Below are 72,089 nucleotides of genomic sequence, written 5' to 3' on the forward strand. Positions count from 1 at the left end.
AAGCATGTGGAGATTGACCGGCATTTTATCAAGGAAAGACTCGATAGTGGCAACATTCGTGTTCCTTATATTCCCTCCAATCAACAAATTGCAGATGTCTTAACCAAGGGGTCTTCCCAGACAGTTGTTTGACGCATGTGTGAGTAAGTTGGGACTTATTGACATCTACGCCCCAATTTGAGGGGAAGTGTTGAAATTAGGGTTTTGCACTCTAGGGGCAATTTGTCTTTGTGATTGTACCCTAGGGTTTCCCTGTTCTCTATTTAAGCTGTTGGTTTGTTGTATTCCTTTGTATCAGTTTTCTAATAAGAATCCCTTATCCCGTGGTTTTTCTCCCTAATTAGGGTTTTCCACGTAAATTCTTGGTCTGCTATTTTATTTTCCCCACTCTATTTTTCATCAGTTAAAAATCACCTTCTTGCGAGAGCAGTCTATAATGGCATGATTAGTAGCTAGCCAATCCATGCCCAAAATCATATCAAAACCACGCATGTCCAAGACTATTAAAATCACATCTAGTGAACGACTCCTCTACTTCAATCTGACATGCTTTTACCTTTTCCTTTGCTAATATAATTTCTCCAGACGGAGTGGATACCAAACACATAGCGCAAAGACTCTAATTCTAACATGGCATGCTTAACAAATATTGATGATATAAACGAATGGGATAAACTAGAATCAAACAATACCAACGCAAAGTGTCCCAAAACTGGGAGCGTACCTATCACAACAGTGCCTGCCTTCTCGGCCTTCTGCCGGGTGGTTAAGTAAACACGACTTTGTTATTGCTGAGGTCTATTCGAATTCCTCTGTTCAGACTGGTTCCTGTAACCTGATGTGTTTATATTAGGGCATCTATCAATCGAGTGCCCCTCCTGTTTGCAATGAAAACAGACCCTGGTGCCCACCAAATATCGTCCCCAATGACGTCTCGAGCTACACATTGGCCGAATTATTTCTACCATACCTGCCTCGGCGGCCTATTGCATGAAGTGTCAAAGCGGTCTAACTGAGCTTTGACTCTTCTGATGAGGTTGAGGCTCGAAAGCCTTCTGATTTGCTTTCCTCTTCTGACCCCAGGAAAGTGTTGGGGTTGATGCCCTAAATCTCGTAGGGTCTTGTGGTTTGTAAACACCTATATGTACAAACGCTTGTGATGTAATAATATGAAATATTTTCTTCACTGTTGTCTATGAAATATGAGATATTTTAGTTGCATTAACCACAAACTAATAAACTAAGATCCCTGGTTATCGTTGTAACTTAAGCATGTATGTGGATGTTGGATTTTATGTCTTAAACACTCGTAGTTTGTAAAATAATAAACATTTTCTATTATCAATATACTTTTTATTGATCTCATAAATTGTAAATCCAATAAACTAAGACCCATGACTATGTATGAGTACTTAAACTTTATGTGGAGACATAAAAGTGGATCAGGTTCGAGTAAATAGTCAAAATGATCTATGGTACATGAATGAGGTTGGGTACCTTATTCTAGTAACACCATTGGATGTGGCCTACCCTGTAGTTGTTACAAAGAGTTGTAAAGTGCTACATACGATGTGATCTTAATTCGTACATGTTATGACATGAGGAGTGGGGACATCCTATGTAATGAGTTTACATAAGATCAGGACCAAGAAATAAGTCACTCTTACTTTATAACTCTGTTTACTGTTTAAACTGACTATTTCACCTATCTAACCTAGGTTAACTTGATTTTAATTCTGAGCTAGCTATGAACTTCTGTTTGTTTAGGATTATCCTTTGATCTGTAAATGGTGAGAGTAGTCAAACAGCACTGCTCAATAAGCTTACCATTTTGAGGATAAGACCGGATGAATAGCTGAGGACGTAGCCTTGCAAGATGAAGTTCACGCCTACCCGATTTAGGGATAGGAGAAAGGTTGTTCTCTCAAGTATTGAATTCATGTCTTGAACAAGGGGCCCCACCTTCTCACTAAGGTGAGAGAGTATGGTTTAGTGATTGGATCACAAACCAGTTGTTCATTAGAGGATCAGTAGGGACTTGAGAAATAATATGTAATCTTGGGGGTAAAACAAATATTTGACCCAACCGTTATTACGAACAACCTGTGAAGAGTCGACTTGCTGATTATGGTTAAATCATGTGGTCATAATATATCTACAGTGAGGGGAGTGCAACTATGGGCTTTAGTGGAATGACCCATTAGTTAACAAATGGGGATTAATTTGGTCTAATGAATATAGTTAATTAATCTTGGATCGTTGGAGTCCATGATCTATAGGTCCGCGAGGTCCCCCTACTAGCTCGTAACGGACTAGCTCTAGAATAGCGTGATAAGTTAATTTGAAACGGTCAAATTATAATTAAGGGATTTAGTAATTATATGAGATATAATTATATGTTTAATTTTAGAATTAAACAGAATAGGAGAATTTATATATTTAAATATATAAAGATGGATATGTGTTAAAATTAATTTAATATTTGATATTAAATTAATTAAGTTTTATTTAATAATTAGTTTATGAAATTAATTAAATTTTCTTTTTTAAAATCAAAATAGATTTTATAAAATCAAATTTTTATTTTTAGATAAAATTGGAAAATTGGAAAACTAAAAACACACAAAATGGAAAAAAAAAGTTTTTCCATTATCCATCATCTAAGTAGCTCACACATGAAGCATTATCATTGCCTTGTCTTCTACAAACATGAGTTGCAACTCATGCAACTCTTCTCTTTACATGTTTATCTACAATATAATGAAGATATTGGAGTGAAAATTGGGGCTTAGAGAATTTTAGAGAAAATTCGATTTGAAGAAAGGTTCTTCAACAAGGTTGCTGCAGTGAGCTTTTCTCCTTCATCCCTTGATTCAAGCTTGTTTTGAGTCCCACAAATCAATCTAGAGCACCAAGAGAATAGTGGAGAACGTCTTGAGGTGGTCTACAACAAGATTTGAAGAAGATAGCAGCTGGTGAAGAAGCTTTGAAGAAGTTCTACAAGAGGTATGTCTTGAAACTCACTTTTTTCTACAAAAGCATGCTTTATATATTAAAAAAATTAGTGAATTTGAGTGCTTAGATGATCCTTGTGCTTTCGCTGTTGTTCATACAATCCTACAATTGGTATCAGAGCATCAAATAAGCATTCAATTTGGTTTAATTTTGGTTTGGTGGGTGTTTTATTTGAGAAATATGAAATTGATGCACTTATATGGTTTTCTGAGTTTTGGCTGTTTAATTCTCTTTAATTTCTCATTTAAATTTGTAATTAGCTCTTACTTGATGAGCTTTAATGTGTTCTCAAGAGTCTGTAATTTATTTGGAGTCATTAGGGTTGAAATTAAGCTATAAATCAAAGAAACAAGAGAAGAGACAGAGTTGCAATTCCAGAAAATCAGCCTTTGTTCTTATCGTCGCTGAGCTTCAGTATATAAACGATCGTTTAGCTTCATACGTTAAACGATGTGAAGAAAGCTAGACGATCGTATAGCAATGGGCGTTGGTCGTTGTGATGTTGAACGTTAGACGATCGTGTACCTGCAAGAGCGAAACGATGCATTCAATTTGCTATACGATAGCATTAAGCGATCGTTTAGCTTTGGTGTGGGAACTAAACGATACGTTGAATTTACTATACGATGGTACTATGCGATTGCAACAATGCGTGCTAAGCAATGTGATGAAGTGCTACATGATAACGCTGAGCGATCGTTTAGAAGTGGAGCAAAGCGATCGTGTAAACGAAGTGCTAAGCAATGCATTGAAGTTTCTATGCAATGGAACTAAACAATCGCTTACCTACGATGCTGAACAACACGATGATGTTCTATACAGTGGAGTTAAGCGATCGTTTAGGTATGGCGGATTGTAAACGATGACATGTAGCACTTGACGATGGTGTTAAGCGATCGTTTGGTTCTATACGATAGAACTAAGCGATGCAAAGAAGAGCTATACGATAGCCCTGAGCGATCGCTTACTACGATTGTTTATCTTTGTCGGGAGTTAAACGATGCGTTGAGTTTCTAAGCAATAGCATTATGCGATCGTTTACCTCTATGTGGCAATTACGCGATGCGTCGAGTTGCTATGCGGTAGCACTACGCAATCGCATACCTTTATGCGGCAGCTGGGCGATGCGTTGAATGCTATGCGATGGCATTAAACGATTATTTGGTTTTTGCACGCGCTAAACGATCAACTTCATGCGTTAGACGATGGAGCTAAGCGATCGTGTAGTAAATTATCTGTGCTAAGCGATGGACCTGCACAATAGTATGAGACACTAAGTGATCGTGTAGCTTTCTTCGGCAGTAGACGATGACACTATGCAATAGAAGGAAAATACTACATGATCGTGTAGCTTTGCTAAACGATCTGGAAAAATGCAAGACGATGGTCGTCATTGCTAAACGATGAGACCTAGTGAGATGTTGAACATGTGCAAGGGCTGTCGGTTCGACCGCTTCTCTTGTGGTCTGGTCCGATTCAGCTTCGAATGGTTCTTGGTTGGTCTGATCCAGGCTTGGCTGGTCTGGTTCAAGCTACTTGAGTTCGTTTTGGAGTGGTTCGAGCGGTTCGAAAGTTGTTTTGTAATAATTAGGTTTTGTTTGCTTGTTTTTTCCAAAACTAAAAACTATATCAGTCTGTGTTTAATTATTTATGCATTTAATGTATGTTATAATTAAATAAATCTTGTATGTGCCTATAGTATGCCATTTAGATTTAAAATCCCACCATAGAAAGAATGTTACATGCATTGAAAGTATGTCATAATTGTTATAATATATAGTATGCATGTTAAGGTCTCTTGTATTTAATATAAATGTTATATTAAATGATGCCTCGTGTATGTTATGGATGAATAACATGTCTAAAGTTTTATAAGATGTTATAAAATTTGGTTAGACATTTAAAATCCATAAACAACAGCTGCATGCTCACGTAGGTTGACCACCTGTTTTAATTACAAACTCAACCGGTATATAATCCTGTCTAAGGCTGGGGGTACTTAAGTTGACGGGTTACAGAACACCTTCTACCTAGGGATTCTGACCTAATTATTGAGCGTTGATAACCGATTTTATGAACATACGTGAGTGATGTGAGATAATAAAATGGTTTATCACCTAGACATCGTAGGTTAAAATCCAATTATAAGAGTTATACTTGATAAACCACATAGACTTAGGGTTGTTTTGTTAGCCAAAAAGAACCTAAGTATAAATCTACCCAAAATAGAACACTTCAGTATAAGTGTTATATTAGATATTCAATGCTTGTATGTTGTGGATGTTTAGCATGTCTAAAGTTTTATAAGCTGTTATAAAATTGGTTAGACATTTAAATTTTATAACAAAGAATAGCTGCATGCTCAAGTAGGTTAACCACTTGTTTTAATTAGTTAAAATAGGTCGTTAAACTTGTAAAACTAAGGTTACAAACTCAACCGGTATATAATCCTGTCGAAAGTTGAGGGTATTCAAGTTGACAGTCTACGGAACACCTCCTACCTGAGGATTATGGTCGAATAATTGAGCGTTGGTAACCAGTTTTATGAGTATTCATGAGTGATGTGAGGTAATAAAAGTGTTTATCACCTAGACATCGTAGGTTTAAAGTCCAATTATAAGAGTTATACTTGGATAAACCACATAGACTTAGGGTTATTTTTATTTAGCAGGAAAAAAATCTAAGTACAAGGTTATCCAAACATTAGAACACTTCAGTGGTAGTGAATAACTTCTATATGATAGAGTTATTAGAAAAGTTCAGTGGGAGATTAATAACATATGCGATATGTTATTCTTAACTCTCACGTCCCTAAGAGTTCACAGTCTGGATTTAAGCAGTACTTCATGTCACCCTGAAAGTGACCTCCCTACGGAGAGTATTTTTTAGCTTAAATTTAGACTCGGTGAATAAGGGGAAGTTGTTCGAATAGAAATTTAGTGTACAATTTCAACTGCCACGTCTCCACATAGTTCACACCATGAGATTCTTATGACGCTTCGTGTCACCCTAGAAGTGACCTCCCTATGGAGAGCAGATGTATGTGTCAATACCAAGGTGAACGGAGCAAGTAGTTCATAGTAAGTGGGTGAAGGAAATGTGTCAACATATCCTGCGGTCTCCTCCATTAGTCTGAACCGTGAGATTCCTATGTTGCGCCTGCTGGTCAGCTTTAAGCGACCCTTTGCTAGTTGTTTAACGACGGCTATCCCTAGAAGGGTTGTAACATAGGATTCAGAACAACCTAGGCTTCAGTAAAATGAATAGGGTTTTATAGTTCCGTCTTGGGTATTGTTTTCCATTTCGGAGCGATACTCATACCGTTCTATAAGATCCGGAAATGGCGGGCTACACTTACAGAATTATTAAGTGTTAATAATGTCTGACCAAAAGTAGTACCTAAATTACTATCGGAATATGAGTTATTCTGGAGGTAGTATTTAGTCAAGAATATCTTGATGTAGTATCGTTGCAAAAGAATAATCTTGGGTAAATTATTAAAATTTCTAAAATTTGATTGGATATTAAATTTCAGAATGATAAGTTTAATAATACAAGTGTTGGCATCAAATAAATTTATTAGGGATAATTATGTGAATTAGAAATCAAATTTGAACACGATACTTGTGATAAACGATTTGCGGTTTGTCTTAACAGAGGATTGTCCTCATATTCCTAGCTCTAATACAAACCAAAATGTTCGGGATGTATATGACAGATGGGTCAAGGCTAATGATATAACCTGTGCTTATATCCTCGCTAGCTTATCTGATGTGTTGACAAAAAAAGTATGAAGATACGAGTACTGCCAAAGAGATTATGGAATCTTTGCGAGGGATGTCATTAAGCACGTTTACAACAATCGCATCAAAGTGGGGACCAATGTTTGTGAATATGTCCTGGACATGATGGTCCACTTTAATATGGCAGAAGTAAACGGTGTTGTCATGAACGAGAGAAGTCAAGTTGGTTTTATTCTAGAATCTCTTATGAAGAGTTTTCTGCAATTTTGAATACATTAATGAATAAAATTTGACTACTCTGCTAAATGAGCTACAGGCTTACCAGACAATGTTAGAAACAAAGGGTCTGGTGTCAGAAGGAAATGTTACTACTATCGAGAAGTGAGGAATGTCCTCCAAGCCTGAAGTTGCCTCTTCTCCGAAGAGTAAGAGTATTCTTGTGAAGAAGGGCAAAGGGAAAGGGAAGAAAAAGCCTACTGGATTGAAAGGCAAGGATAGCGCTGCAAAGGGAAATGTTTCCATTGCAACGATGAAGGGCACTGGAGGAGACACTGCCCTCAATATCTTATTGAGAAGAGAGCAGAGAAAAGGTAACAGGCTAACTTGACCCTGGGACCATTTGCTCAGCTCATCCAGTGGGAGAAGTTGTTACTTGTTTTTAATTGTTAAATCTTGTATAGAACAAATTGTATATATTTTTGGGATAAATGAAATGTTCATTTTCAAAAATTATGTTTGCTCAAGAAACCCTTGTTAAACATCAAATTATTAAAAGTCATTTGCAAATATTCAAATATTTAAATGGCTAGATCAAAGTATAGAAAGTTTAAAGATTTCTAGATCTGACTGTTAACAAAGAGTTGTTGAGATAGGTCAGATGCATTTTGCTCAAAGAGTTAAGAGTACCTTAAAGTAATGGGAGGAAAGTATGCTTCCTAGCCATTATTGAGATTAAGATGCAATCCCCTTATAGTTTTATCTAAAGCCTATTGTATATTAAAATGTAATAATTCTCTAGGCTAAAGTGTTTGAGAATTACCAAGTAGGACTAAGAATACCAGATAACCTAGGGTAAGTGGGAGAAATATCAGGCATAGAGATATCGAATGGTAAAAGATAGGTATGGGATGCCCTAGTTTATTGTATTTCTCTATAAAACTCAGAAATTTAGCCTTATATATCATATGTATAACTTACCACTGAAGTTTTAGTCCAAGTGGAAGTTTGTTGGGTTTTATATCTTAAAACTCGTAGTATGTAAACAATGGAGCTTATTTTGAAAATTTAATAAAGGTGTTATTGAATAAATCTATTGCTTGAATAGAAATCCAATAAACCTAAAAGTCCCTTGACTATTGGATGAGTATTTGAACTTTATATGGAAACATAAAGGTGGATCAGGTTCGAGTAAATAGTCAAAATGATCTATAGTACATGGATAAGGTTGGGTACCTTATTCTGGTAACACGATTGGATACGGTCTGCTTTGTAGTTGTTACAAGGAGTTATAAAGTGCTACAAACGAAGTGATCCTAATTCGTTCATGTTGGACATGAGGAGTGGGGGCGTCCTTATACAAAAGAGCTTGTACAAGATCGGACCACGAAATGAGTCACTCTTACTTTATAACGTTGTTTACTGTTTAAGACTGAATATTTTAAAGCGATGGCCTAGGTAACATGACCTTAATCCTAAGCTAACTATGAACTCCTGTTTATTTGGGATTGCCCTTAGATTTGCATAGGTGAGGGTTGGCTCAACAGCGCCGGCTTAATATGACTACCATTTCAGGGGTAAGATCGGATAGATAGCTGAGGACATAGAGTGCAAGAGGGAATTCACTCCTACCCGCTTTAGGGATAGTAGAGAGGTTGTTCCTTTAAGTGTTGATTCTAGGGCTTGAACAAGGGATCCCATCCTCTCATTTGGCATGAGAGGACTCAATTTTGTGATTGGATCACAAAAAAATTGTTCATTAGGGGATTAGTGGGGACTTAAGGAACAAGAGGTAATTTCGGGGGTAAAATAGAGATTTGACCCAGCCATTATTGCGAACAACTGTGAATGGTTAACTTACTAATCATGGTTATATCGAGTGGATATAATATATCTACAGTGAGGGGAGTTCAACTATGGGCTTTAGTGGAGTGGCCCATTAGTTAACGAATGGGGGTTAGATCGATCTAATGAGTTTAGCCGATTAATCTCGGATCATTAGAGCCCATGATCTGTAGGTTCATGAGGTCCCCCTACTAGCTCGGAAGTGGATTAGCTCTAGAGTAGTGTGATAAGTTAATTTGAAACGTTCAAATTAGAATCAAATGAAATTGGAAAAAATATATTTAAATATGATTTAAACATATGAAGATGAATTTGTGTAAAAATTAATTTAATATTGGATATTAAATTAATTAGAATTATTTAAATTGTTTAAATAATTATTTATTAATTGTATTAGAAAATTAATTTATGAAAATAATTTTTAAAATTAATAAATTTTGATTTAAAAATAAAATATGATTTTAAAATCAAAATAGATTTTGGAAATTGAAAAATTACACAAAATTGAAAATGGGTTTTTCATGTTCATCTTCAACTAGCTTACAAGGAACCTACCACCTCTTTCTTTGGTTTACTCCAAGCATGAGCTGCATCTCATGTAGCACATCTCTTTGTATGATAGTCTACTATATATGAAAGAGACTGAAGTGAAGAATGGATGATGATCCGATTGAATTTTTGCTGAAAAATTCGGATGAAGAAGGTGTTCTTCAATGAGTTGATTCAGTGAGCTTTTTCCATATTCCCTTTGATTCCAGCTTATTTTGAGTCCCACAACTCAATCTAGAGCACCAAGAGGATAGTAGGGAAGATCTTGTGGTGGCCTACACAAGGATTTGGAGGATTTTGCAGCTGGAAAATGGAGATTTCGATGGTTCGCCAAGGTATGTTCTTGAAACCCATTATACTCTGTTTTAACATGTTTCTTTTCAATCAAAATTAATGAATTGGAGTGCTTATAGATCCTCTTCCCTTCCATTGCGTACTGGTTTTGATCCAACATTAGGATCACTTCGTTTGTAGCACTTTACAACTCTTTGTAACAACTACAGAATGAGTCGCATCCAATAGTGTTAACAGAATAAGGCACCCAACATTATTCATATACTATAGATCATTTTGACCATTTACCTAAACCTGGTCCACTTTTATGTCTCCACATAAAGTTCAAGTATTTATGTAATAGTCATAGATCTTTTAGTTTATTGGATTTATTTCTAAGACGAAATAAGTAATTCATATATTCAATAACAACTTATTGAATTTTCAGAACAAAATTGATCGTTTACAAACCACGAGTTTTAGGACATAAAACCCAACAAACTTCCACTCGGACTAAAACTCCAGTGGTAACATATATATATATATATATATATATATATATATATTACCGAGTTTTCGACTTTTACAGGGAAATAGAATAAACTAGGGCATCACATACTCATAATTAGCCTTTAGGTATCATATACCCATGGTTTTTTTTCTTCCAATTGCCCTAGGTTATATACCTTGTAGTCCTAGTCTTATTAAGAGATTCTCAAACACTTTAGCCGAGAGAATCGCTATAAATAAGTTTAGTATACAATGGACTTTTTATTAAACTATATAGGGAATGCATCTTATTTTCACAACGATTGTTTCTCAATAATGGCTAGGAAGTCATACATTCCTCCCACTACATCAAGGTACTCTCAACTCTTTGAGTAAGATGTTTTTGACCTGTCTAAATAACCTTTTGTTTACAGTGTCAGTTTTAATCAATAACTCCTTATAGCCATTGAAAACTAACCATTTTTTATCTTGCAAAACTTCATTCTTTATAAAGAAGATGAGGAAGATCAAATACATATTATTTGTTTTCAAGATTTCCAACCTTTACTTTTTCTCTTTATAATGTTTCTGAGCAAAAGTTTCTATTGATTCCATTCATTTCTCCTGGGAGTGGAAGTTTGAGTTGAAAGGTTGTGTTAATCTTGGGGAGCAACCGACATATGCCATTTAACATTGAGGTCGCGCTAAATTTTGCTTTCAAGGTAGTGGATCTTAACAATGATTGACATTTGGTTCTAATATTGATCGCTATTAAGCATGAGTGATCCATCCACCTTTATTTGTTGAGTCTCATGCATTGGAGGTCATCAAACTTCTCAGTGGGTTGAAATCTTCACTATTTGAAATTAAGGTTTTTATTGAAGACATCTTTTTTTGTTGGAAAGGACGTTAGTGTCGCTTTCTTTTTGTCATGTTCTTCGAGAGGAAAACAAATTTGCTCATGCTATTCCAGCTTTGGCCCAAAGTAACAATTACCCACCAAGAATGTGAGAGAGGTTTTATACTTCGGATGATTTATTTTAGGGTAATACTTATGAGATGCACTCATCTTTATGCATCCCTTCTCACCACTCACATAAAAAAATATTAATATATTCAAAAAAAGAAAAAAGAAAAAAATTTGTCACATGGCATTATTTTAACTCAAGTTTGTTCCAAACACAATTATGGTAAGGTTTTGCTGTTAAATTCATAGATTAAAAAATTGTACATGAACAAAACTAAATACATACATAAAAAAATAATTAAAAGCACCATACTTGTTCGCATATTCTTCTTTCAGTTCACACCTCTAATTTTATCTTATTTAGAGATGTCCGATTAGGTGGAGAATGGGGAGGAAGTGGGGAAAAAAATTCCCCGCTCCGATTAACTTTTACGTATTTATTTAGTATAGTTATCTAATGTTATGTTATTATTATTATTATTATATAAATATTACCTTTAAATTTCAAATTTGATTATTTATTGGGAAAGATAATGAATATGTTTAAATTGAATGTTTAAATTTTGATTACATATGTGAATAATTTGATTTATTTTTATTTCTTTCTATTAAAAAAAATTAATTAGCTTTTTTAGGCCAAAATGACTAATTTATCTTTATATTCAAATTGTCCTATAAAACTAACCATAATAAACAATTTAGTGATAAAGTTAATTATTTAATAAAATTTGCTAATATTAGTGATTTAAATTAATTGGTTTTTTACAAAAAAAAAAAAATGGTAACGGGGAAAAATTCCCTGCGGATCCCCACGAATTCCTCGCACGGAATCCCTACCCCGTCCCGTGGACATCTCTAATCTTGTTTCGCTTATGTTTTTTTATTTTTGGTCATTTCTAACCATCTAATTTGCTTCTTGTATGCGTTTATTTGTTCGTTTAACCAACTTTTAAGCAACACGTACACTTCTTTTGTTCATAAATTACATGGAAAAACTATTAAAGGATTCTCTTGAAAAATTAAAAATTTCCAACGTTTCAATGAAAAATTTCAATGTTTGAGAATATAAATGTAATTTAACCTTTAAAGTTTAGTAATCTATGTGAAAACATTAGTGACTAAGAACTACTGAATTAACTCATACAAAAAAATCGGTCGCTTCATACCAGATTGTGGTTATGACTTTCTCACCTGGCACCTCAGTATGGTTGAAATCCCTTACTTCGATTATATTTAAAATATAGAGAAAATATAAATTTATACCTCTCATCTTTTGGGGTTGTATGAATTCAAATATTAAACTTAAATATTGAATTAATAGTCGTATGAATTTAAACCTTGAATTTTTGTAAGTGTATTAATTTACATCTTCCATAACATTCTGTTTGGAAAAAACCTCATGTGAACCTTATAATTATATCCATTAAACTCATAAACTTTAAAAAATGAGCCAATTTGGTCTCTAGTAAATATTTCTTTTGAGAATCGTCCAAATATTTACTCCAATTGTCCATTTTGTAAAATCGAAATCTGAAGAAGTCAACACACATTTGAAAATTAATACATAGATGATTTTCAAAGGAAATCGCAATAAGGCCACATATATTTCCAATAACAGTAATCAATCAATCATAATATGAAAAATGGAATCCATTTAAATAAGTTTCCAAAAAAGTAGTCAACAATATTTTGTAAATTATGAATAGTAAAAAATAAATCATTCTAATTGATTACGGATAAGTAAAAAAGAGATAAAAACAAGGGCAAATTGCAAAAACCACCCGTGAAGTACGATGGTGTTGGGTTATATGTCTTAAAACTCTTGTAAAATTAAACATATTCGATTTGCAATAAAGATGTTATTGAGGTTTATTCAATAAAACTATTATTGAATATGTAAATTACATTTGTAAAAACTAAATCCAATAAACTAAGATTTATGGCTATTACATAAGTACTTGGACTTTATATGGAGACATAAGAATGGATCAAGTTCGAGTAAATAGCCAAAACAGTCTATAATATACGAATAAAATTGGATATCTTATTCTAGAAACATTGTCGGATGTGACCCATTTTGTATTTAGTATAAACGATGTGATCCTTAATCGTTCATGTGAAGACATGTGAGTGGGGACATCCTATGCAAAGACTTTATATAAGACCAGACCAAGAAATAAGTCACTCTTACTTTATTTACTGTCTAAGATTGACTATTTCAAAATGACGATCTAGATAACTTAACTTTAATCCTGAGCTAATTATAAACTCCTGTCTATTCAGAATTATCCTTAGATTTGCATAGGTGAGGGTTGGCCCAACAACGTCGGCTCAATAAGCCTCCCATTTCAGGGTAAGATCGAGTAAATAGTTGGGGACATAGGGCGCAAGACGGAATTCACTCCTACCCGCTTTTAAGGATAGTAGAAAGGTGGTTCCCTTAAGTATTAATTCCCACTTCCTCCACTTCACAATTCTACTTCACAATTCTAATTGCAATCACATTAAGAAGTTAAAGGTGGTGGTGTCAATTGTTAAAAAGATTGAGCTGCATGCTATTTTTGATGAAAAAGAAAGAATTTTGCTAAGATGAGAGATGCATTTGGATTTTTGTTGGTTCGAGAAAAAGAGTTCTGGAACAAAACATCAAAAAGACTGTCCATTTCTCTTAAAGATTTCCTTAAATTCCTAGTCATTTTGGAATCCATCTTCCAATCTAAGATCTTAGAGGATAGTAGAAAAGATCAAGTGGTGGTCTACAAGAAATTGCTAAGGAGATTCAAGCTGAAATTTGAAAATTTTGATGTCTTCAAAGGTTAGTTTGTTTAGAAACCTTATTTCTTATTCTTAAACATGCTTATTTAATAACTAAAATTAATGGAATTAGAGTATGTAAGATCCTAATTACTTTCGTTATTTGCATGTTAACTTTAATAAGTGGTAATTGTAATTGCACCCTCAAGCTTTCAATTGTAAAAATTGGGCTTTCAAACTTCTAAAAGTGTTAATTGAATCCTTAAGCTTACAATAATTGTAGAAATTAGATCCACAAATGATAAATATTGAACTTTCAAACTTTTACAATTATTACAAATTATATAATTATATAAGTTTAATGATCTAATTTTAATATTTGTATAAATTGGAGGGTTGAATTTTAAAATGAAAAGTTTAAAGATAATAATTGTAATTATTGTGTAGTTTGATGGTTTCTGCCATTTACCTTCCGAGAGGGAAAAAAAAAGGACAAAAAAAAACTGTTCGGACCAAACTACGTCTTTGTTGGGGGTTGGATAGTAGGTGTAAGCTAGGCGTGGGAGAAGAAACTGGAGAAGAGACGAGGCCAAGGGAGGGTTGCGGTTGCAGCATAGCAGAGCAGACGGCCAAGCCATGGGAGACGATGCTTATACCAGATACGCCGCCTCCGCAGATAGAGGTACTTCTCTCATCTGGAACCCTAGTTCTTCGACTTCTTGTATTTCTTCTGTTTACTCCATATTGCAACAACATTCCACTGCTTAGTATCGCTGCTACATTTGCCCGGAAGAACTTTGGGATCGTGAAACGAAAATTAACTTAGGTCAACTAAATCAACCGGAACGAAAAATTATAGTAGAAGAAGCTTTTGGTCAGTTGTATTTGTACTGATTACTGAACCATTAACTTCCTGGGAATCGATGCGTCAGAGGATGTCTGGATGATGTACCATGCGGTAAATCATGCGAAGTGAATTGCTTCTTTTACTGCTTGATGACTGTAGTGTATTATTTTGCTTGGAAAGTTTTTCTGGATATTGTAGAATCGGCCTATTGAATCATTTATATGAAGCAATTGCAACCCTAGCTTCTGCTCTGCTTTGTGTTTGGCTCTCCCACTTAATTTCAGATGCTGGTTTTTAGGATACGAATCCTCTGTTTCAACCTAATTATTCTATAGCATTCCCTGCCTCGTCGTCTAACATATCAATGTTTAATTCTATTTGCATACCTCATTTTTTGAGCCTGGCTTGGAAGATTCTGGGGCTAACTGTGTTCCCTTAAAGAAAAGGATGGGAAATGGAAGAGTCTCTCTTCTCCTTATGTGAATATTTCGCCAGTACATGGTTTGTAGAGAACCTATTATGCAAACAGCACACTTGAAACTGATGTTCTATCGTTGGCTCTTGCAGCAGGAAGTGTAGCAAGGTCCGGTCTCTCAACCTACTCTGAAGCACCTCCTTTGACATCTTACCCTAATTCGACCTCTATTGATCAGTGGCACATCACTCCTGATTATTTGCAAAAAGATGTAAGAATTTATCTTTAGTGTAAAATATATTTGTTAGTGTAAAATATATTTGTTTAAGGAGTGCTTTACTTGACTTGAAACTGCAGACAAATTCAATAGGACCTGGAGCTTATGGATATACTGATGTAGGAGGCATTAGTAATTATCCGGAACCAGTTATTGGCAGTGTGGCATCTGGAGCAAGTGCAAAAGGCTACACTTCCCCTTTCGAAGATTCATTAGCGAGTCAAAGACAAGATATTGCAGTGGGCAGTAGTCCAGGAGTCATGGGTATGGCTGACACAGCTCATGAAAGGGCCAATTCTCTCAGTCTCAGAACTGCTGAGGGTGATCCAAATTCATCTCGGGAATCAAACATTCTTTTCGTTGATGGACTTCCTACAGATTGTACTAGGAGAGAAGTAGGTCGTATCCTTGCACCTTATGTGCTTCTGCTTTCTTTTGTTACTATTTCTCCTGTTTCCAACTTTATTTACATCCAGTGCTTTAACGTTCTTAGTGTGTAGGCAGCATCCCAAACAATTTAAGCTTCAGTTAAAACTTAAAACAAGCATTGTTGTTTTCTTGATGTCACTTTAGTCAAAGAAAATAGGATGTAAATTGCAATAGACAGAACTTCGAGTTGAACTGTTGTCACGTAGCCATGTTTTGTCATATCTTAACTTCGAGTTGAAGATCTTTTCCGCCCCTTCATCGGTTATAAAGATATCAGAGTTGTTCACAAGGAGCCTAGACGAGTAAGTATCAGGTTCTCTTTACTTTAAAGTTTAAACTACGGAGGCATGTTTTACTATGATTAGACCTTCATTGGCAATTATCTACTGTACGCGGTCTTTGATGGAGGGCCTGTTTATAGTTATTGTGTCCTTGTGTTCAGATTTTATGATGTTATTTTCTTGTGTCCTATGTCCTTAGACGGCAATGTATATTCCCTCTGTTAAAACGAGTAATTGAACTGCAGAGTGGAGATAAGGCTATGGTATTATGCTTTGTTGAGTTCATTGAAGCAAGATATGCCCGGACTGCAATGGAAGCTCTTCAAGGTATTGTGTAATTTGTTCCTCTTTGTATGGGTGATAATCTTAGTCAAGACATAAAGATAAATGCTTGAAGAAACTGAAAACGTGCAGTAGTACTTAGAACTTCTAATCGCGCATTGTTCGGTACATAAAATTTGTGATCTAGTATTGGTGCCATTGACATTATATATGAACCAAACACTCAATCGATGAATTTCTCTAAATGAACTGACAACTACTAAAATGCTTCATATTACTTCGGATAATCTGATGGATAATCTGATGTATGATTTTCAGCAGGTTACAAGTTTGATGACAAAAAACCTGATTCCCCTTCTTTGAAGATTCAATTTGCACATTTTCCTTTCCGTTTACCATCTAACCACGATGACAGGCGATGAATGCCATACCCAACACCATCTGGAACTACGTGGTCTGAAGGAACTGGCAGGTTTTTGATTGGCACTTTCCTGATACAACTTATGAGTAAAGCAACCTTGCGGATTCGTACCTGGTTTCCTGTTGTTAGGTGCCTCGTGGATCCTGTGGAATAGTAGTTCATTCTGAACAGAATCGAGAATTAAATGGTTGAAAGGAAGCTAATTGCAAATTGGTTGCTGTGACCATGTCTGACCCTACAACAGTTTTCAGTTCTTCATGTGGGCCGGGATAAGCCCAAAGAAGAATCAAATGGGCTTTATCCAAAAATCAAATTCCTGTGTGGTATTAAATATTGATCAGTGTGCTTTCGAGTATCTCTTTTTTGGCTAACAAGTTGTAGTCAGGTGGCTTACTCTTTTTCTGCCTGTCAGGTTTCAAATATCTTCTGCTTTGGATCATGAAAATGACATATAGGTACAAAGATTCCTGACGAAGGTAATAAAACTTCATGTGAATGATGATTATATTTCGCATAAAACCAACCCACCCCCACTTAATAAAAGAAAACAGAGCAAATATAAGGAACGAAGGAGAGGAGATTAGACATTCACTATAGAGATTGAAAAAATGCGGTATTTCTGTGGAGTTTAGCTATAAGTTTATTACCCATGTGAATGAATATGTCTCAAGAATATAGTTACACGGAGAGATGGGAAAGGGGAGAAGTCAAAGATCACTTTTTTCAAGCTTGTGGGGTATGAAAGCATAAAATTGCCTATTGCAATGGCTACAGCGAATAGACCATAATATCCCGTTATTGACCTTTTCTATTATAACGATTTAACGAGGGCGGGGGTGCGTCACTCATTTTTCAATTATTCAAGTCACTTTTGGAATGATAATTTATGCTCATTTTTCATCTTACTGGGATTCGGTAGTTGATTTTATTGTTTACATATAGGTTTAGTTTTAAATATGTAATAATTTAAAAGCCAATTTATATTTAAATAATAATTAGGTTAAATTACAAATTTGATCTATGTGATTTGGAAGTTAGAATTTAGTTCCTATGGTCTAAACTAGAATTTAGTCCTTATGGTTAATGAGTTTTTATTAAACTACATAAACTGTTTATGAGGTTTTATCAAATCATGAAATTAAACTCCAACTTGAGACTAAATTGCAAATTTTTTATTTTTTTATTAATTTTGCAATTTTATCAAATAGTTATTATGAATGAGCAATTTATTGAAATATAAGAGGGTGATTTTAAATTAAAAAAAATAATAATAAAATAAAATTTTAGAAACATAAAACTGGAAGTCCCTTCATGCCAAATGGGTATACAAGGCAGCTTGTGGGAAATGGGAATGATTTAAAGCTCATGGTTTAGTTTCACAATCGTGTTCACATTTGATTCTAAGATCATAAATTTATTGATATGTAGTTTGAAATCAATAATTCTCTGGACATTTTTTCTTATCCTCAAACGATTAAATTACATAAATGCTTCTAGACCTGCCTTGGGCCTGGGGATACCAATTAATACCAAGTCTATTTTCTTTATGAATTAACAAATGTGTTCTAACTAAAGAATTAACCAAAAAATGGAGCTGGTGCAGGTACACCCACATAACAAAAGGCAAAATAATAATAAGAAAACTCGGAAAAGAATTGAGCATTCCATTTAAAATCCATTCTGTCATGTTTGGTAATCTAACCTGTGTATATGATCCTAAACTACAAATATTTCTTTGTAATTTCAATTTCATAACAAAAACATATGAAAAAATAATTTAGACAAAAGGGAAAAAAAGAACCCATTAGTAGAATGAGCAACAATTTCAGGCTGTGGGTGAAAGTGAACGAACGGAACAATTACCCAAAAAGGAAAGAATCTTGGTTCCTTAGTTAAAGAAAAGAAGTCCCAGCAAGGCCATGGTGCAGCAGATTATGAGCAATGGCATCTCTGGCTTTCATGGAAGGCACTGACCTCAAAGCAATTTCAGGCGCCATTTCATCATCTTGAAGCTCTGTTAAAAGCTCTGTATCCATTTCTTCGTTCCCCAATTCACAAATATTGTGAAGAACACAGCAAGCTCCAAGCACCACCGGCAAATCTTGAAGCTTCACCTCCGTCCGCTTCTGTAGGCAGCGCCACCGTCCCTTCAGCCGTGCAAATGCATCTTTAGCCACCTTCTGAATCTCCCCAATCTTCTCATTGAAAGCATGTTGTGTCCAAGTTAAATGTTGCTGTGTGTAAGGTACTAAAACCCAGTCCAATAATGGATAACTTGATCCACCAACAATCCAAACCCCTTTTAATAATCCCCCATTTGCTCTTTGAAACAGAGCAGATTTTTCTAGAACTTGATCGTCCGGCATTGATCCCGGCCAACCGATGCAAACGTCGGTGAAAACTCCTCTTGGATCCACCACTCCTTGAACTGTAATTGAGTATGATGTTTTTTGATTTCTTTCTGTGTGGCGTTTGTTGAAATATGCTGCGACGCTGATTTTAGGAGCGATGATCGGAATGTGTGTGGTGTACATTGAACCGACGACGTTAGGGATTCCGGAAATCGATTCGTATTCTTCTTTGATTCTTCTGAGAGTTTCTTCTTCTGGCCATTGGAGATGCTTCGGCATTAGTACTGTTCTAATGGCGGTGCAAACCTCGAGAACTAGTTTATGGCAAGTTGAAATACCTAATCCGAATTTCTTCGATACGACTCGAAGAGGATCGCCGGTGGCTAATCTCCATAAGCAAACGGCGACTCTTTGCCGGACGGGAATGGCGGTTCGAAGAGTTGTGTCTTCTTTAGCTATGGCGGAATTAAGTTCTTCACAAATCATATCGAAAGTTGCCCTACCCATTCTGAATTGCTTCTTGAATTCTTCATCGGGATAATCGGGACTGTTACATTCATCCCACCAGGCTTTTGACCTATCTTTTACCCAAAGTCTCCGGTGGTGGCCAGTACCACCACCACCACCGCTTCCACCACCGCCATCGCCGCCGCGTTTGTTTGATTTTTCGATTTCGATCTTCTGTAATCCATCGGAAGCAGCCGCAACCGCAACAGAGTTGGCTGCTAATCGCGATTTTTTCCTCTTCATTCGGCCGGATTCTTCGACTTCAGAATAGTAATCTTGAACTTCGGAGTAGAAATCAACCATGGCTTTCGTCTTCTTCCTGTGATTCACCTCCATCGAAATCTTCGCCTCAATGGAAGCTCTGTCATGTTCTTCCTGTTCACACTTGTCTTGTTCATCCAACAACAACAGAGAAGTAACCAATCCCTTCAAATCCTTTCCTCCGCCATTTTTTCCCATTAAATCGTCGTCTTCATCCGCTTCATCCGCTCTGGTCCTCTTCCTCACGCTACCGTTGGTGGAATCATTCATTGGGAAGAACAGTGTCAGAAGGGGGAAAAAAGTAAAGGGTTCAGAAATTTGAAAGAGATGAAATCAAATATGGGTTCGGTGAGAGAAAGGGGAATTTGAAACTTGAAATGGGATTTTGAAGAGAGATTGAATTGTGGTGAGGGTTCTTTTGTTACTATCCTTCTCCTCCTTCTCCTTCTTCTTCCTTCATAAGTTTATGATTATAGGTTTGACTCTCCAATGTGAACACACAGATTACAGAACCCAAAACAAACCAGAACGCTTTTGAATATTGAAATAATACAATTTTTATTTATTCATATATATAATAAATAAATAAAATTGGGAAAAAAGGGGTGAATCGTTATCGTATGGCGGAAACCACATAATTGATGTGTGGTGGTCGGTGAGGACACAACTTTGGTTATTCCAATCTAAAATCCAAAATCAACATTATGAGTTAAAAAATCTATATAATATATAATATAATTATATAAATTATTTTTTGTTGTTATTGTAACGTAATGTTGGAGTTAATTACCACTTTTGAATTTTTTCTCATGATGTGAAATATAAAGTTTTTATTTTTACGCAAATCGGTAATATGCGTGTGAATCAACATTTTCATAGACATCAACGTTTTAAATTTACGATCAAATGTTTGTTCATAAATCAAATTTTTAGATGAAAATTTATCTTATAATAGGGATAAATTATGATCTTTAAGATGATGTATAACTATTTTTATTTTATCAAAATGAGTGGCACGAAGTATGTATCCTTGATTAAGATGTCTAAGGTTATGAATATGTGTATTTTTTTAATACACATGTAGCTTCGCGTTAATTTTATTAAATAAAATATGTATAGTTTTAATACCAAAACGAGACTACATAGTCTAAAGATTAAATTTGGAGTAGATATCACTTTATATTGTCATCAAAGTATCTTTAATAGTGTTGAAATAACCAAAAAGTTAAAGAGGATATTCAAAATCTTTCAAAAGTTTAGTATAGTGAGAATTATCAAAAACAAAAAAAAAACAAAAAAATGTGCGAGTTTCTTTTTTTCTTTTTGTTAAATAATATTACATTATAAATATAAAAATGAGAGTTAAACCTACCACAAATAGAAATATCTTAACCAATAATCATATTAATATTAACCCATCTAAATATAACTCATCGATTAAACACTCGTACTTCTAAAGGTGAGATCAAAGGGTTTAAACTCTATTAACCGAGCAAAATTATACAGACATCAATTGAATTGAAGATTCATTATAGTTTAGAGGCAAAAACGATTAATTTAAACAGAATTAATTGGAGCTAGTTTGAAAAATTACCAAAAAGTTATATTTATTTATACATTTTTATTTAAAAAAATAATAACGTTCACTATAATTAAGATAATACTTGGATGAATCTCAAGATACACGTATCTTTGTGCATCTCTTTTAAATACTTACATAAAAAATATTAAAATATTTTAAAAAAATAAAATTTATCACGTGATAAATTATGATTAGACAATTGAATGGGATGTACAAACATAAGTGCCGTGATCCAAATATTTTTGCAGACTCGGAAAGTCGATTGAATTCCCTGCCCTCCATTTTATTTTATGTTATGTTATGTTATGTTTATTTTATATTATTTTATTTTTTATCAATCATTTTTTTTTTTTTTTTTTTTTTTTTGGTTTAAAAGAAGTTGAATTTGAAATGAAACGAGAGACGTGGGTCCCAACAGAATAAAAATATTAATATAATGAAAACATGCCAAATAAAGGAGAAATAAAAAAATGAAAAAAGAAAAAGAAAAAAGAGAGGGGTTGGGTTAGGAGATTGACAAGTGTGAACGCGGAATGGGAGAATGTGCTTTGTTTACTGCTTCCACTTAGGGCGGTCGTTGCTGAGAGGCGGTGACTTGGGATTTGGAACACGCGCTTTTTCTATTTCTTTTCTTTTTTTTTTTTTTACCTATTTAATACATTTATATTTCCGCAAATATCCGTTTATATTTCTAAATTTTAGTTTATATCCATTAAAAACATGGAACTAATAATTGTATCACTTTATCAATTTACACCTTTCATTAAATTTCGTTCAACTAATTTAGTGTGAAATCTATGATTTCAGTCTATTGAATTTTTTAAATTTTTATAAGTTGATTGATTTAGACTTTTTGTTACAATTACTTTTGGAACTTGTTCATCTATTAATTCTCAAACGTGTGTGAATTTCTTCGACTATTGGTTTTATAAAATGATAAGAATTTAACTTGAATTCATGAAAGTTTAGAATAAGGGTGTTCATGTAACGACCCGACCTTTTGAGTACTCTGATAACGGTCGTTACTCATAATTACACATTTACATTCAAAACATTTTGACCATTTAGAAAAATAAATTTCATTAAAATAATAAAGACAGTTTTACAAAAGAAATAAAAAATAAGTAAAATCTTTGCTCGGGACCCTAAAATAATGAATAAAAAATCGCTTAAACAAATAAAATTTTGACCAACATCGAGTTTCAAATCAAAACTTTTAAATAGCTTGAAAACATAAACTGAGCCGAAGCAATTTACATGTCCCATATGGCACGATCATAGGTCCCTCTCATCACCCACCGGTCTGTTCTATTCTTACTTGAAAAATATAAATTAAGAAAGGTTGAGTATAAAATACTCAGTAAGTGATCCCATTACCGGGATCAGGCCATGCATCCACGAGTAGAGAATGATGGGCTCATGGCTCAAACAACTACATCTGTCTTAGATATGAAAAGAAACCAAATGACGTATTGTCTTGCCTTGATACGCATGTCTAGTGGCCCGTAGGCACATCGTCAAATATGAAAAATAACATGAACGTGAACCTATCGATTCACGCATGTCTAGCGGCCCGTAGGCACACCGTCAAACATGGAAAAATAACATAAATTTGAACCTGTCAACTCACGCATGTCTAGCGGCCCGTAGCACACCGTCGGACATGGAAAAATAACATGAACTTGAACCTGTCGACTCACGCATGTCTAGCGGCCCGTAGGCACACCGTCAAACATGGAAAATAACGTGAACGTGAACCTGTTGACTCACGCATGTCTAGCGGCCCATAGGCATACCGTCAAACATGAAAAATAACATGAACGTGAACCTGTCGACTCACGCATGTCTAGCGGCCCGTAGGCACACCGTCAAACATGGAAAATAACATGAACGTGAACCTGTCGACTCACGCATGTCTAGCGGCCCGTAGGCACACCAATAACATGAACGTAAACATGTCGACTAACGCACGTCTAGTAGCCTGTAGGCACACCGTCAAACATGAAACTAGACCCGTTGGTCCTCTGAAATAAAACATACGTCAAGGCGATACGGTAAACTGCCCTATTGGTCTATTCATGCATCACATACATAATTTCCGTACTGATTAGAAATTCGAACATGCTCATAATACTCATAACTGTCATGCAACAAGTATATCAAAACGACAAAATCATGCTTCTAGAGTCCACTAATTAACTTTATAAATTTAATCTAGATTGTCTGGCACAAAGCACTGGTAATAGTACCACTTACCTCAACTTGGTCACAAAAGTCCACGCAAATAATTCCTTAAAACCTTTGAAAAACTTGGATCAACCCAAAGTTGTAGCTTGGTCCAAGACAAATTTCAGAACTTGATTCAATTAGCAATTTGATCAATAATTAAATCCAAAATCAATAACTTAATTTTCCCACTATTACTCTCAATCCAAAGAAAATAACCAACCAACAGCTTACCCAAAACTCCGATCTTTACTAATTTTCTGCAAAACGAAAAATGGTCTCTAACTTGATGGTCAATGCCTCAAAACTTCCAAATCTTGAATTTAAGTTTCACAGCAAGGAGAGGTTACTAATTTAACCCAAAATCAAATGGGTGAATTTCACCTCCCAAATTATAAGGAAAATAAGTCTTACCCAAAGTTTTTTTCTCAAGATTCCAGCAAAGATCGAACAGTGGCGGCTGATGGCGCGTTGGCTTGTGGTTACCATGTGTTGCTATCGAACGACATAAATTGTTTAGGCTAGCGGCGGGTAGTGAGGGTCTTGCATGAGGAGGGTTTGCGAGAATGAGAGAGAAGGGAATTTCTAGTTTTACAGATTTTATTCAGCAGCGATTTCAAACAAACCAGAGCTTCAAAAAGTGATCCAACTGTTCAAAATGAAACTCTATATGTCTACTGACCAAATTTGAGCACGATCCAATGGTTCAAACTCTAACAATTGACAATCGAAGTGCTTTCTCCCAATTTTTGACCTCTTTTTACTCTCATTTAATTTTGAAAAAAAAAATCTCAATTCTTTTATTTTTTTTCAAATTTTGAAAAGATAAATAAAATATTTTATCACAATATCTCCAAAATCTCCTAAGATTCTATTAAATTAATAAATCAACTTTTCAAATTATCTTAATTTAGGCATCAAAAACCAAAATTAGATGGCATAAGATCCATCAATTTGATATAAATTAAATCCATCCAAATATTTAAATCAATTCAAAACTACATGAAATTAATTATCTCTTTAATTTTTTTTTAAGTTGACCCTAAAATCCAAAATCAAAAGGAAGCAAAATTCAATATTTTCAAGATAATCAATTCGAATATCTAATCAATTAAATTCAATTTAACCAATAAAATTTTTTCAATTATTTCAATTTAATCCCAATTTTCCAAATAAAAGAAAAATATAAACTCAATAATTTTATATAATTAACTTAAATTTTCCTGAAATTTGGGATGTTACAATTCAAATAACCCAACCCCAACCCGTATATATATATATATGACTAGTTTGTGAATTTTTAATATTTTTCTTTTAAAATTGTTATGATATTTATTTTTGTTTAAAATTTGTAATAAATATCATAAATATTTTATATTTAACATTTAAATTTTATGAGATTTTAGTTATTAATCATGTGTTTTTGATAAATTTACATATTTTTAATAAAAAAGAAAAAAATATATAATCTGACAATCCAACTCAACCCAACCCGAATTTTTTTATTTTTCCAAAAAACACTCTCAACCCAACCTAACTCAACTCACTTACACCCTTAGTTTAGATATTCAATTGATACGATTATAAAGTTTTCATACGAGGTTTTTCTGAATGAAACATAATGGAAGGTGTAAATTAATACACTTACAAAAATTAACTATTTAAATTGATACAATTATTAGTTAAGAGCTTAAATGGATATAACCCCAAAGTTTAGATGTATAAATTGATATTTTTATTTATTTTAACTTCTCTTGTGTTGTTTGAATATTTTTAAATGTTAAATAAGTCTTTAATTCTAATTTTTTGTTTAATACATCTTTAATATTTTTAATATTTTTTTAAAAAACGAAATTAAAATTTGTATTTAGTGGGACCTTACACTTTTTTATTTTTTATTTTAAGAACTCGTATAAAAAAAATGTTATTTTCAAATATAAAAAAATAAATTAAAATATTAACAAGTAATAATAAAATATTATAATCTATTCGTGGTAGACTATGATAGATCTTACTATATGTGTCTAACATGACATAGATAAAACAAATGTCTATCACAATCTAAAATGATCTATTACAGATAGATTATGATATTTTGTTATTATTTATAAATATTTGTAATGGTTTTGTTATTTAAATTAATTTTTCCTATAAAAAAACTAGAAGCTTAGAAATTTAGAGATCCTTCTAAAATTTAAAGACTTTACATATCTATAATCTAAAAAAATTATGAACTTAATGTATAATCAAATAGTTTTCTTCTTATAGTTTCTAGACAATTAAATTTCAAGAAATGTGTATTTTCTATTAATTTATATCTATATTTAAATACAATATCATATGAGTCAAAGTCTTCTGTCATGAACTTAAAAACTTTTATCAAACTTTATTGTTTATTGTGGGACTCGTTTGAACATGTTTTTATATTTCGTATATCTCACTCTCTTTAGTCTCATATTGTTTAATGTCAATAAAAAGTAGTTACAATTAAATCTTTTGAGAGATGATGGGAGACTCGTGACTTCTGTATTATTGTCTACTATTTGATGGTAGATAAAAATATGTTGGTTAAATGTAAAATTAAAAATAAAAATTTAAAATTTCGTTTGATAATCATTTTGATTTTTTGTTTTTTATTTTTAAAAATTAAGCATATTTCATTCATATTTCTTATAATAATTTGCATCTTTATTAAGTACAATAGTTGAAATTTTAATCGAATTCCTAAAACAAAAACAACCTTTTTTAGTTCTCAAAATTTGGCTTGGTTTGTTAAAACCATCGGTGAAAAATAGATAAGAAATGAAGAAATTTGGAGGTGGAAATAGTGTCCATAGAATTAATTTTTTAAAAACAAAAACAAAAAACAACATGATTACCAAACGAGACCTAAACTTTTCATTTATTTAAAAAGTATTCATATTCTTTAGTGTTACAATATTACACCTTAACCTTTTATAAATATCTTAAAAGGAATCTATTATAATAATAGACGTAAATTAGGACTTGAAATGAGTGTAGCTGTGAACTATAATGGTGTAAAAGTGTTCATATCTCCATTTCTGTCTCAAGTCATCTATACACATCTGTAACGATTCGATTTCAGGAGGGATACATGAATAAACCGGTATCACATCTGAATGAGAGGGATCTTGAAGACATGAAAGTATATTTGAGAAAAACTTAAAAGAATTGAAAGTTACTACCTATACCAATAAAGTGCACCTTCCTTTTTTGGTGGCTCAATCATAGGAACTCCAAAGTTAAGCGTGCTTAGCTTGGAGCAATTCTATATTGAGTGACCTCCTGAGAATTTTCTTACGATGCATGTGAGTGGGGACAAAGCTTGCTAAAAACTTCTAAAAAACATTCAAGGCAAGCGAGGATGACGTAGTCAGGTCGCAGGGCATTACAACATCATTCTAAGGCTTTGTTAAAAGTTAAAGATAATATTACAACTTTTTAAAAGAGTAGAGATATCTTTGAACAAAGAAGTAAAAGTTATTAAGCAAATATATTTAGTTGGATGCATGGTGGAACAAGCTATGAAACGAGGTGGATATAGCGATTCCAAGGAAATTTCTAACCAAAGTGTTCGAATTGAAAGAATAAAAGACTAATTAGTTTTAGATTTTTGAAAATTAAACTTATAGATACCAATATCCATCTATAAGTTTTTATATTTTGTTATACATTTTCTATTTATATTTTCAAAATTTGAGTCAAATTTTGGAAAGAAAAATTAGAATTCAACTAAAAGTTTCAAGCATTTCGATAAGAGTGGGTGAAACCTCAAGAAATTGAAAGAAAACAAACATAAATTTTAAAATATAAAATTTAAAACGAAATTGTCATCAAATGATACCTAATTTCTTAACCACACTTTTCTTGCACTAAATACATAATTTTAACTATTTGGAAAGTCATTCTTTAGAATTTGAATTAATATATAGTTAATGCATTAAACAGTTCACATATGCGAGTTCATTTGGACAAAAAAAAAACCCAACAACAACAACAACCAGTGAGTAATGCTCAAATTTGACACATGTAACTAAAATTTTAACATGACATATCAAAACTTTGGATCATTCTATTCTTTTACACTAAAATTGCCCATAATTTTTTTATTATGGTTTGGCTTCATTTTTCACCTAAATTTTCTAATAAAAATTATCTTAATGGACCAAAATCATTATTCAAGGAACACTCTCATGATCTCATTCACTATTAAATGAAAATTCAATCTTCTTATTTCAAAAATATATCAATATATCGAAGGAAGGATAGAATTTCTCTCCTCGAAAATACAAATATGAACCTTATGTCAATCAAACTATACTCATCTTAGCATTTTTACTAATAACTTTTTTAAAAAAATTACCACTAATATTATCACTAATACCTTAATCAAGTCAAATAGCCAATTAAACTTGAACAAATTCAATATCGAGAAATTAAACTAATCATGAAAATATTAGAATGTGTCATTATTGGCAACTTTCACACTCATATGAATTTGTTTTCAAAAGTTTATTTTTAAATAATGAAAAGATAAATACTTAGGTGTATTATGGACTACATCCATCTTGCTGCATCTAACTCACTCACGTGGTAAACTTTTATTTAAAATAATAATAATAATAATAATTATTATTATTATTATTATAATCATGTGCATAGTATTACTCTAAAGAAAAATGCTTACGACAACATTATATTCTTTCGCATCCTTTTCCACAAAATGACAACATGAGACATTATTATGTATACTATAAAGAGTGATTTGATTTTAATTTTAATTTTAATTTTCTCTGACGTGGCATCTCATCAGGGAAAAATAAAGTCAAATCTGTCGTTTAAGTATCGTACCGTGTTGGCAATCTAATAAGGCTATTATGTCAAAGAATTTTAATACATGAAATAATTTCATGAGTTCATAACGAAATTTTCTGGATTTTGCATCTCATCAATAATATAAATTTGGGAACAATTACTAATTTTTACTCCTGTATCAATTTTATTTTAAATTTTCAAAATTATACCTTACACTTTAACAAGGTTTGCTTTGAAAATACGGTAAAAATATATTATCACTCAACCCATTGTAAAACATAAGTATGATACCAAGTTGATAAAGTCCACAGAAAAATGACAATAAAACTAAATTTTTGTTAAAATAGATGAGTTTTGGCAAAGTTATATATTTGTACGTTACTCAAAACTTAAATTTGTGTATAACTTGATATTATTCAAATTAACAAGTTTACATCGAAACGATTATATTAATTGTACATCCAATTTGGTGAAATTAAAAAGTTTGATATACCATGACCATTTCATAGGTAAGAATTGTTTTTTTTCCTCTTATAAATGGTTGTTGGGAGTGCGACCATTAAGAATTATGGATATATAAGTGATGAATAATATTTTTATTGGTAGGAGATCTTTTGAATGAAACTAGAAGCAAAACGATATAGATTCATACTCCAAAGTGTATAATATCACACCATTATAGAAATATATAGACCGTCCTTTCCGACTAAGGATAACAATTATAGAGATATTTGTCCAAATTTATATATTCATAATTATTTTCTTATAAAACGATTTTAGTTGCATTTTAAATAATTGGCTTTTTATTATTTAATTGTTTTCCTTTAACTCTGCAAAGGGAAGACTACATGACGGCTAGATGGGCCATGCCTAGAAGATTGAGCTTAAAAAAATTCAAACTTCTACGCTACCTTTTGACTATTAAGAGGCCGTGTGGCACGCCCCCTCCCATTAAAGTTTCTAAAGACAAAGTGGAAATAGAAACAAAACAATCAGCAAATTCATTGCATATTTCTTTCTTCTCCTTTTTATTTCTCAAATTATTATAAATACACAAAACCAGCGTAAAGCCAACGGTAGTTATGGAATTAGGTTGAGATTAGTGCTTGTAAATTGTATGTAAAATGCTAATTAAAATAATCAAAAGAAACTGAAAAATATTAAAGTGTGTGGATTTCTAATTTGTTCTGGGCTTCCTTTCTACCCTTTATGCTAAAAGTATAATATAAACATCCATTCATTTCTTTTTCCACACTTCATGAAGAGTTGAATAATTCTGGGGGAACTTTTCAGTATATTTCAGAACAGGAGGAATCATGAACAGAAATAATAATAAGACTAAGTACAGAGTCACACATGAAAAATATGAAATCCATTTTAAACAGTGTTTTATATAAAAGTATCTCTAAACCCCGTTACGCAAAAGAGGCCCAAAACCCCCTACCCTACCAAACACCTAAATTTTCAATACCAAAATAGTGTGAAATAAATTGATAAATGTAAAGCATTAATAAGAAGAGATCCCAGCCAATCACTTAGTCAAGGAATCTAATAATATAAGGTGGGTTAGGTTAAATCCATTTCCTTTCCTTTTCAACCAAATAAAATGAAGCAAATTTGAACAAACAAACATGGGAAGGAACAATTAGTTCATAATTTTCCCACCAAATTAATAGACGGTTGGGGTAAGTCCCATTTAAACGAGTAAATAAATTTCCTGGTAGTATGGCTGGCCGACGACTATCTTTGCGCGTCTGAAGGCACAAACGACTCTGTACAGAACGTGATTTGTTGAAGACTTTTCAAGTCTGAATGTGCGGTACAGCAGACAGAATATGATGCTTTGAAGAGCTCTCTCTCCCTGAATAAAACTGCCAACAAAAGGAAACTCATTTATTCCTGCCCAAATAATATACAGTTCCAAATTCTGTCTTAACTTCTTTCTTCAAGCTTTTTTTTTTAAGATGAGGTTTGGCCAAATCATAAATCATAAGGCTGTGCGAAGAAGCTTCGAGCACATTGGTATCCCTGCAATTTGTATTAAACAAATCTAGAACTTAATCCATGGGAAATAATTACATTTGACGGATATGGGGGGTAGCTTTTTTTTTCTTTCCCCCCCTTCTCTATCTAGAGTCATAGACCAAGTTTTATAACTAAATGAAAAGGAAATTACGGTGAGATGTGTAGAGAGAGAGAGAGAGAGAAAGAGTCGTATACTGTTTCTTTTTCCAAATTCAGAAAATTGGGTGTCTGAAACAATTTGGGCATGGCTGTCAATAATGAACCCCAATAAATCTTCTATGTTCCGTGGGAATAGAGAAATGTGGTTTTGATCTGGTTTGACAGTCAAAAATGGAGCCAAGTCAATCTGGGATTTAACCAACACTCAGACCCCGAGTCTTGACTGATGAGTCAAGTAAGGGATTTGCCAGCCCATTCCCGTTCACGTCGTTTTTGTTTGGCTTGCATTTTGTTAAATTTCTCTTTCCCCTTCTCGAGAAGAGGGTCGTGTACAACGTAGTCATTTGGATCATCACTACGTGACATGCGGTCCTGCATGATACATGTTGAAAACTAAGTAATGGATATTGATAAAGCTTACAGTTCAAACATTCTCCATCCCGATAAAATACAAGTTCCAAAAATCAAAACTATTTATAAACCAGATAAAAAGAACCACAGACCAAATTCATAACTGGATGGAGATAATGAATTTGTATAGTAAACATAAACAGAGCATATACTTCATAATCTCCTTTCGGGCAATGGGTAAAATTGGGCAGGTTGAAACGATTGAAATATTTTGTAATTTTTTATAGGAATATTAAGCGAACTTTTTTTTTTGTAGGAATATTGTGCAAATGTTTTTCAGTCCATTAAAGTGTTAATGTGCTGTACGAAGTTGACATTTAAAACTTTTAAGCATGTTAATAAATTTACAATCACTTACCTTGCCAGGCTCTGGTGTGAACTTTAACCTAACAGATTTCCAATCTGACAAATCATCATTGCCACCCCCATATTCAGCATTTGAAGGTTCTGGTTTTCCAGAAAAGCCTTTCTTAAAATTCTCAAGTTTTGCCAAAACCTATAAATAACAAAAAGAAAAAGAAAAGGTTAATACTTCTTTTCTTTTTTTTTTTTTTTTTTGCGAGAACGGAAAGGTCATGAAAAGATCCAAAAAGAAGTTCCTCATTATGCAGAAGACCTTAAAGTCATTCCCAAATATGAAACAATAACCACAAACCAACAATGAGAAAGGGAAAATGGGAAACTTTTAAGAACTAAGTTTAACAGCTTAACAAAGTTAAGAAGTTTAGCTCAACAGAGTTAAGATTCATATTTTGAATCTTCAAATGTCCTCTCCTTTTTCTGGTACCATAAGCCAAGCTAAACAATGAAATAAGAAGTGTTATCTGGACTTGTTATACAAGAAAATTCAAGTTTCGGTCAATTATCGTTATAACTATTTGATTTGAAGTAAGCCCACAAAAGAAGAAGGGGCGAACAAAAGCAAAAGCTAATATTAAAAAGTTCTAGTAAATTATCCATAAGAAGAAGTAAACATTCCGGATAAGAACTGAAAGGGGTTTTGCTATTCAGATAAAAAATAATAATAAAGGCACCATTATCAGGATTCACAATAGTCATTACAAAAGCTCAAGTGGAAAATTCTAGATCTCATTTCAACATTATTTCAAACAAAATGAAATTTCCTTTTCAAACCAAAAAAAAAAAAAAAAAAAAGGATAGGAATTAAAACAAACATGAAGATTAGAACATACCTCATCTTCACGTCCTTGAAGTCTTCTCTTCTTCAATTTTTGCAGCTGTCTTCCTCTTTCAGCATCACCCAATAACTGCAAGTCTGAGTCAGCATTAGCCATTCGCTCCGCTCTCGCTTCAGATCCAATTCCTTTTTTCTTTAAGGATAACTTCTCAATCTTTGGTTGCTCACGTTTAGTATTCTCAGCACTGGGCCTGCTAAAAATTGATGTAAATGCAGATGATTTAATTTATTCAAAAATCGATATACCCCCCCCCCCCCCCCCCCCCCCCCCCTCCCCACCACACACACACACAAAAAAAAAAAAAAAAAAAAAAAAAAAAACCAAACAACAACTTCGATATCAAATGATTATAATGTAAATAATGACATGTAGAATCTTCAACCTCCGTTATAAATTTCAAAAAATGAAGATTGTAATTAAGCTACGATGACCCTGTAAATCAAGATTAATGTCAATTATCAAGGTCTAATATTTAAATGGTAAACAAGTATAGATTTCAGTTGCAGCTCCTATGTGGAAGAATAAAATATATAATTGCATAAACTACTTGTAAACTATAGTTTAGGGATATTGGATCTTGGATTTAAAAAGGCAATTGCAGAAACCAATCTTCTCTAGATCAATCACACTAAGGCTTAATAGAATCTTGGTCATTCTAAGAACCGAAAAAGTGAACTTGGAAAGCCTTAAAAATCTGGATGATATGGACTACATTAGCTTTTAACACAAACCCATGCCTTCTTTGCAGCCTAAACAGTAAACAAGTACTCATGCATGGAATAAAAATTGTGGAGGCAAGAAAATACGACAATTCCCCTTTACCAACTCCAATAAAAGTAAATAATTAAAGAACAAAAAAATTGGAGCAAAAATGCATTCAAATTATATTTTACCTTCGAGTAGATCCTTCATTGCTCTTTGAGTCGGAAGTCCCTGCACGTGAAATTCAGAACTTCAACTAACTTGCACCTTGAGAAATTTTTATTTTGAACAGTCAGGTCTCAAAGCCCTAAAGTTAGATTCTAAGGAAAACATTGGCCAAGGAAAAGATAAATGATAACGTGCCAATGGTAATAACTTTAGACCATTTATGCAAGAGTATCATCCTGCAAACCTACTTTTCCATAAAACATTTTCATTATGTGAAGTGGAAGACGTTCACCAACTATCAATCTTTCATCCAAAGCTTAATGAATTGCCTGCTGGTTCAAATTTTCTGACTTTGTTTTTTCTATTTTCCTGTTCTTCCTGTTTTATTAATACAGAGACTCCCTATCCCGTTCTAATATTTGACTAAAATTAGAGTTATACTTAGATTGACGCCCAAGTTAGAACTTCGATTTCAAGTTAAATCGTAGATTGGCACACAGTTCAAATATGATGTGTGGTAGCGACTTAGTGCAATTCTCGCCATCTGTCAAATTAAAATTTGAACCAACATAAAATTTAATTGTTTAAAAATAGCAACACGCACATCATATGGAAACTGTGTGAGACTAAAGGATCGTAGTTCCATATTGAAAACAATAAATTGCATAGAAGTATCCCTCTAAAAAAATTGTATAGAAGTATAGAAAGAATGTTGATGTCACCATTTTTAGACTTGTGGTGGGATGGTGCATCTCCCAACTCTGTTCTTTTTCTCAATATCTGTTGACGCATTCGGGCATCGAAATTAGCTTCATCATCATCACTATCACTGTATTGAGGGAGATTAGAATTATCAGCATCTGAATCTCTACGAGACTCTTGTTTCTTTGATGCTAAAGTTTCTCTAACAGATAGCTGCATCTCCCTCGTTCTTTTACTGTCCTGCACATAAAAAATTCATTGTGTTAAGTTAGAAACCAACAAATATTCTGTGTGCCATAAATGATCACACTAAGTTTTTGCAACTACCGCAGCTTCAAAAGTAATGTTAGAAGAAAATACTATCGACATTATCTCAGATGAGCAGACATCTTATGAAAATCAATGGTTTTGTTTTTGTTTTTTTTTTTGGTGGTGGGGGTGGGGAGGGACTTGAGCTTTCAAATGAAGCATCCAGAAGATGATCCAATACATCACGACTGCTCTTAATTTTTGGACCATTGATAAGCAATGTAATTGAAAGTTGTTATTTTATTTTGTTCATTTATTTACCAATTCACTGCTTGGAATCTCTGCCTTTAGCAGACGTGGATCATCCAACACATCATGACTGCTCTTAATTTTCTTCTTCACAGCTGCCAGTTCTTTCTCATCTTCTTCAGCTTCTTCTCCAAACGATAGTAAATTTAGTTTTCTACATAATGCAAACATACCAAGCAACAGAGAAATCAGGGGTAATCATAGCATGTATCTCCAAAGAGAATTTCAAAATGTATAAACTCTTACTTCACTGCTTTCTTCTTACTGTCCTTGTTTTCAGAATCCACGGTGGATGTGGCCACAGGCTTAGCAGGTGCTCTTGGAACAATATCGTCAAATGGATTCCATAATACCTTAAAATGAAAAATAAAAAATAAAAGAAAGTCAGGCCCTTAAAGATTTGTTTGACATAATAGAAGCTTATAACATTAGGGAAATATAAAAGTAGCATCCAAAGTAAAAACTATTATGAAACTATAACCAAGTTCAAAACTTGTATCATTTAATCCTACCTCAATTGATTTTATCTTGGGTGGATCCACAGGACGGTCATCCTTGTCAGTTTCGAACTCACCCAAACTTGTTAGGTTATATATAGAATCTCCAGTGACCTAAAAAAACCAATGTACTCCAGCATGACAATAGCGATCAAGATCAAAATGGTTGTACAATAAGAATCATTGTCACCTTTCCAAAAATTGTGTGCTTCTTGTCAAGGTCATCACATCGACTCAAGGTTATAAAAAACTGACTTCCATTAGAATGAGGCGACCCAGCATTTGCACATGCTACTAAGCCCCTGTGCTTGAATCTAAGCCGTGAGTGAAACTCATCCGGGAAAACACCCCCATATATACTTTCACCACCTGCGTGAAAATGCAGAATGCTAAGAAATAAGAATAATAATGATGCATAAGCACGATTTCTCCAACATGGTAGAACTCTATTTACACGTTTCAGTTAGTAGTACCCGCACAATATGCAAACAAAGTATCAAGGAAAATATGGGTCACTCAGTTAGTAAGCAGTATGACACTGCAGGGCATTAATAAATTATAAACATTCAACATTCAAGATCAGATTTGTGTCAATACGTAATACCGGACATTGATGCCCTGCAATTTGGCTCGTGTTCCTTCTTCCCTGTAGTTACCTATTTTCCTAGCCCCCTCCTTCAGACAACGGAATAATTACATGCCTAATACTTTCCCGCCTACATGGTGGCAAGGTAGCCTGATCTGCTTGATTAGCTTCTCCAGTTCTCCTACTATTGTTCCATCGTGGTGTAAACAAACACGAGGGAGATACCTTCCTACAGCGGCTTAGGGCAGCATAGCCAGTGACTACGTGCCACAAACTAATATAACATTCTCCATAGCTTACGAACGCCATCCAGATATCAATTTCTCCGAACTACGAAACATCATTAGGCAGAGAATGATAGAGAGTAAACTTTATTAGCTACCAATTCACTATAATCCGTGCTAATTTCTCCGTGCAAGAACCCTATAATCAGCTTACTTTAACAAAAATCCACTTCGAGTAGAATACAAAGCTCTACAAAACCCTAACAAATAAATGCAATCGGATGGAAGCAATACAGAAATGGACGAACCTGTGCCGCTACCGGTAGGATCGCCGCCCTGAACAATGAAGTCCTTGATAATCCGGTGAAAGATGGTGTTGTCGTAGTAGCCTTCAAGACAGAGCTGAACGAAATTTCTGACGGCTTTGGGAGCCTCCTTAGGCCAGAGCTCGATATCGAGCGGTCCACAAGTGGTATTCAACACGACCTTCCCCCTCGTCGGTGGCTCTAATACGTAAACTGTCGACATTTTCACTCGATTTTCAGAACTCTTTCGCCGCTACGAGCGCCACCTCCCGCTTCGTCAAAATATTCCCTCGGGAAAGAAGGTAGAGGGAGTGAAATTCTTCTTGAGCTTTCGTTGACTAAACGACGTCGTTGTGAATTTGCAATTGGTCAACGCATTTTCCAATTTCCATTTACCAATGGTCAATATTTCTTTCACTATAATAACTACTACTCATTTGAATAAATATTATTTTGTATTCTTCAATTAGTTACAGTCTAAGTTAAAATAATTAACAATTCAAAAATTATTATAATCCAAACTAAAATTATCTATACCCAAAAATAAACTATTGTATCACAACTATAATAACCAATTTTCCATCCCAAACGTCCTCTAATTACTGGTTAAATGACTTGAAGGACTTGAAATTCATTTTTTTTTTAATGTCACATAATAAAATTTTGTTGGGCAACTGCTACTTACAATTAAACGAGTGGGGAGAAAATTTGCTCATTGAATTCTCGGGTGATTTTTTTTTATAAATAATCAAACCCCGTTTATTGGGAGATATCCCCAATTTAGGGATGAGCAAACAGAATAAATAATTGTATGGAATTGTATTTATAATTACAATTGGCATAGCATAATTGATTTAGTCTAACCATCAAGATTCTTTTCCATCCAAGCCCGTTAATGAGCATTTTGGAAGGTGGACGACTTAGTTATGCTGACTATATTTTTCTTTGTGACTTGTCGGTCTACGTGTTCTTCCTTAATATCAATAAGGGAGTGCAACAACCCCGAGTTTGGACCGTAAATTGAAGAACTGGGTGCGGTTAATGTATTTGTAAGACATTCAGCTACTTGGTTTGAATATGGAATATACCTCACATCTAGTTGCCCTTTCAAGACTTGATCTCTTACAAAATGAACATCGATTTCAATATGCTTCATACGAGTGTGAAAGACGAGGTTTACAGCCAATTCTTCAGCACTCAAGTTATCGCACCATTAGATTAAAACAAATTTATTTGATATCCCAATTTAACCCAAGAGTTGTTGGATCCAGATGATTTTAGCAGAGGCATGAACTAATGCTCTATATTCAGATTCTGTGCTCCATCTTGCTACAACCATTGCTTCTTAGAGGACGACGAGACAAGATTTCCCCCAACAAACACACAATACAACGTGACTGACTTTCGATCATCGATATTAGCTACCCAATCAACATCTGATAATGCAATCATGGAGAGATATGTTCCAAGTTAAATATAAACACCAAAGCGTTTTGTACCACTTATATACCGAATTATCTGTTTGACGGATTACCAATGTGTATCTGTAAGTTGCTTCAAAAACTGACTTAAATGGTTAACCACACGTAATATTAGGTTGTGTGTCTGTTAAATATTGTAATGTACCAATTGTACTTCGATATATGAGTGGGTCTGCAATAGTTGTCCCAACTGTCTAGTCATTATACTTGGAGAAGGAGTTGATTTTATATCATGAAACTCAAGCTTACTGAGTAAATCATCCACGTATTTCTCCTTATTAATAATTGCCCCATTCTCTAGATAACGAATTTGCACGCCTAAGATGTAGCTTAGAGTGCCCAAATCTTTAAGTGCAAAATGAGAGTTCAGCACTTTGATGAATTTATTGATCAATGATTTATCATTGCCCATGAGAATCAATCATCAACATACACAAAATAATAACACCAAAGTAGTCCCATTTCAATAAATAAAAAGAGGGTGTCTGAATTTGCATTTTTGAAATCCTCACATAATTAAAGCTTCTTTCGAGGTATTGTTCCATGTTCTAAGAGCTTGTTTGAGGCCATGAAATACTTTGTTAAGTTTGCAAACATAATTTGGAAACTTCGGATCTATAAACCTTTGTGGTTGACTCATGTAAACTTCTTCTTCAAGTGTGCCATTCAAAAAGATATTGTTAAAGTTCAGCTGCCTTAACTCCCATCCATTCCTTTGAAGTCGCAAGATTGATGGCAACACGAATGGTGGATACTTTTACTACTGAATTGAAAGTCTCAAAGGAGCCCACACAGGGACTTTGATGAAACCCTTTGACCACGAGTCAGGCTTTACAGCGTTGAACGAAACCATTTGGATTCCTTTTGATTCTAAATACCCACTTGTTGCCAACAATGTTCAGAGCAGGAGAGAGAGGACCCATACGGTAACATCCCGAAATTCATAAAATTTTAAGTTAATTATCTAAAATTATTGAGTTTAAATTTCCCTTTCATTTGGAAAATTGGGGTTAAATTGAAATAATTGAAAAAAAATTATTGATTAAATTGAATTTAATTGATTAGATATTCGAACTGATTATCTTGAAAATATTGAATTTTGTTTCCCTTTGATTTTGGATTTTAGGGCCAACTTAAAAAAAAATTAAAGAGATAATTAATTTCATGTGGTTTAATTGATTTAAATATTTGGAAAGATTTAATTTGTATATGGATTTTATGCCCTTTAATTTTGGTCTTCAAAGCCTAAATCAAGATAATTTGAAAAGTTAATTGATTTATAAGTTTAATAGAATTTTTGGAGATTTTGGAGATATTGTGGTAAAATAAAAAAAATAAAAGAGTTGAGATTTTTCGAAATTAAATGAGAGTGAAAAGAGGCAAAAAAAAAAAAAAAAAAGCAATTCGATTTTTCAGCAGCTTTCACAAAATTTTCGATTTTCGAAGTTTGAACCGTTGGATCGTGCTCAAATTTGTTCAGTCTGTTCGAGACATATGGAGTTTCATTTTTGAAGGGTTGGATCGTTTTTTGAAGTTATGGTTCGTTTGTAATTACTGCTGAATAAAATCTGTAAAACTGGAAATTCCCCTTCTCTCCCACTCTCGCAAACCCTCCTCATGCAAGACCCTCGCTACCAGCCGCTAGCCTAAACAATTTATGTCGTCCAATAGCAACATCCGCTACCTATCTATAGTATCCACGAGTCGACGCACCATCTACCGCCACTGTTCGATCTTTGCGGGAATCTTGAGAAAAACCTTGGATAAGAATTATTTTCCTTATAATTTGGGAGGTGAAATGCACCCATTTGATTTTGGGTTAAATTAGTAACCTCTCTTTGGTTAAAACTTAGATTCAAGATTTGGAAGTTTTGAGGCATTGATCATCAAGCTAGAGACCATTTTGTTTTGCAGAAAATTGGTGAAGATCGATAATTTTTGTAAGTTGTTGGATGGTTATTCTTTTTGATTGAGAGTAATAATGGAAAATTAAGTTATTGATTTTGGATTTAATACTTGATTAGCTTGGCTAATTGAATCAAGTTTTGGAATTTGTCTTGGACGAAGCCACAACTTTAGGTTGATTCAAGTGTGCTAAAGAAGTTCTAAGGAGATTTTGTTTTGCGTTTTTACCAAGTTGAGGTAAGTGGTACTATTATCGGTATCTTTGTACCAGGCAACCTAGTCTAGAATTATAAAGTTAACTAATGGACTCTTGAAGTATGATTTTGTCATTATGTATTACTTGTTGCATGACAGTTATAAGTATTATGAGCATGTTCGAATTTCAAATCAGTAAGTATGTGGTGCATGAATAGACCAATAGAGCGGTTTAATGTCTCGCCTTGACGCATGTTTTATTTCAGAGGACCTACGGGTCCAGTTTCATGTTTGACGGTATGCCTACGGGCCGCTAGACATGCGTGAGTCGAAAGGTTCACGTTCATGTTATTTTTCCATGTTTGACGGTGTGCTTACGGGCCGCTAGACATGCATGAGCCGACAGGTTTACGTTCATGTTACTTTTATTTTCATGTTTCATGTTTAACGATGTGCTTACGGGCTGCTAGACATGTGTGAGCCGACTGGTTTGCGTTCATATTATTTTCATGTTTGACGATGAGCCTACGGGCTGCTAGACATGCGTGAGCTGACAGGTTTACGTTCATGTTATTTCCATGTTTGACTGTGCCTACAGGCCGCTAGACATGTGTGAGTCGACGGGTTCATGTTCATGTTATTTTCATGTTTGACGGTGTGCCTACGGGTCGTTAGACATGCGTTTCAAGGCAAGATAGTACGTCATTTGGATTTCTTTTCATCATAAAAAACTGATGTAGTTGTATGAGCCACGGGCTATTTTTCTTTACTCATGGATGCATAGCCTGATCCTGATAATAGGATCACTTACTGAGCATTTTATACTCAACCTTTCTTAATTTATGTTTTTCAGGTAATGATAGGAACAGACCAGCGGGTGACGAGAGGGTTCTGTGATTGTGCCATATGGGACATGTAAATCGCTTCCGCTCAGTTTACGTTTTAAAGCTATTTGAAAGTTTTGATTTGAAACTCAATGTTGGTCAAAATTTTATTGGTTTAAGTTTTTTTTTCTTCATTATTTTAGGGGCCCCAAACAAAGGTTTTACTTATTTGTTATTTATTTTAGAAAATTATGTTTATTATTTTAATGAAATTTATTTTCCTCAATGGTCAAAATATTTTGAATGTAAATGTGTAATTATGAGTAACGACCCTTATCGGAGTACTCAAAAGGTCGGGTCATTACACATACTCCATATGTTATTCTTTATGAGGGTTGTAAATTCAGTATCCATTATTTATTTCCACTTAATAGTTTTAAGAGCATCACTTACACTTGTAGGTTCAATGATAGACCAGTCTTTAGATTACTGAGACATCAAGACCTTAGGTCTGAAGATTCTTGTTTTTCCTCTTATGATCATCAGGTGAGTGGATAAAGGAATCATTGGTTGTGGATTGGGTTGAGCATGGTCAGTGAGAAAAGTGGATTTTCTTATGAGAAAAATATAGGGAAGAAAGGGTATGTGTGAGGGTGTTGGTGAGGGCAGTGACTGCTAACAAGGAGGGCTTATATGTGGGTGAGATTGGTGTAGGTGGGCTTAGAAAGGCAATATGTCTGGGGAGGTTGGTGAGATTGGTGTAGTTAAGGGTTATGGGATGCGATGTACATAACCTGGTGGTGAATGATGGCATATAGCAGGTAAATTTTGAGGGGAGGTAGAGGTTGTCACACTAGGACATGTGGGAAGCCATGAGATTGAAGTTATTGGTTGTGAACACATAGTTGAGCCTTGTATCCTGTTTTCTACAAAAGATGTCTTAAACGGAAAATCATCTCCATTAAATACAACATATCGAGAAACAAACACTCTACCAGCTTGATTCAACCACTTATATCCTTTATGATTCATGCCAGGTCCCAAATAAACATTTTTTTTTTGAAGAAATTGAATCCTAATGTGAAAGCATTTTAACACTATGTCTTTGAATTGGAATTGGGAAATTATATAATTGATTTTACAAAATTAAAAGGTTAAGCATACAATTTTTCTATATAATCGAATCAATACCTTTGAAGACGAATTTCTTCGAAAACCTACGTGAAATTCCTTTGCACAATCTTCCAAGGTCATAAATGGCAAGACACCACCACGAGGTTACCCGGCTATTCAGAGAGGGTCAATAATGGTGGGATCCAAATGGCAGGGAATTGAAGATTTTTTTTCTTTAAAAATGATTTTGCTTTGAGAGATTTTTAGAGAGAGCAGAACAATACACCACAACAACTTTGTGTTTCTACATTTGTGTATATCATAGAAACTAATGTGAGAGGAAATAACCCCTTCACATTCCACTCTGTACATTCCTGCATAATTGTAGGAGAGTTATTTTTTAAAAGATATTGATTTATTGATTTATTTAATATATATATATATATATATATATATATATATAACCATATTTAATATATAATAAATTAATTAACTATCAATTAATCAATATAAAAATCACATATTTTATTTAATTATGCAGTTAAATCATAAATGCATATCTCCCTCTTATTTTATAGTTTTAATATGAATCAATTTCACATTAGATCTGACTATATAGTTTTAATATGAATCCATTTCACATTAAATTTGACTATATAGTTTTAACATGAATCAAATTCATATTTATTATCTCATATTATATAGTTTTAATTATAAATCATATATATAATTGAGTATATAGTATAATATACCATCATACATCATACTTTATATTAATCCTTATTAATATAAAATTTCCCTAAATAATTTGAACAATTCAAATTATTCCAAAGTTAATTCATCATTGTTTTTACCCTTAGTGAGCTAGTAAGGGAATCTAATGGACCTACAAATTAGAAGTTTCAATGATTTGAAATTAAATTAATTAAACTCTTTAATTAATTTAATTAACATTCATTAACTGTGTATCACTCCATTAAAGACCCACAGTTGTACTCTTCGCACTGTAGATATATTTTTGTGTCCATAGATATAACCAATCATCAATAAGTTGATCCTTACGAGATAGATATATTTATGTGCCCATGGTGAAGGATCTCTAATTCAAGAGAACCACTGAATGAAAGCAAGATCGTTCCAAACCCATTATGAAAGAATAAACGCATTCACAAACATATAAGAACAGTTATGCATTATAGAGGAAATTACAACATGCTTACTTCTTAAAAACAACTAGAATCGAGTGACATACCTTTGAAGAACTCTTCTTCGTATTCCCTCAATCTACACCAGTCAGGCGTCCTAGCAAAATCAATCACGAGCACGAACGCAACGAAAAACCAGTGTAAATCACGAACTGTTAGATCCTCGAACCCAATTGGGTAAGACTCGATCCTCGACCCCTAAACATCAACACTCGATACTACCACTCGGTTACCTTGGTATTCTCGAAGTGAGAATCCAGGAAGTATGGGCTCTGTGTGAATTTGGTAGAGAGAAGTAGGAAGTATGCGATCGAGTAAGTGGGAGAAAGTATTAGTCTATCGTATAGACACTAGGTACTCGATTGTCTAGTATGAGAAGCAATCGTCTAGCAAACTCATTTGGTTGTTTACTCTCTCGAAAGAGCTATCATATAGCTTTTTTTCACTCAATCGATTGTTATGCAATAATGCGATGATCCTTCAAAAAATGAAAACTCTTTTTATTTTATTCTTCGGTTATTAAAATTGAAAATAACCTCCCACTTGCACGGTTAAAGGAGATGTTTGATTATATCAGCAAGTAGCGGAAGCAACAAGGATCATTTAAGCACTCTAATTCGTTAATTTGGCAGAAACTAAAGCATGCTCAAGCAGAAACAAGTGGGTTTCAAGTCATACATTTGTAGAACTTCTTCAAAGCTCGATTTCCAGCTGCAGATTTCTCCAAATCTCGTTGTAGACCACCTCAAGATCTTCTCCACTATTCTCTTGGTGTTCTAAATTGAGTTGTGGAACTCAAAATAAGCTTGAATGAAGGGAATTTGGAGAAGAGCTCACAACAGCAACCCACTTGAAGAATACCTTCTTCACCACAAATTTTTCAGCAAAAATTTTACAGATTGCATTACCTCAATTTCACTCCAATCTTCTCAATATATTGCAGATTATCATGCAATGAAGATGGCTACATGAGATGCAGCTCATGCTTGAAGTAATTGAAGCCTTAATTTATGGGTTTTGTAACGACCCTAGTTTAGGAGGGGTACATGAATGAACCGATATCTCATCCGAATGAGAGGGATCCTAAGGACATGAAAGTATGGTTAAGAATCGAAAGTTACTACCTATACCAGCAAGGTGCACCTTCCTTTTCGGTGGCTCAATCATAAGAACTCCAAAGTCACTTCTAGAAGCATTCAAGGCAAGTGAGGATGACGTAGCCAGGTTGCAAGGGAATGCGGGGGCCATTAGATGCCGAATCTGGATTCCGAATCCTGGTTTGAATCTTGGGCCTGGGGTGTTACAGGTTTTGTGTGAGCAACTTGAAGGTGTAATGGGAAAAAAAAAAAAAATTCCATTTATGTGTTCTTTTAACTTTTTCGATCTTTCCTAATTGATTTAAAAAATCAATCTATTTTCTAAAATTGAAAACATTATTAATTTTACAAAATTAATTTCACAAATTAATTTTTCTAATAAGATTAATAAATAATAATTTAAATAATTTAAATAATTCTAATTAATTTAATATCAAATATTAAATTAATTTTACACAAGATCACCTTCATATATTTAAATCATATTTAAATATTAATTCTCCAATTTTGTTTAATTCTTAAAATTAAACGTGTAATTATATCTCATATAATTACTAATTCCTTTAATTCTAATTTGAACGTTTTAAATTAACTTATCATGCTACTCTAAAGCTAATCCATTTATGAGCTAGTAGGAGGACCTCACGGACCTATAGATCATGGGCTCCAACGATCCGAGATTACCTCTAATTATATCTCATATAATTACTAATTCCTTTAATTCTAATTTGAACGTTTCAAATTAACTTATCATGCTACTCTAAAGCTAATCCATTTATAAGCTAGTAGGAGGACCTCACGGACCTACAGATCATGGGCTCCAACGATCCAAGATTAATTGGCTAAACTCATTAGATTGAATTAACCCCCATTCGTTAATTAATAGGTCACTCCACTAAAGATCATAGTTGAACTCCCCTCACTGTAGATATATTATGTCCATTCGATATAACCATGATTAGTAAATTAACCCTTCACAAGTTGTTCGTAATAATGACTGGGTCAAATCTCTATTTTACCCCCAAAATTACCTCTTGTTCCTTAAGTCCCACTGATCCTCTAATGAATAACTGGTTTTGTAATCCAATTAACAAACTGAGTCCCTCTCGAGCAAACGAGAGGGTGGGGTCCCTTGTTCAAGACCCAGAATCAACACTTAAGAGAACAACCTCTCTACTATCCCTAACAGTAGGTAAGGGTGAATTTCTTCTTCCACCCTATGTCCCAGCTATCTATCTGATCTTACCCTTGAAATGGAAGTTTATTGAGTCGGCACTATTGAGCCAATCCTCACTTATACAAATCTAAGGATAATCCTGAATAAACAAGAGTTCATAGTTAGCTCAGGATTAAGGTAAAGTTACCTAGGTCATCACTTTGAAATAGTTAGTCTTAAACAGTAAACTATGTTATAAAGAAAGAGTGACTAATTTCGTGGTCCGATCTTGTACAAAACCCATTTACACAAGACGTGCCTACTCCTCATATCATAACATGCACGAATTAGGATCACTTCGTTTGTAGCACTTTACAACTCTTTGTAACAACTACAAAGTAGGCCGCATCCAATAGTGTTACCAGAATAAAGCATCCAACCTTATTCATAGACTATAGATCATTTTGACTATTTATCGAACTTGATCCACTTTTATGTCTCCATATAATGTCCAAGTACTCATGTAATTGTCAAGGGACTTTTAGGTTTATTGGATTTCTAATAAGCAAAACATCTATTCAATAACATCTTATTGAATTTTCAGAATAAGTTTTATTGTTTACAAACCACGGGTTTTAGGACATAAAATCCAACAATAGAAACCAATCACAATTATCTCATAATTGTTTTTATTATAAATAAATATAATAACTAATTTATCATATTATATTTATAACCTACAGTTTTAATATCACATCATATATAATATATATAAACCATAGTTCTTTTCTCCTTTATTTAATATAGATCATATTTATATTAATTCCTCCAATCAATGTTTTAATACATCAAATCAATTATATCACATATACTTGAATCAATTTAATTATATCATATATAATCAAATTCCCTTTTGTTAATTTGAACATTTCAAACCAACCAAAAAACTTATTCTCAACTTGAATTCATTGAGCTACCAAGGGGACCTTATGAACCTGTAGCTTGAAGCTCCAACGGTATGTGAATAACTGACTAAACTCTTTAACCACAATATCCACCATCCGTTAACTATCGGGCAGTCCACTAAAGATCGACAGCTGCACTTTTCTCACTACATATATATTTATGTGTCTATTAGATATAACCAATCAACAGTACGATAACCCTTCACATATCGCTCGTAAGTACAGCTGGGCCAATTTACCGTTTTGCCCTTATAGTTACATCTAACTTCTTAAGTACCACTGGTTCCTCTAATGAACAATACATCATAGTCCTACTATGAGTGAACACCTCTCGGGCCATGAGAAAGTATGTATGGTGCCACATTGTTCAAGCTCCGGAATCAGCCCTCAAGAGAGCAATCTATCTACTTACCCCTGCTTCGGGGAAGGAGTGAATTCTGTTTTGTGTAGCTGAGTTTCCAACTCCCCAATCAGACAAATCCCCAAAGTGGTAGGTTTGAGTCGACGATTTGGCCACTCGCACCCATGCAAATCAAATGATCGCCCTCATAGGCAGGAGTTCCCAACTCGCTCAGGATTAAGGCTATGTTACCTATGGTCATCATAGTGAAATGAAAATCTTTGTCATGAACGGCGTTATATAACGAGACTAAACATTTCATGGTCCAGTCTTATACAAACTTCTTTGTATCCTACCCCAGCTTGCATGTCTCCATTGAATGATCAGGATCAGACCATCTGTAGCACTTTACAACACTTGTAATATCTACAAAGCGGGTCGTATCCGTAGTGTCACTAGGATAAGGTTTCCCTTCTTTATCCATATACTACAGACCATTTAGGTTATCACTTAAGGCATAATCCACTTGTATGTCTCCACATACATGCTTAAGTTACGACGATAACCAAGGATCTTAGTTTATTGGTTTGTAGTTAATGCAGCAAAAATATCTCATATTTCATAGAAAATAGTGAAGAAAATATCTCATATGATTATATCACAAATGTTTGTTCGTACATGTGTTTACAAACTATAGGACCCTACAAGATTTAGGGCATCAACCCCAACACATGGATATAACCAGTTATCAATAAGTTGATCCTTCACGAATTGTTCGTAAGTATAGCTGGGACAAAAGTACCATTTTACCCTTGTAATTACATATTTCTTCTTAAGTCTCACCGATCCTCTAACGAACAACCTGTTTATGGTCCCATCATAAATAAATCCCTTTCGGGCCAACGAGAGGGAGGGGCCCCTTGTTCAAGACTTGGAGTCAACATTTAAGAGAGCAATTAATCTATTTTCCCTAAAAGCGGGAAAGAGTGAATTTCATTATGTGTAGTTATGTTCCCAACTCCCTACTTAGAAAAATCTCCAAAATGGTAGGCTTATTGATTCGGCAACACGGACCACTCTCTCCCATACAAATCAAAGGATTACTTTCATATACAGGAGTCCATAACCCACTCAGGATTAAGATTAGGTTACCTACGGTCATCCTATAAAATGTTGGTCTCTTCAATTAACGATGTTATAAAGAGAAAACAAAACATTTCATGGTCTGATCTCATACAAACTCTTTGTACATGATACCCCCACTCACATGTCTCCACATGAACGATTTGGATCAAATCGTTTGTAACATTTACAACTCTTATAACATTTACAAAGTGGGTCATATTTGCAGTGTCATAGGATAAGGCATCCAACCGTATCCATATACTGCAGAACTTTTAGATTATTATCTGAACATGATCCACTTGTATGTCTATTACATATTGTTCAAGCTACATAAAATAATCATAGATCTTAGTTTATCAGATTGAGTTAATGTGTTATAAGTGTTGAATAAAATACTGCTCATTTTATTAAATAAATAATTTGTATTTACAAATTACAAATTACAAGATCTACGAGAATTAGGACACTAAATCCAACATTTTTTAGTATAGTAGCTGAGTTGGTGAAAGATATACGACCAAAAGCAAGGAAAACATGCACAACCAAAGATTATCAGATTTTCAAATTCAGTTTCTTTCTTAATACCAATTCAGTAGGGGACTTACCTTGTAGTAATGTCATTGGTAGGCTGTTAATGAGGAAGGTTGTATATACAAAGGCATCCCACCAGTGGCATAATGGTTTCTGGGTTGATGCCCTAAATCTCGTGGTCTTGTAGTTTATAATTGTATTTGTATTTGTATGAACATTTTATTTATCTAATAAAATAAGAGGTATTTTACTCAACATTTAGTTGCACGCTCAAAAATCAACAAACTAAGATCCAAGGTTATCTATTGTAACTTAAACATGTATGTGGATACATACAAGTAGATTATGTTTAAGTGATAATCGGAATGGTCTGTAATAGATGAATGAGGTTGGGGTACCTTATCCTGGTGACACTATGGATATAACTCACTTTGTAGTTGTTACAATTGTTGTAAAGTGCTACAAATGATATGATCCTGATCATTAATGTGGAGGCATGTGAGCGAGAGTATCTATATATAGAGTTTGTATAAGACTGGACAACGATATGGATAGTCTCTCGTTATAACACTGTTGCTAGAAGTGACTTACATTTCACCAGGATGACCATAGGTGACTTGACTTGAATTCTGAGTGAGTTGTGAGCTCCTGCCTATGAAGATGGTTTGATCTATATGGGTGAGAGTGACCAGATTCGCCGACTTAATAAGCCTACCATTTTGATGATTCATCTAATTAGGGAGTTGGGAATGGAGCTACACAAGAAGGAATTTACTCACTCCCTATTGTTAGGGTAAGTAGAGAAACTGCTTATTTAAAAATTTATTATGGGGCTTTAACAATATGACACCACACCCTCTCCTGACTTAAGAGGGGTTTGATTATAGTTGGACTATAGTTAATTGTTCATTAAAGGAATCAGTGGTACTTAAAGAGTTAGACGTAACTACAAGCGTAAAATGGTAATTTTGACAAAACTGTACTTACAAGCAATTTGTGAAGGGTCGATGTACTATTGAATGGTTATATCCAATGGACACAGATGTTGGAATACATAAACATGCAACGGAAAAAAACAAGATCATCAAGCATTCTAATTCCTTAATTTTGACATCAAAATAAGCATGTTCATAGGGTATTAAGAATGTTTCAGACATACCTTTGAAAAATTCCTCTAAATCCAAGTTGCTATTCACGTGATTTCAACTTCAAATCTTCAGTGAACCACCAAGAGATCTTCTCTACTATTCCCAACCTTGAATTTGAGTAGGGAACTAAGAAATGGAATGAATTTGTGAGGTAGAGAGTTTTGTGGTGAGGATGGAGAACTCAACAGGAACAATTTTTCCAATAATTAATCGGCCTTCAAATTTGGAGTGTTTTTATTCTTCAACTACATGCAGGCATGATTGAATTTAGTCAAAGACACCTCTAACTTGAATATTGAGTGGGATAGATGTGTGAATTGTAGAGTTCCACCTACTAATTGGTGAAACATTGGATTTTTCTACTAAGTGAAAAATTCCAATTTTCAAATACAAATTTAAATTTAATTTCAATTAATTTCAATTAAAATTTTAGAATTAAATTTCTCAAATTGAATTAAATTTGATTTTAATTAATAAAACAAAGTTTATTAATTAAATAATAATTTAATATCAAATATTAAATTAATCACACACCTAATTTTCAACATGAATTCTATTTATGTAAAAATCAATATTTAAATATTATAAACTCTCCAATTTCGTTTAATTTCGATAAATTAAACGTTAATTAATTCTATCGAATATAATTATACAAACCCTAATTTGAATTTGAACTATCTAAATTCAAATCCTAAATTCAATTTGAACATTTCAAATTGAAAATCAATTTGAACACTACAAATTGATATCGTTCCAAATTCACTCAATTTACTAATTCAAGGTGTTCATGTTTTACGAGCTAGTAGAGGGACCTTATGGACCTACAGATCATGAGCTCCAACTATTTGAGATTAATTGGCTAAAACTCTTTAGACCGAATTAATAAATATTCGTTAACTATCGAGTCACACCACTATAGCTTGATAGTTACACTCTCTATTGGGGTATATGTTCTAAAGTCTTGCGTCATATAGTTTGTAAAAAGTATGTACGAACGCTTGTGTTGTTAATATATGATATTTACTTCACATCTTGTATTTTGCTCATTTTCTTATTTTATTTACTTTACCATAAACCAATAAACACAAAATCTCTGGTTATCTATATGTGACTCGAGTATATATGTGGTGACATATAAGTGAATCATGTCTTGAGTGATAACCAAAATGGTCTGTAATATATGGATAAATGAGGGAAACCTTATCCTGGTAACGCTATGGACGCGACCCACTTTGTGGAATGGTCACAAGTGTTGTGACTTATCACAGATGGTCTGATCTTGATCATTCGTGTTAGGGACATGCGAGCGGGGGCGCCTTATACAAAGAGTTTGTATAAGATCTGACCCAAAGTGTTAACGTCTCGTTATATAACACCGTTCATGACAGAGACCTCACTTCACTAGAATGACTATAGGTAACATGATCTCAATCCTGAATGAGTTGGGAACTCATGCCATTGAGAGCGGTCCTTTGATTTGTATGGGTGATAACTTGTAGAAATAAAGTTATTTATACTGCTTTATTTAGATATTGCGGTTAAAAAAGAGGAAAGTTACATCAATTGTATGGAAATTGGTTAAGAAATACAATAATTATAAATTGTCATCAATACACCCACTAACACCATTGCGATGGTAGAAAAGAATATTTCAAGTTTGTTTTGCAGGATATCCAGTCACCGTATGCGCTCATGGCTCAAGAGAGAAAGATTAACGCATTTACGTTTCATTGCGCCCATCATTCAGGAATGAATAGACGATCAACGCAATGACGGCGCATGCCACAATCGATCCATAACTGAACTTCAACCGCATGCGGTAATAAAAAACAACATTGCATGCGAGCACACGATCGAAAGATGCTAATGAGCAACGTAATCACGGAGGATTCTGACACGTGTACAACTAACCATTGTGCATTTTCGACGAACTGATTCCATAACAAAAGGAATATTTATTCCACCATTCTCGGAATTTCCATAACAATAAAGTGGGGACCACAAGTCAGAGGGTCAAAGCTTTCATCTATAAATACCCTCAAAGAATTCACTGAGGATATACTTGAAACGAGGGATATTTGATACGAGGTTATTGAGAGAGAGAATGATCTGAGTGCTGATCGGAGAAGATCCGGGAAGAAAAGAGACAAGGCCGAGGGTGAGTCTCAAGGCGAATCGTTCCACATCCCCACCGTAAAGCTCTGTACCTAGATCAACTCTATCGTTGAGCAAGCCTGAGAGGGAAGCTCATCATTCCATTCACTCCATCTACGCCGGCAAGCAATCTCTCTATCCAGAACGGTGTCAAGACATTGGCACTCTTCTATATCTGTTTCTAACTCCTATTCATCAATTGTACTTCATCTTCTTAGTCTAAATCATTCACAACCATGTATCAGACGCTTGATTTTATAATTAAATGTCATGTTCACTTTCATTTCCACATTTCTGTCTATTTCCGTTCCTCCACTAATCACTTTCTCCACGATGTTTTCTTAATACCTTGGTGATTAATATGAATTAAATAAGTAACTTAATCTGTGCTAAAGAAATAAAGATGTTTATCTAAAGCATGCTAGATGACAACTTCACCTGTAAGAGCAGAAGTGAAGATGCCATTCTGCTCTGTCGAGAGAAGGTTAGAAGAATGCATTAACTAAAGCAGGAAGTACTTCCAGAGATGGAAGCAACCTTGTGTTCACTACGTTCGTCCCCTTATTTCACCATAGAGATGTGGGAAACGTGGCCGATCACCAAGAGGTATACGCCAAGGGAAAGCGGAACCGTACTTATATCTTTAACGCAATTAAGAAACTTGCGCTGTTTATATTAATTATCCTTTCTCTTTCTGTTTCGCACATAAGCCTTGCCACCACATAACACGATCTTTGTATAATCTTCACAGTCAGTCTCAACCTCGGTATCTTGTATCATGTAACCTGTATTTTGTATCATAGCTTAGGTTTATTTTATCGCACTTTACTTTCATCGCAATTTACTTTATCATCGCATTTTATCGCTTATCTTTACTTTACTGTACAATTTACTTTATCGTATGTATAAACAACACTTTTATTAATTTGAAAAATCCCCGGTCGCATATATCACAAATATAATGCAATTAACCTAAAACAATCCCTGTGTTCGACCTCGAATTACACCGAGAAACTTGCGATGAAATTATACTTGATTTCAACGCAAGGAAACTTGTGACAACGCACAGTATACTACAAGAACATTCATTAATAACGCATATCTAGAAGTAGTATCGCATATCATCGCAATCATCCATGCGTTTTATGACATAAGAAGATTAATTTTATTCATTCATATTCATACATGTCAACAATTTTATGGCATCATCGCATTTCATGTCATCAAGATTAGATTAAAATTATGTCATATGCATTACAAGTTTATGGCGCCATTGCTGGGGAATTAGTTAACGGTTATTGTTTGAGTATGTTTGTGGTATTTTGCAGGACAGATCTCTTTGTACTGGCTATTCAACGCGGAGAGCAGTTTGACAGTTTATGAGTACTAGTACCGAACCAGAATTCGTAGCTGACCCAGAGATCGAGCGTACCTTTCGTGAACGGGCACGCCTGAGTCGAGCAAGGTGAAAGAGAGCAGCTGATATGGCAGATAATATGGACAACGTGGCTCCCGCAGGAAATCAAGGGGCGGTACGGCCAGCACAAGATCCAGTGTTCCTTGCTGCTGACCGCAACATTCCCATGAGGAACTGTGCGACATCCAACCTGTACGATTTTTCGTCTGGGATTTCGAGGCCTACAGTAGAGGAGAATGCAAGGTTCGAAATAAAACTGATCATGCTCTAAATGATCTAGAACTCAGGGCAATTTGGGGGTCTGCAAGGTGAAGACCTGCATGCCCATCTTACCAGTTTTGTCGAAATGTGTAGCAACTTCTCATTATTTTGGGGGTCTGCAAGATACATTATTTTGGAGGAAATTAGATATAAATATGATTTATATCTAGTAGAGGAGAAAATACTATAGTAGATATATGATATCAAACTATAAGATATAAATATAATATGATTATATTTATTTATTAATTAATTGATTAATTATATGATAATTAATCCTAATATCACGTTTGGACATGGGTTAGTGGGCAACGTCGGTTATGGTAACCGATGAGTTAAAATGAAAATAGTTTTCATTTTTGAATCGTGTAATCGATCGTCCGTCAATCGCCCAAAAGATTTCGTAAAGCGCGCGTTGGTGAAAGAAAACGATCGCTTGAGAGCCTATACAATAGTCGCTTCTCCTCCTAAACGATCGTCCACCTCGCGCTAAACAATCGCACATTCTCGCCTACACGATCGAATAGCTTTTCTAAACGATTGTATAGTGTGCCGATTTAACTAAATGATCGTACACCTTTTCCTAAATGATCGTTCAGTAAATCCTACACGATCGTGTAGCTCCTCCTATACGATAATTACTTCTGCTATGCAATAGCATTGTTTTCTCTCCCACTTGTTTATCGCCTACACGGTTCGTATTTTCTCCATCCTCTACCAAATTCACCAAAGCCCACCCTTTGGGTTTTCACTTCGAGAATACCCGAGGCTCTTTAGTGGTGGTGTCATCCCCGTTGCGGTCGTGAGTTCGCGTTGATCGTGCTGATGCAGTCGACATTCCCATCGGGCATTGGTAGATCACTTGGAGTGTTTCCGCTGCGTTGAAATTTTGAAGTTTGAAGATTTTCTTCAATTGGTATGGAACTCTGTCCCTTATGATTTTATCTTGTTCTTAGCATGCCGATAATTAATGTTTGTTTGCATAACTGTTTGTGTTGAATGTATAATGTTATATTTCGGTCACGGTAGGATTGGAGCGATTCGAACGCACTCATGGAACTCATCGATATGAGATTCTTCACTCTCGTCACTGTAGATATATTTATGTCCACTTGATTTAACCATAATCAGTAAGTCGACCCTTCACAGGTTGTTCGTAATAATGGCTAGGTCAAATGCTGCTTTACCCTTGAAATTACATCTTGCTTTTTAAGTTCCACTGATTCTCTAATGAATAATTGGTTTGTGATCCAATCACTAAACCGGATCCCTCTCGGACCAATGAGAGGGTGGGACCCCTTGTTCAAAACCTGGATTCAGAACTTAAGAGAACAACCTTCCTTCTATCTCTAAATCGGGTAGGCGTGAATTCCATCCTGCACCCTATGTTCCCAGCTATCTAGCTAGTCTTACCCCTGAAATGGGAGGCTTATTGAGCCGACACTGTTGAGCCAACCCTCACATATGCAAATCTAAGGATAATTTTGAATAAATAGGAGTTCATAGTTAGCTCAGGTTTAAGATCGAGTTACCTAAGTCATATAAGCGAAATAGTCAGCCTTAAACAGTAAACAACATTATAAAATAAGAGTAACTAGTCCGATCTTACGCAAACTCATTGCATAGGATTCCCCCATTCCTCATGTCAATACATAAATGAATAGGATCACTTCATTTATAGTACCTTACAACAAATTGTAACAACTATCGAGTGGGTCGTATTCGATAGTGTTACCAGAATAAGGCACCCAACCTTATTCGTATACTATAGATCATTTTGACTATTTACTTGAACCTGATCCACTTTATGTCTCCATATAAAGTTCAAGTATTCATATAATAGTCATAGATCTTTAAGTTTATTGGATTTATTTCTAAAACGAAATAAGCAATTCATATATTCAATATAATTTATTGAATTAAACTTCAATAACAACTTTATTGAATTTATCAGAATAAGTTTATTGTTTACAAACCACGAGTTTTAGGATATAAAACCCAACAACAAAAATATTTCTATAGTGCAAAGAGTGCAGTTGTCAATTTTTAGTGGAGTGACCGACATCTAATGAAGGTTTATTGATTTAATTAATTGATAAAGTATCATTGGATCTTCAATCTATAGGTTCATAAGGCCCCATTGTTAGCTTAATCAGGATTAATGAGAATCAAATTAATTTTGGATTGATTTGAATTGTTCAAATTAATTAAAGAAAATTAACCATATAAGATATAATTAATATAATGTATATGATACACTATAATATAAAGTTTTAATGAGAGAAATAAGTATTTGAATATGATTCCAATATTAATTATATGAATACTATGAATGTGATTTATATAAAAGCTATAAGTTATAACTAATATGAATATGATTCATATTAACACTATAGGTTTATATGAGAGATTAATAAACTATATGTGATATAATATAAACTATAGGTTATATCTTATATGTGACATAGTTTTTATATGAATTAAATTCATATAATTAATATTTGAAATATATTCAAATACTTATTTCTCTCATTGAAACTTTATACTTATATTATAATGTATCATATACATTATATTAATTATATCTTATATAATTAATTTCTTTTAATTAATTTGAACAATTCAAATTAATCCAAAATTAATTTGTTTCTCATTAATCCTAATTGAGTTAACAAGGGGACCTTATGGACCTATATATTGAAGCTCAATTATACTTGATTAATTAATTAAACTCTTTAATTAAATTAATCAACCTTCACTAACTGTCGATCACCCCACTAAAGACCAGAAACTGCACTCTTCGCATTGGATATATTTATGTGTTTATTGGATACAACCAATCAACGGTGCATCGACCCTTCATAAATTGCTCGTAAGTACAACTAGGTCAAAATTATTGTTTTATCCCTATAGTTACATCTAACTTCTTAAGTACCACTGATCTCTCTAATGAACAATTAATTATAGTCCAACTATAACCGGATCCTCTCGGACTAGGAGAGGGTGTTATACCACATTGTTTGAGCCTCAAAATCAGCCCTTAAAAAAGCAATTTCTCTACTTACCCTAACAGTAGGGAATGAGTGAATTCCTTGTTGTGTAGCTGCGTTCCCAATTCCTCAATCAGACGAATTCCCAAAATGGTGGGCTTATGAGTCGGTGAATCTGGCCACTCTCACCCATACAGATCAAATGACCGCCTTCATAGGCAGGAGTTCACGACTCACTCAGGATATAGGTCAAGTCACCTATGGTCGTCCTAGTGAAATGTAAGTCTCTTCTAGTAACAGTGTTATAAAAAGAGACTATCCATCTACTACAGATCGTTTATGTTATCACTTAAATATGATCCACTTGTATGTCTCCATTAGGGGTGGAAATGGTTCGGTACGGTGGTCAAACCGAATTGAATCGAATTTTCTAATATGTGAAACTGAATCGAATTGATTTATTGGTTCAAACCAAACCGAACCATTCGGTTTCAATTTTGGTTTTGGTATTTTAATAAAATCTATGTTATATATATATTTTTTAAATTAAAAAATGGTTCAGTTCAGTTCGATTTTGTTCTTTAAATTAAAAATGGTTCGATTTTAAATTTGGTTTTACTCTTATATATATATATAGTTAAAAACGACAAATTTTATTTTATTAAGGGCTCCATTGTAGAATTAAGACCTTCGGTTCGATTTCAAATCCGATTTTTGAAATTGAAACCAAACCGAACCAAATTAATTCAATTTTAAAATTTCTTCAAATCGGACTGAACCACATTTTTTGATTTCACTGAGTTTTTGGTTCAGTTCGATTCAATTTTTAGAAACGACTCAGTTTTTGCAGTTTGAATGGTCACCCCAAGTCTCCACATGCACGTTTAAGTTACAGTAGATAATCTTGAATCTTAGTTTATTGGCTTTTGGGCTAATGCAATTAAATGTTGAATAAAATTCCTCTTATTTTATTAGATAAATAAAATGTTTATACAAATACAATCTCAAACTACAAACCACGAGATTTTGGACATCAACCCCAACAATCTCCCGCTTGTCCTAAAACTAGTGGGGTGTACATGATAAAAGTACAAACTAGTACAACAGTACATAGAAAACAAGAAACTAGGACATACAATATGCACCCAGTATAAAAAAAGGTTGCTTGTGCTGACAAAGTAAGACCAGTGACTATATGCCCATGTTTCTGTTCAACTCTCCTATTTTGAGTAAAAGTGTAACGACACTAATATCTTAAGGAAATGCCTTATTGATGACAAAATTGATGTACCTTGACATATTCTCCTCCATTATCATATTGACGTGATTTAACTACACCATTAAACTGAGTTTTTATAATAACAAGAAAGTGTTGAAATGCAGCTAGAGCATCACTTTTTAATTGCAATGGAGAAATTCATGTAAACTTTAGATTTTGATTTCCTTAATGTCTATGCTTGACAATTTACAATGTTACTTATTATTTTAAAACCACGTTGAGTAATGTAGGTTTATTTGTTAAGGTGTTTTAAAAAAAAAAGGAGTATGTGAATATACAATTAAATGGAAATTTTCTAGGTGATAAAGGAAAGGAGATGAAACTTGGTTAAGTAATTAGAAGAGTGGAGTGATTAAGTAAGAATTAAATGTGGAATTGGGAGAAAAGTATTTAACATTTGTTTGCATATAAATTAAAGGGGATTAATTGTTGGGTTGTTTAAATAAAGAAAAATGAACTAAAATATTTAAAAAATGTAGCAAAATTTTAGAACTATCAATGATAGACACTAAAATTTTGCTATATCTGGTAAATATTTTCAACAGTTTTACCATTTGAAATAATTTCTCTTAGTTGTTTAAGTATTAACAAAAGGGGACTAATTTGGCCTAATTGAGTGAGGTAATCAATTTAAAGTAGTTGCTAGCAAAATGTTTAAGGAGAAGAAAAAGGTGTTGGAGGTGCATATAAAGTAGCAGATTGTGAAGGACAGTGTTCAAAAATTCATCCTGCAATTTTCGATTTTCTTTCTTAAACCTATAGGAAATTGAGTGAAGAATATGACCTAGGTTGTCGGAGTGAATCTCAACTGGAAAGATGGTGAAAAATGGAAAAGACTTGAGGTTGGTCTAAATTTGGGCAGTTTCGAGCAAGTTGTGGTTTTTTGACGACTCTGAGTTGTAGAAAAGGAATTAGAAGCTGAAATTTTGGGGTTAGCACGAAAAGAGTTTTATTAACAGTTTTCATGATAGATTTTTGTGTAAATTATGGATGGAAATTGACGAATTTGTAGGTAAACCGAGGCTATACGGGAATTTAGTTGAAGCATAGTAGGGTGGTTTTGGGAGCTGATTTTGAAGTATTCGAGGAACTTTAAAGCTAAAAATCCTCCACTTAGTAAATTAAGAGGTTGTTTATGAGTTTAATTTAAGAAATTTGAGCAAATTTGGTTTAGAAATTGATGAATCGCGGGTTGAAAGTTGTAAATGTTGTCGTCACGTACAATTGTACACTCGTAGAGAATTTGAAGAATTTCTTTCAAACCAATTGATAAATAGGGATATTTACTTCACAAATCTTAAAGAGAATTAAATAAGGAAGAACCTTGAGGGCAACTTAAGGAGAACGAATTTGGGAAGGCCATCGATTTTGAGGAAAACAGTGGGTTGCACAAAATTTCGCAGAAATAGGATAGTCGGAATTCAATCGAAATTTCAAGCTATCCAAGGTAATTCAATAGTCGGGATTCAATTGAAATTTCAAGCTATCCAAGGTAATTCATGAACTCCAACTTATTAGGTAATTTAATTCAAAGGTAGTTGATGAGTTTTGTAGAAGAAATTTGAGTGGTTTTGGGCTGGATTGGGTGAAATCGAAGCTTAAAAGCTTGAAAGTAGCTGTAAAAAAACATAGCGACTTGCAGAAAATTGGTAGGCTGAAGGAAGAAGATGATGTCTGTCATCTTTTGTCCATCATCAAAATCCTATTTTTAAGATTTATGGTCGTTTAAATAGTTTGGAGCTATTTGTTTAAGACTATCTTTGAATTGAAGGATGCTTTAACTCGGAAAAGAGATTTTATAATAAATTTGGAAGATTTAAGGGGGGGGGGGGGGGGGTTGAATTTTTTTTTGAACAATTTAAAGGCTAAGGATGCTTAAACCCTAAAATTTGGCCATTTTGGGGATTATTTAGGGGTTAAGGAAATTATAGTAAAATGATGAGTTGTTTATGTAGTATTTGGACTGGATAACCATAAGTTAATAATGTGATTTTCAGACCAAGTTCAATTAGGAAAGGCTTATAAATCCGAAGGATCAAGTCAAAAATTGTGGTGATAAAACTAAGTATTTTTCAAATGTTTTAGCAAGGGCATGTCTACTTAAAAGTTCAGAATCATGTTTGCCTCATTTGATGATATGCTTAAGTAGTTTCCAAGCAAACTAGTTTTTCAAAGAGCTTATTAATGCATACTCAATTTAAAGAAGTTTATGAAGGCATAAATCTCAGTATTTATACATTTTATGTTTTAAAAGCATGTGTTAGAAATTCATGATCACATGATAGAAAAGTTAAGCATATGTTTTATGTTATTCGTGCTTTCAAGTATACATGTTTTACTGTATGAGTATTTATGTTGATTATGTTGAACCCGACACTGAAGGACTTGAGAAGGTATCTGGACAGTAGTACCTAAGGTATGGTGATACTTAATTATTACCAGAGATTACTCCACACCAACTAAAGATTGACGTTGAGAGATTGAGCAAAAGGGTTATCTCTCAATAAATGATTATATTAGTTATGTTTTTCAGAGATACTATGTTTTAAAATATATTAAATATGAGTTTGCTTAGCAGTTTTAGTTTTAAGCATGATGAATATGTTTTATTAGTCACTGGCTAGGCAAGTAGCTCATTCTTTCAAATGTTTTTCTTTTCCCAGGTAGTGGTTATCTCCCTAGAGGTTAGCTACTCTGCCACTCAAGGACTCCAAGTTCAAAGTCTAAAGAGAAGTTTTAAGGGGTTTATTGTGTAAATGTCTGTACATATGTGTTGCTCATATTAGGGAGAGTGAAGTATGTTGGGACTCAATGAACTCTATACCTGTCAATATGATGTAGTTATATGGTTGTTGATCCCCAATGTTTTGAGGTTTTTCTAAAGTTTTATTAGTTTTATTAATGTTATATGTATTTCAGGGATTTCTAAGTAGGTTAAGGGTGTATGTTAGACAGTAAGTACCACAAAAAGGTTGGTAACAGTTGTCGTCACATTCTCTTATGGATTAAGAGGGTAATCTGGGATGGGGGTGTAACAAGTTGCTATCAGAGTAAAAGGTTTTAGGAGGAAAGGAGATTCATGCATTAGTCCATGTCCATATTGTGAGTCCCTAACATATGTGCTTCATAATTAGGTAAAGATGCCGAGAGGAAAGGGCAGGCAGAGCAAAAAGACAGTAGATGGAGACCCTGACCCTATCGTTAGATATCCCGAGGTTCAAAGGGATCTAACTCCAAGTAAAAGGAAAGGTAAAGATCCAGTAGCTCGGGAAACGATTTTAGAGGGTGAGTTGAGTATTCCGTAGGTGGGAGTAGATCCTTAGTTAGAGGATGGGGTGTTTGATAGGATTGCCCAGAAGTTGGCGGCGAGGTAGAGTCCGTACAGGCAGACCCAGAAAAGAAATACAACATTGAAAGGCTTAAAGCCTTAGATGCAACGGCGTTTGAGGGGGCCACAAATCCAATAAATACTAAGGTCTGGTTAGGCTTAAATGAGAAGTGTTTTAATGTGATGAGATGTCTATACAGCCATAAGGACAGGTTAGCAGTGTTCTTATTACAGAAAGAAGCTGAGAAGTGGTGGAAAGTGGTAGAGGCTAAAAGGAATAATTCAGAGGCCATGTTATGGCCAGAGTTCAAAAAAGCCTTTGAGAAGAGGATTACCCCAGCTCATTCAGAGAAGCAAAGAGAGATGAGTTTTTTATGTTAGTCAAGGATCAATGACTGTCGCTGAGTACGAGTAGAAGTTTACAGAGTTGTCACAGTATGCCCATCCAATCATAGCGGAAGAGAAGGATAGATGCAGAAGATCTGATAATGATTTGAGAAAGGAAATTCATACTTAAATCACTTCTACAGCTAACTGGTTGGATTTCACTCAGTTAGTTGAGACAACCATCAGAGTTGAGAGAAGCTTAGCTGATGAGGATCAGTTATGCTAGGGTTGATGTCCTAAATCTCGTAGGTTCCTATAGTATGTAAACTTTGTATGAACAAACTCTTATGTGATTAATAATATATGATACTTTTATTCACTTTGTCTATAAAATATGTGATATTTTAGTTGCATTAACCACAAACCAATAAACTAACATCCAAGGTTGTCGTTGTAGTTTAAACATGTATGTGAAGACATACAGGTGGATCATGTTTAAATGATAACCTAAATGGTCTGTAGTATATGGATAAGGCTGGGTACCTTATCCTGGTGACACTACGAGAATGGTCCGCTTTGTAGGTGTTATAAATATTGTAAAGTGCTATAAATGATCTAATCCTAATCATTTATGTATTAGACATGCGAGCGAGGATATTCTATACAAAAGAGTTTGTATAAGACGAACCACGAAATGTTTAGTCTGATTATATCATACCGTTCATAATAAAGACTTTCATTTCACTAGGATGACCATAGGTAACATGACCTTAATCCTGAGTTGTGAATTTCTGTCTATGAGGATGGGTTTTTTATTTTTGTAGGTGAAAGTGGCCAGATCGCCGATTCAACAAGCCTACCATTTTGAGGATTTGTCTGATTGAGGAGCTGGGAACACAGCTACACAAGATGAAATTCACTTCTTCCCCGAAGTAGGGGTAAGTAGATAAATTGCTCCCTTAAGGGCTGATTTTGGGTCTTGAACAATGTGGTGCCACACCCTCTTTTGGCCTAGAGAGGTTTAGTCATATTGGGACTATGATCTAGTTCATTAGAGGGATCCGTTGTACTTACGGAGTTAGACGTAACTATAGGGGCAAAATGGTAATTTGATCCAGCTGTATTTACGAGCAATTTATGAAGGGTCATCGTACTGTTGATTGGTTATATCGAATGGACACAGAAATATCTCTCTCGTGCGAAGAGTGCAACCGTCGGTCTTTAGTGGAGTGCCCAACAGTTAATGGATGATGGATAATCTAATTAAAGAGTTAATTAATTATTCACGTACCGTTGGAACTTCAAGCTACATGTCCATAAAGTCCCCTTGGTAGCTCAAAAAGATTTAGTTGAGAATAAGTTTTTTGGTTAATTTGAATTGTTCAAATTAATAAGAGAGAATTTAATTATCTAATTATCTATGATATAATTAAATTGATTTGATTATATATGATATAATTGTTATAATGTATTTGATGCATTATAGTTTATTTGGAGGACATAATATTTGAATAAGATTCAAATATATTTTCTATGAATGTGATTTATAGTTGTTAAATTTAATATAAATATGATTTATATTAATGTCGTAAAATAGAGAAAATGAACTATAGTTTATATTGTATATAATACAACATTAAAACTATAGATTATGTGTTATATTTGATATAATATATAGTTTAATATACATAAGATATGATAAGTTGGTTATCATATTTATTTATATTAATTTTATTATTTTGGATAATTATTCCTCTTTTCTCTCCAACCACCTTAGTGGGTGGTTAAGTAGTTTTATGGCAAATGGAATAAAATAATTTTTTTTCCTTTTCTTCCTCACAGACTCACATTGAAACATTACACGATTGAGGCATTTGCTAAACGATAGAGAGCATCACAGAATTGTTCTGTATCTTTTTCAATCTTCTTCCTCCTCCAAACTCAAACTCTCTCCTTACCAAAATAGTCAGAGCCCATAACTTCTATACTCTCACACTGAGTATACCGAAGGCTTCTAGTGGTTTTATCTTCTGTTTTGGTTCGTGAAGTTCTTGAAGAAAGTCTTCAAGGTTTGCTGAGTTCGAGTTTCGTGATAGATCGAGGGATATACAAGAAGAAGCGTTCTTCAAAGGTATAATCTCTTGAACTCTATTTCTTAATAAAAAGCATGTTGTAATTTATTTAAAATTGTGTATCTTGTATGTTTGCTGTAAATTTGTTTTTCAATCAAAATAGAATTTGGACGATCCACTTCCGCTCAAGAATCTCTTTAAAATGAGTTATTTTAAGTTATAGAAGATAAAATAAAAACAATAGAGAGCTCCAATAGAATCTGAAGGAAATCAGACATGAGGATTTCCATGAGTAACGGAATGATCGTTCCAAATTCCATTCGAAATTGAACACTAACAATTATAGTCACGAAACAGAAACTTACAGGTAATGCACAATACAAAATTACAGCATGCTTTACAATGAGATCAAGGGATAAAGTATACATACCTTTGAAGACTCATGCTTCAAACTCCCTCGATCACGAACGCTCGTTCAGTCTCCAAGACAACAACACATGAATACTCGAACACTACGACCATAACACAGCACGATCAACGATAAAATCGAACTCAACGATCTCCAAGATCACGAACCCAAGGAACAACCTCCAAAACCTTGAACTCGGTCGAGTTAAGTGAGGACACCACCACAATGGTTACCTTGGTATTCTTGGTGTGAGAATCCATAAGTGTGGGTTCTGTGTGGAATTGGTTAGAGGAAAAGACTGGAGGAATAACAATCGTGTAGACAATTGAGCAAGTGAGAGATGACAAGAGTCTATCATATAAACGAATGCTCAATCGTTTAGAAGAAGGAAAGTTATCATATAGCAAAAGGCCTGCGATCGTTTAGCTACAACCAGCTGAGTGAACTATCGTATAGTGTCATTCTACGATCATTTAGTCTCTCTTTCAGCTACCGTTTAGTGAATCCAATTCATTTGACAGCAAACCATGAGTACTTTCCAAGAATAGCAACTCTCTTAATTCTACTAAATTTAGGAAAACATTTTTTCTTTTATCTCATGGTTACCATGAAACCACCAATAACCTCCCACTCAATTAGTTATTTGAGAAAATGAGATAATTATCCAATAATTAATAATATTATAAATATATATGATAACCAACTTACCATATTATATTTATAACCTATAGTTTTAATATTTTATCTCATGAAACATATAAACCATAGTTCTTTTTCTATTTCATGGTACTTAATGTAATCTCTTTTATATTAATCCTCTACTTGATGTATCTCATACATCATACCGATCATAGCATATATAATCGAATTTCTTCTTGTCAATTTGAACATTTCAAATCAACACTAATAACTGATTCTCAACTTGAATCCATTGAGCTACCAAGGGAACCTTATGAACCTGTAGCTTGAAGCTTCAACGGTACTTGAATAAGTGACTAAACTCTTTAATCATGGGATCCACCATCTATTAACTATCGGACACTCCACTAAAGACCAACAGCTACACTCTCCTTACTACAGATATATTTTGTGCCCATATTTACCAATCAATAGTGCGATAACTCTTCACAAATCACTCATAAGTACAACTGGGCCAATAACTGTTATGCCCCTGTAGTTACATCTAACTCCTTAAGTACCACTGATCCCTCTAATGAACATAAGTCATAGTTCTACTATGATTGAGTTCTTTCTTTCAAAGAGAAACTGTGGCCACTATGTTCAAGACTCGAAATAGCCCTTAAGGGAGAATTTTATCTACTTACCCCTGCTTCAGGGAATGAGTGAATTCCATCTTGTGTAACTGAGTTTCCAGCTCCCAAATCAGATAAATCCCCCAAAAGGTAGGCATGTTGAGTTGGCAATCTAGCCTTCACCCATACTAATCAAAGGACCATCCACAAAACACACTCAGGATTGAGGTCATGTCACTTATGGTTATTTAGGTGAGATGTAAGTCTCAAGTATCAACGGCGTTATATAAAGAGACTAGTCATCTCGTGGTCCGGTCTTATACAAACTCTTTGTATAGGACACCCCCGCTCACATGTCTCCACATGAATGGTCAGGATCTACCATCTATAGTAGTTCACAACACTTGTAAACCTCTACAAAGCGGGTCGTATCCGTAGTGTCACCAAGATAAGGTATCCCTCCTTAATCCTTATACTACAGACCTATTTAGGTTATCACTTAAGGCATGATCCACTTGTATATCTCATATACATGTTTAAGTCCATCTCCCACTTGCCCTAGACAAGATGCCGCATGTCCCGTAGACCAGACTCTCCAGATGACCCTCAAATACTTTAGCCGTGAAAGCCTTTGTAAACGGATCGGCAATGTTGTGCTTCAACAATAAAGAGTGATTGAAAAATTCATATTTGGAACAACTTCCAAATCTGTAAAGAATTTCCTCATCCAAACAAACTTCTTAGCTGCTTCACAAGCGGCTACGTATTCAGCTTCCATAGTGGAGTCCGCGATGCATCCTTGCTTGATGCTTCGCCACACTACAATCCCTCTATTCAGAGTGAGCACTGACCCTGATATCAATTTATGAGAATATCTATCAATCTGAAAGTCAGAGTACGTGTATCCTATAAGGATCAAATCCTTATCTCCATACACGAGCATGTAATCCCTCGTTCTCCGAAGATACTTGAGGATCATCTTGACCGCCGTCTAGTCATCTAGTCCTGGATTAGACTGATAACGACTGAAAATCCCTACTATGTAACAAATGTCAGGTCTTATACACAATATTGCATACATTAAGCTTCCAACATCTGAAGCATAAGGAATCCGTCTCATCTCCTCAACCTCTTAAAGTGTCTTAGGACACTGATCCTTAGACAAAACGATTCCATTTCTGAAGGGTAACAAACCCCTTTTGGAATCTTGCATCCTGTACCTGATCAACATTTAATCAATGTATGATGCCTGAGACAAGGCTAACCTCTTGTTCTTGTAATCCCGAATGATCTGGATCCCTAGATTATACTGCGCCTCACCCAAATCTTTCATTTGAAACTAGGCGACTAGCCACTTTTTAATGTCAGTCAAAAACCCTACATCATTCCCAATAAGTAGGATTCATCAACGTTCTTGGAACCGAGTTGTTGATGATCTTCTTGTAAACACAAGGCTCATCAACGTTCTGATCAAAGCCAAACGATTTGATCGCACTGTCAAATCTAATGTTCCATGATCTAGACGGTTGTTTCAGCCCATAAATGGACCTATTAAGCTTGCATACTCTTTGCTCTTGATCTGGAACTATGAACCCCTCTAGTTGAGCCATGTAGATGGTCTCCTCAAGATTACCATTAGAAAGGCAATCTCGACGTCCATTTGCCATATCTCATAATCATAAAATGTGGCTACAGACAGGAGTATGTTTTAGTAGTTCATGAGTATTACATGAATTGTGAGATAGTCATTGGAAACCAAAGTTTGTAGGTTGATTTGATTCCATTAGAGTTACTTGAGTTTGATATTATTCTAAGCCTTGATTTCCTGTATAGATATTATGCCTCTGTTGATTGTTTTAAGAAAGAGGTATTGTTCAGAAGGCAAGGTGAGAAAGAGATCAAATAACGCAGTAGCTCAGGAGCTTGAATTGGAAAATGCTAGAGAATGTGCCTTGTGATATTCACATGAATCACAAAACTGAATATCTTCACTAACCTTGATTGGAAGATTACAACTCTTGATAACCAACTCTAGTGTTCTTAACGATGGGTGACCAAGACATCTATGTCAAATTGTCTTGGATATTCATCTACTAATAGACATATTAGATAAAGTAAAGGTAGTCAAATTTTTGTTTTTATGCATGGATTGCAACAGATCTCCATTTCCTATACTCTTTTTAGTCAAATGAATCTTTGCATCTTTCAGTTGATGTAGGCCATCTCTACGCGTTCCCTTCAATATGACTTGACTTGTACCCTTGTCCTTAACAAGGCAACAATTATCATGAAACTCAATGAAAACATTATTTTCTTTGATAAGTTTAGATATACTGACTAAATTTTTGGCAATGAAGGCACACATAACATATTATCAAGTCTCAATAAACAATCGTTGAAGGATCCACATTGAAAGGACCTTTGATCATAAGCGGATCTCCTGAATCCCAATTTTTCAGAATTGAGAAATTTTACAGAGAAGAAGAAAATATTATGCATTTAAATTTAAACAACCATATAGCATGCTAAAAATAAATCAGAGCTACAATAAACCTCACCTTTGAAGACAATCTTCACGAGTTCCTCCTCCGTGAAATTTACAAACCAAAATAAAATTGGTCAATTGGGCACCACCGTAAGGAGACCTTGGTATTCTCTAGGATGAGAACCTAGGAGGAGTGGGCTCTAGCTATTTTGGATTTTTTAGGGAAAAGGGGATAGAGAGGAAGAGATGAAGATGAGCCTGTAACTTTTCCCTAAGATCACTTACAAAAAAAACTTAACCCTTTGTGTTTTTATAGGAAGAAGAAGAAGTTACCAACCAGTTTTTCCACTTCCACGATTATGAGAAAAAATGGGAGAGAGTTACAATTCCCTCCCTTAATTAATTTAAAATAATTAAATATTAATAAATATATTTAATCAAATAAATAATTTAATATATATTCATATGATAACTACCTTATCATATAATCTATATTAAACTATATATTATATCAAATATATCATATAATCTATAGTTTTAATATTATATCATATACAATATAACCTATAGTTTCTTTTTCTCACTAATGACATTTAATATAAATCACATTTATATTAAATTTAATAATATGAATCCAATTCACATAATTAATATTTGAATCATATTCAAATATTTATTTCCTCTCAAATAAACTTTATATTATAATGTATCAAATACATTATAACTATTATATCATATATAATTAATTTAACTTAATTATATCATATATAATTAATTTCCTCAATTAATTTGAACAATTCAAATTAATCCAAAAACTGAATATCATTAAATCTTGTTGAGCTATCGATAGGACCTCATGGACTTGTAGCTTGAAGCTCCAATGGTACGTGAATAATTAATTAAACTCTTTAATCAAATTATTCACCATCCGTTAACTGTCGGAAACTCCACTGAAGACCGACAGCTGCACTCTTCATACTACAAATATATTTATGTGTCCATTAGATATAACCAATCAGTAGTACGATGACCATTCACAAATTGCTCGTAAGTACAACTGGACCGAATTTATCGTTTTGCCCTTATAGTTACATCTAACTCCTTAAGTACCACTTATCTCTCTAATGAACAATAAATCATAGTCCAACTATGATCAAATCCTTCTTGGGCCAGGAGAGGATGTGACACCGTATTGTTCAAGCCCCAGAATAAGCTTTTAAGAGAGTAATTTATCTATTTGCCCCAACATTGAGTTAACGATCTGACCACTTTCACCCATACAAATCAAAGGACTGCCCTCATAAGTAGGAGTTCACAACTCACTTAGGATTCAGGTCATGTTACCTATGGTCATCCTGGTAAAATGTAAGTCTATTATGAATGATGTTATATAATGAGACTAAACATTTCGTGGTTTGGTCCCCACATGAATGATCAAGATCAAATCATTTGTAGCATTTTACAACAATTGTAACACCTACAAAGTGGGTCGTACTCGTAGTGTCACCAGGATAAGGTACTCAACCTTATCCATCTACTATAGACCATTTAGGTTATCACTTAAATCACGATCCACCCGTATGTCTCTACATACATATTTAAGCTACAAGATAACCTTGGATGTCATTTTATTGGTTTGTGGTTAATGCAACTAATTTTGAAATAAAACATCAAATATTTTATTACATAAATAAAATATTTGTACATTACAATTACAAACTATAGAACCCTATGAGATTTAGGGCATCGACTCCAAAAATCGTCACTTGATAAACAAGCATTCCTAACATGAGATAATTTCAAAGGATCTTCATTAGCCCAATATAGGATCAGCAAGATTGTTGAAATTAGCAGTTACATGGCTAGATGTGCCACTATCAGCATTAGGGATGTCCATTTAATCCACGGGGTCAGGGCCCCGCAAGGACTCGCCTCGAATGGGGCAGAAAATCCCGAATACACGGGGAATAGGGAAAGGAGTGGGGAATTGTTTTCCCCATTGCCCCTCCCCGAATGTGTATTTATATATTCATATTATAAAACCCTAAAAGCTAAGTCGTCGTTCACCCCTCCTCTCTGAGTCACTCTCACAGTCCCCGCCTCACATTCAATCTTCTTCATCGATCATCTACATCTCACATTCAGTCTTCCTCGCCGGTCACCGTCATGCGGCTCACCACAGATCTGACACTTGTTGTCGTAGTCATAAATTCACATAGATCCAACGGTCACCTCAAATCTGACGGTCGATTTTATTCCACTAGCACCAAGAATCGTCTTTGTCCTTGCTGTCTGTTCCTCATATTTACCGTTTGTGTCGTCGTCGGCGTCTTTTTATCCCAAGGTATTTATGTCCGAAATCTGAATCTCCCAATTCTGATCTGATTTGTGTAGAAGATAAAATGAGTTATAGTTATTCGTTCTTAATGTGTTTGTTAGAAATTCGAATTTGATTTTTGGTATGTTTGAATCGTCCCTGGTCGATCTAATTTATATACGATTTTGATGTGTGTAGAAGATAAAATGAGTTATTGTTATTGATTTTTACTGTGTTTGTTTAAATGAGTTATTGTATTTGTTAGAAATCTGAAGGTATGTCCGAAATCTGAGTCGTCCCGTCAGAATTTTGTTGTTCAATTTATGGTGTAGAAATTTGATTTTTATTATTGTGTTATTCGATTTTTGGTGTACAAATTCGATTTTTTTATTGTTCGATTTTGTGATTGTTACTATTTGACATTGTAAGTGAAATTTGAAAATGACTTTATCAAATAATAATAAGTTAGAATAAAGTGGTTCAACTCCAACATCTATGAACATGAGTAAATCAACCCTAATGAACAGTGTTTCTAGTGGTAATGGTCGATCTGCACCTATTACATTAGATACTGATGATAATAAGGATGTCTAAAAAGTAATAGGTTGACGTTAATAGTATAGAATCATTATAAAAGACAAAAAATAAATGACATCATGAAAGCAATATGTAGAAAAACTTAGGAGGGAAATTTAAAAATGGGACAAAGCATTTACATGACAATTTCAAAATTTATCCCTTATGGAGACAAAGAGATATTAGACAATCATGTTGAGACCCACTAAAACCAATGAAGGTAAAGTAGTGCTAAATCTGACCCTCTTTGATTATGAAGCTTCTAGAAGAGACCTTGCTTGTGCTATAGTTTTACATGAATATCCAATAAACATGGTTGAACACAAAGCATTTAGAGAGTTTCTTAGTGGTGTTCAACCAATGTTTAAGATGATTTCAATAACCACTATGGGGAGAGATATAATAAGAATTTATGAAGAAGAGAGAATTAAAACAATGAAGTTTTTGGAAAATAATAAAAGTAGGACTGCTCATACTATGGACATGTGGACCGCGTCTAGCCAGAAGAAGGGATACATGGCAATCACTGCACATTTTATTGATGATTCTTGGGTCCTACAAAGCAGACTTTTGAGTAATTTAAATCATTTATGTTATTATGTATTTTTTGTTCATTAGGTAGTTTTCATACATAGTATACTATACTAGGTTTGTACACGTGCCACATCCACATACTGGACAATTACTTTCTGAAGCATTAATGGAGTGTATATTTGATTGGAATATAGATTGTTAATTATCCACTTTAACAGTAGATAATTGTTTAAAAAATGATGCAATGGTTGACATTTTATTAAGAAAGTTAGATTTGAGGACATTGTGGTTGCATGGAAGTTTGTTCCACATTTGTTATTGTGCACATATTTTGAATTTGATAGTGAAAGATGGTTTGGTTGTAATTTCAGATGCTATAGAGAAGATTAGAGGTACTGTTCATTTCTAGACTCTTTCTACAAAAAGAAAGGAAAAATTTGAAGAAGGAGTTTGTCAATTGCAAATTCCATGCATTAAAAAAACAAAGTCTTGATTGTGTTACAAGATGGAATTCAACATTTGTGATACTCAAAACTTCTTTGAAATACAAGGATGCTTTTCCTCGTCTAAAACAATGTGAACCACTATACATTTTTCTTCCTTCAGATATTGATTGGAATTTTTCAAAAGAAATATGTGATAAATTAGAACCATTTTACTTGATGGCTGAGTTGTTTTCTAGGTCAAATTATCCAACCTCCAATGCCTTTTTTTTAGGAGGTTTGTGAAATTAGGTTGGAACTTTCTAAATGGTTTAATTCCAATTTTGAGGAGATACAAGTAATGGCATTAACAATGATTGCCACGTTTGAAAATATTGGAGTGTGATTCATATTGTGTTGACAATAGCTACAGTATTAGATCCTAGGTTTAAGATGAGATTGATCCAATTTTATTTTCCTCAAATCTATGGATCTCATCAAACTGTTGAAATTAAACGCGTTAGAGATTTGTGTTGTGATTTGATGAAGTTTTAGAATTCAAATTCAAGAACAGTAGAAGAATCTTAATGTTCTACATCTACAATTAGTACTTCTTCGACTTCAAGGCGAGATGGAAGTAGTAGTGCAACTTCTTTTGTTAATAGGAAAGATCGATATCTCAAGTTTGAAGAGTTTGTTAATAATGTTGAAAATGATGTTGACAATGTCAAATCAGAGCTGGATCATTATTTGAATGAGTCTCTTCTACCGCGGTCGGATGACTTTAACAATTTCCAATGGTGGAAGTTGAATGGAGTGAAGTATCCTATTTTGTATCAAATTGCAAAAGATGTTCTAACAATTCCCGTCACTACTGTTGCTTTTGAGTCTGCATTTAGTATTAGTGGTAGACATGTAGGTCCATATTGTTCTCAAATTCATGAAAATTTATTGGAAGTGTTGATGTGTACTCAAGATTGGTTATGGGCGGAAGATATGAGTTACCATTATTGTTTAATTTATTTAATAAACTTCTATTATTTACAATTTGAGATCTAATTTTCTTTTTACATGTCTT

At 34.1% G+C, this 72,089-nt stretch overlaps 3 protein-coding genes across 11 annotated transcripts; 1 reads left to right on the forward strand and 2 right to left on the reverse strand.

The window, feature by feature from the left end:
- The first annotated feature begins 14,301 nt into the window (after positions 1–14,301).
- Positions 14,302–17,308, forward strand: LOC120085049 (uncharacterized). Of its 4 annotated transcripts, none has more exons than XM_039040884.2 (6): positions 14,302–14,533; positions 15,266–15,384; positions 15,471–15,792; positions 16,060–16,121; positions 16,346–16,427; positions 16,701–17,308. In XM_039040884.2, the coding sequence occupies exons 1-6, from the start codon at positions 14,488–14,490 to the stop codon at positions 16,802–16,804; spliced, it is 735 nt and encodes a 244-aa protein (XP_038896812.1). In that variant the 5' UTR covers positions 14,302–14,487; the 3' UTR covers positions 16,805–17,308. The 4 variants fall into 4 exon arrangements, with proteins under 4 accessions (XP_038896812.1, XP_038896813.1, XP_038896814.1 ...); XM_039040885.2 differs by having other exon boundaries at positions 16,704–17,308; XM_039040886.2 differs by having other exon boundaries at positions 14,305–14,533; positions 15,269–15,384.
- Positions 17,309–18,435: 1,127 nt separating this feature from the next.
- On the reverse strand, positions 18,436–20,591 carry LOC120087340 (nuclease). Its single transcript, XM_039044328.2, has one exon. It carries the CDS (start codon positions 20,190–20,192, stop codon positions 18,696–18,698), a length of 1,497 nt encoding a protein of 498 aa, XP_038900256.1. The 5' UTR covers positions 20,193–20,591; the 3' UTR covers positions 18,436–18,695.
- Positions 20,592–30,132: 9,541 nt separating this feature from the next.
- On the reverse strand, positions 30,133–36,476 carry LOC120086265 (Cyclophilin-like peptidyl-prolyl cis-trans isomerase family protein). Of its 6 annotated transcripts, none has more exons than XR_016532151.1 (11): positions 36,106–36,444; positions 35,178–35,356; positions 35,003–35,101; positions 34,737–34,843; positions 34,503–34,644; positions 33,953–34,172; positions 33,254–33,293; positions 32,355–32,550; positions 31,520–31,657; positions 30,787–31,122; positions 30,133–30,437 (listed from the first exon to the last, which is right to left on the reverse strand). XR_016532151.1 is itself a non-coding variant. In XM_039042815.2 (10 exons), exons 1-10 carry the CDS (start codon positions 36,323–36,325, stop codon positions 30,982–30,984), a joined length of 1,482 nt encoding a protein of 493 aa, XP_038898743.2. In that variant the 5' UTR covers positions 36,326–36,476; the 3' UTR covers positions 30,133–30,981. The 6 variants fall into 6 exon arrangements, 2 of the variants coding, with proteins under 2 accessions (XP_038898743.2, XP_038898742.2); XR_016532150.1 differs by having other exon boundaries at positions 30,133–30,594; XR_005484172.2 differs by having other exon boundaries at positions 32,355–32,553.
- Positions 36,477–72,089: the final 35,613 nt, after the last annotated feature.

The sequence above is a fragment of the Benincasa hispida genome, chromosome 9, assembly GCF_027475165.1.
Source record: "Benincasa hispida cultivar pf3 chromosome 9, pf3_genome.v1.1, whole genome shotgun sequence".
In the NCBI taxonomy this organism is placed as follows: domain Eukaryota; kingdom Viridiplantae; phylum Streptophyta; class Magnoliopsida; order Cucurbitales; family Cucurbitaceae; genus Benincasa; species Benincasa hispida.

Coding starts and splice junctions, on each gene's coding strand:
- LOC120085049 (XM_039040884.2), top strand. CDS start 14,488: ATGGGAGACGATGCTTATACCAGATACGCCGCCTCCGCAGATAGAG. Junction 15,385..15,470: donor CTGATTATTTGCAAAAAGAT/GTAAGAATTTAT, acceptor TTGAAACTGCAG/ACAAATTCAATAGGACCTGG. Junction 16,428..16,700: donor TGCAATGGAAGCTCTTCAAG/GTATTGTGTAAT, acceptor TATGATTTTCAG/CAGGTTACAAGTTTGATGAC.
- LOC120087340 (XM_039044328.2), bottom strand. CDS start 20,192: ATGAATGATTCCACCAACGGTAGCGTGAGGAAGAGGACCAGAGCGGAT.
- LOC120086265 (XM_039042814.2), bottom strand. CDS start 36,325: ATGTCGACAGTTTACGTATTAGAGCCACCGACGAGGGGGAAGGTCGTG. Junction 35,102..35,177: donor AGCACACAATTTTTGGAAAG/GTGACAATGATT, acceptor TGGTTTTTTTAG/GTCACTGGAGATTCTATATA. Junction 31,123..31,519: donor TCACACCAGAGCCTGGCAAG/GTAAGTGATTGT, acceptor TGTATCATGCAG/GACCGCATGTCACGTAGTGA.